Genomic DNA, 72089 nt, shown 5'->3' on the forward strand with positions numbered 1-72089 from the left:
CTTTGTCGTAAGAGTGGAAATGCTTGTTGTAATCATTTTTTTCTTCAGAATGAAAAACAGTGGACACGCTCTACCGTGTGGATCCTCCTCCAGCCATGCACTAAATTACTCACTTTCGCCGACGTGTGGGACAGCCAGCACCTGGGTCCACCAGCCATGCACTAAATTACTCTGTAGTAGAGTGACGGTAGACTACCCCGATCAAACCGCCGCATTAATGCCCAATGAGCTGTCAAATCACAAAACCCCCTCCTTTCCAGCAGTAAGTTGGACGGACGAAGAAACCATCATTTCACTCTTCTCTCTCAGCTTCCTCTATTGAAGAAAACCCCCACTCGCTGCGCTTCTCCCTCATCTTGTTCCTCCTTTCACTCTTCTCTCTCAACTTCCTCTCTTGGATGGACGCCGGAGCACCGGCCGACGCGATGTCTATGGCTCTGGCCAAAACCGTCGAGGCTCATGGTACGAAGAAGCGCAAGCACCCCTCCAAGACTACCGCAGAAAGCTCAAAGCCATCGCCCTGTCCAAGCCCCCCTCTCCGGGATCCCTCATTAAGCAAGTCCAGGTAATGTCTCTTGTTGACGATCTTTTTCTCGATCTTGATCGTGTTTTTTCATCTAACACGCAGTACTAGTACTGGTAGTACAACTTTCTGGGTGATCTTGCATGTGATTTTAGTGTGCCAAATGACGGTTCTAAATTCCTCTTTTGACCAAAACATGTGAGAGGTTGACACTGATTTCTTATAGATTACTTTCAACTACTCCCTCTGCCCCAAATTTCTTGTCTTACATTTGTCTAGATACAGATGTATCTAATACTAAAATGTGACTTGATACATCCGTATCTAGACAAATCTAAGATAAGAATTTTGGGACGGAGGGAGTACTTTATGAACATCAATGCTACCTTTTAAGAGGGTATATTTGCCTCAGTAACTTGTGTTATGGATATTGCATGTAATCCCTCTACTCTCATGCCTTTGAAGACATGTTCTAGTGTCTTTGTTCACTCATTTCTGTGCATATATGTAGTCATATATGGAGTATAATATCGAAAATCATCTTATATTTCTGAACGGAGGTAGTAATAAAATATGGGTTCTGTTTGAATTAGAACCAGGTCCGCGGTGGAGATGAAGTTCTCAAAGTCATGCCGTGTGAACTGGAAGACCTGATGATGAGTTCTACTGCTGAACTATCCAGCTGTTGTGTCCTTGTCGCCATGTGTCCTGAACTAGTATTTTCCTGTAGCATTGTTGTCAGGCGTGTTCTCGAGGTTGTACTTGACCACAATAATTTCCTGGTCGTGCCTTCGATTACGAAGGGTGTGGTTCTTGTAAAGCTTCCCAACAAATCTGATGCGGCCTGTCTTCATCATCATGTTTATGAGAGGAAAGACCACTTTGTTAGGTTCTCCAAGGTTGACAAGATGGTGATGGTGCATGTAGATATCTCACACGATGTCCATGGCCTAGTCAGTTATGCGGGGTTCATCCCGTAGGTCGGTGGCAAGAAATAGTCTGCAGAGTTTAGTTAGTGCAACTTTGCTTGTCTATAGTAAGTACTATTATTCAGTACTTGATTTGTGTTTGTGAACCCTGTATTGTTTATTAGTACTGCCGCTTTTGGTGTGTGGTCAGTCCTGAGAATGGTCTATGTTAATGTCTGTCCACTCAATTCAGTCTGTACATTTTGAAGTATCCAGATCATATTTTTTGTGAGGATGGTTTATCAATTATGGTTACACTCCAATATTTGTATGCATTGCAGGGTTTATCGCACCCACCAAGATTTCCAGTCCCATGGATGTTCGGTCCATACGATTTGTCACGACCTTAGGACTATCCTGCTTGTGGGAGTAGGCGGGGCTCCTGCATACCACGCGTAGTTGGATGATCAATCTTCTGTTTAGTACTTCAACATAGAGATTTCCTGGTAAGGATTCACTCGTGTCACATCAAGTAAATCTTATTGATTTACTGTCTAAATCTTATTGATTTACTGTCATGTTTTCTTTCTTTTCCTGCAATTTTACGATGTAGGTTTTGCCATGTGACATTCATCACAGAATAAACCGTTTGGTTTGCTCTACGATGGCTATTTTTGCAGGTTTCACTTCTTATGTCGTGTCAGTAACGAAGGCACTGTCCATCACTTATATTACTGGAAAAAATTGGATCAGTCTATTGTCTGAGTACAAGTTGAATCCCTATGATGAACTGCAGTTTGGTTTAACAAAAACGCCAGAATTAGTCCTTCTTGCGTTTAAAAGAAATGAAGAAAAAAAACTGGATCATGGTCACGGATCCTAGTCAAGTTAGAAAGCTGATCATAGCAGACCAGACACGACCGCCGCTATCTCGCACAGATCGAGCATCGGCAGTTGCTCTAGCACTGGCAGCGGCAATAGCTCAGTCTGATCCAGCTGAGGATTAGGCACCGACCGCGTCAGTGGATCGGTCTGATCTACCGGAGGATCGGGCATCGACACCGGCACCTACTCCGACACCGGCACCATCTCTACAAGGAGCACCATCTCCGGCAGCAGCAGCGGCTTCGGCACCTGCACCAACACTTGCACTTGCATCTGCTCCGGGCCGTGCAGTTGCACCGGCAACAGACTGGGCTGCAGTTCATACTTCATATACCAAAGTCCTTACAAAAACCGACATGTCCACCTTCTTGGTAAGCATTGGCCGCCCAAGTGCTTCGTTCTTTTTTCTTTCCATGTTGTTTCACATGATTCACTGTGTTGATCTAACTGTTTGGGTATGTCTTCTTTTTTGCAAACAGAGAATTCCTAGAGCAATGAGGGAGTCGTTCAATAATCCGGGCGACCGCGGCCAAGTTTCTCTTACCATGCGCAGCCTTGGTGTGAATGAATCTGCTCAATATACCGTAAGTACAAAGGATGGTCGCATGATGATTGATGCTAAAGGATGGTCAAGGTTCAAATCTAAATCATATCTTGCGGTAGGGGATGATGTCAAAATCGAACTTTCTCGGCAAGGAGAGCTGGTCCAAATCAACTTTGAAATTCTTCAGTAGCAGCACGCAACTGCTGAACTGATCTATCCTCTGAGAGATTTTGATGTAATAATCTGGCATGGTGAAACAAGTGTCCTGTGTGTATAAGTAGTACGACAGTATTATTTATCACATGGTATATCGTTGATAGAATTGCAACTCTGATTGCTGGTTAGGAACTGTAGTTCGATTTCATTCCAACAGCTGTCGTGCTTTATTCAATTTTGTGTATTCGCCTTGTGACAGCATCTAAAACCAGCACTGTACCGATCGCTTGCAATATGAAAAGCACTGAGGTAGAACACATGGGACCCCAAACATGCAGGGTCGGCCTGCGGCCCAAAGTCCAGAACCGTGAGCCTATCTGAGTATTATATTCTCAGCTGAACCCCCATAAAAAAAGCTGAACCCCCATAAAAAAAGCTGAACCCCCATAATGCCCATGCGTTGCAGAGGGAGTATATTTCTCGGCAAGGTGAGCCTGTGATATAAAAGATTTGTATATTTCTTCACAGAGGGAGTATCTCTCTGTCAAAAAATATATTTATGTGTACTAGTTACTCATGTCTTTCTACTTCCTTTCACTGATATGTGGGGTAACCGGCAACGGGGTCCACGTGCCATATGCACAAATTAGAGTGCACAACTTCACGGTAGACACACCCCGGTCGTAGCGCCATAGTAATGCCCAATGAGCCGTCAAATCACAACCCCCCCTTCCAGCTTTAGCAGTAAGCTGGACGGACGAAGCGGCAATATTTCACTGGGCCTGAATCCCCTTCTCCCTCATCTGCTTGTTCAGAGAAAAACCCCGCTCGGCGATTGCATAGGGTTTTCTCATGGAGAACCAGGTACGAATTCTTCATCCATCCCCGATAAATCCAATTCCCTTGGTTGCAGGTAATCCTAGGATGGCAGCCGCCACCGTTGATGCATTTTTCTTCGTACTGAATCTAGTGTGTTTCAGTTGCAGTGCCCAAAGTGTGAGTACCCTACAGATTTCTGCGCCCTTGGCGAGACTCCACACTTGTTCCTTCTCATCCTAACACAACATTTTGAAACGCGCATAGTATGTTCCTAGAATCCTCTTTTCTATCTGGGAGGGTGGGTTATTTTTGAACATGTTGTGTTCTCATATTATTTTTCCTGCAGTGTATTATTTGCTCTGCCAGAACACATGTACTCAAGATGCTCGGCCTTCCGTAACTGAATACACTAGTTTAATGGTCACAGTGAAGACAAGCCATGGATATTACTTCCGAGTTGGGTTCATGAACCAAGAAGATCGCTGCTTTTTTATGGCCGAACTTGGATAAACTTTCTCAAGTGTTGCAGACTGAAAGTTGGCGCATGAATGTTGATGGAAATAGCAGAACCTGGTCTCATCTTCACTGCGATCTTCCACCCCGACGTCATTCCAATTGTTCATCCATGTTAGTTTTGTATCTGGTTCTTGCTTGTTGCCTCAATTACTTCTTAATCCACCTATTCTATCTAACTAATCAAAATTTAACTTTAGAAGTAGCAACGAATCTCTCACGAAGATGCTACTTCTAACTAATATTTTCTTATAATTGGTGGCACGTGTAGGTTTTTTCAGAGTTAAGCAGTCCGCTCGTTTGTTACTCTGTAATAACTCGGCTATTACTAATGGCACTGAAGTTGACTGGATCGACATCCACAAGTTCCTACACTTTATTGATCGTCTTGAGGTCCTTGTGGGGCGTTTCAATGGTGGAAGGCCACGGGGGATATGTGTGCCACTGCTACACTCGTTGAACAGGTCCAACTGTGTCGAGAAACTTATGGTACGAGCTGTTTTCTGTTATATATGTTGTTCATAAACTATTGCTTATACATAGTTTTATAGCTGTGATCTTCTTGAAATAGGAACTACCGAGTTCTATTGTTCCTATACAGATGCCTGACCATGGCCGGGTCAGACTTGCGCTTGGTCACAACATGATGTTTATGTCGACCTACTCAATTCCCCTTGGAGGTGAAAAGATACTTATTCATGGGTGGTCTCAAATAATGAAGGCACGTCCATCTTGGAGAATAGGACAGAAGATTATGTTCATGCTTTTCCATGGCTCTAAAGCGAATATCCTGTTTATTGACCATGTTGCGAGATGAAGCCGCTTTCAGAAGGTTGTGGATGCGCGGGGTGGCGCCTGGGCCTTGTCCTGGGGCTTGGTGGCCTCACCCTTGGTTAACTATAGGCAAAGTAGCACTGTTCGAGGCGTGCTTTGCACGGTTGAACCTGTATAAGTACTCGTACTGCTTTCAGCTTTGGTTGTTAAGTGCCCCTGCTAGTTTCAGTTAAGGTTGTTAAGTACTCCTGCTGCTTTTACATTCTGTCGTGTTTCTTCAGTCCTGTCTTCCTCCAGCCGCCAAAACCAAACCAGCGCCGGCGGGGCCGCCTGCTTCCGCCTCCCACGGCTGGCTGCGCCTCAACGCATGCATCGCCACCCCACCGTCTCCTAAATCGTTAACGCCGACGTCCTCCGCGCGCTTTGGTGCGCTCGCCGTGGCGCCGCCCTCTCGCATTGTCAACATGGTCAACGAACAGCAGGAATCGGCAGAAGTACATGGAGAGGATGACAGTAGGGGCCCATCACGTCAGCGTATGGAAAAATAAAATGCTTCCTCCTAGTGTTTTCCTGACATCTGGGACCCATGACATTGGGAGCGTATATAGTCAATAGACAAGAGAACAGCACAAGATCAGCTGACACCTGGGACATAGCTACTCGAGCAATATTTTTCTTGTTTGGTATGGTTGAGACGGAGCAGGGTTTGAACTGGGTTGTGGCCCGTCTAGCCCAAACTTATATGTTATGTTCACCATGTGACCAGCCCAGCTATTTTTTCTTTGTGAAAATGAGCCCAGTTTATTTTTTCTGAAGAATACCCAATCCAGGCCTACTTACTTTTCTACACCCTGATGGGCTGCAACTCTTTCAAGACGCCTGCAAATCTTGAAAGTAATATGAAATGGGTTGTAAATATAAAAATAGATGACAAATTAGCAATTACTTTATAAGTTCTGATTTTTTTCACATTTTCAGATTCCTATTTCAGTGGGCATTAATCTAATTTAAATATATCTTCAAAGTACTTTAAATCTGGCTCGACATTTCGGTATTAAAAATAGTTTGGAACCCACAGAAATATACGAAATTGGCCCTGGCCAACCAAAAAAACGACTGCAATAAATTGCATAAGAAGTTGCCATGATCTATATATAAATTATTAAAAAAAAGAGGGAGTGGTCTGACTTGTGGGCCTGTTTAGTTGACGCGTATGCAAGATTTTTTTAGTTATTATATACGTCAACAAACGATTCTAGCAGACGTAACCATTGGATGTCAATCCAATGGCAGTCGTGTTTCTTCAATCTCTGATCTTCTTGCTCCAGCCGCCAAAGCAGCGCCCGCGGGACCGCCTGCTCCCGCCTCCCGTGGCCGGCTGTGCTGCCGTGCAGGCCTCAGCGCCCCTACTACTCCCATCGCTGGCCAGGGCATCCCTCTACTCACCCACACCCCCTGTTATTCTGCGGCGACGGCATCCTCACAATGCAGCCGAACCGGTGAACCCTCGTACTCCTCTCCAAGCGGGCTTCCACTGCCGCGTCTTCCCTGGCTCCGCGTCGTCCCCTTCCTAGGCCTCGCCGTCGTCCACCGCTGTGGTGCTCTCGGCGCGGCGTGGTCAATGTGGTCAACGACCGACTTCCATCGGAAGAGTACTGCACGTGGAGAGGCTGACAGCTGGGTCCAGGCAGCAGCAAGGAAGTGCCTCCTTATTACGCGGAAAATAATTATTCCTCCACCTGACAGCAGGGACCCATCGGACGGGCCACCAGTATTTCGCGAAAAAAACGTTTCCCCCTGACTGCTGGGACCCATAGGACAGGCCATCGTATTTCACAAAAAAACGTTTCCCCCGATGTCAGCTCGGACCCACCAGAAGTGCCTCCTTATTACGCACAAAAAAATGAATACCCCCTGCTAGCTGGGACCCACCTTGGTGTGAGGCTGACTTGTGGGCCTACTAAGTTGACTGGGATGGAGGCCTTTGTCAACTTTAGTCAACATATGAACGATTCTAGCTCCAGTGACCGTACGATGTCCATCCAACGGTCGTAGTGCTTCTTCAACCTCTGGTCTTCTTGCTCCAGCCGCCCAAAGCAGTGCCGGTCATGCCGCCTGCTCCTGCCGCCCATGGCCAGCTGTGATGTCGCGGAGGCCTCACCGCCCCCTACTACTCCCACCGTTGGCCAGGCCATCCCTCTACGCACCCACACCCCCTGTTATTCTGCGGCGACGGTAGCCTCACACCGCAGCCGAACGAGTGAACCCTCATACTCCTCTACGTGTGGGCATCCACTGCCGCGTCTTCCCCGGCTCCGCGTCGTCCCCTTCCTAGGCCTCGCCTTGTCCACCGCCCTGGTGCTCTCGACGCGGCGTGGTCAAGGAATGGCTTCCATTGGACGTGGACTGTACATGGAGAGGCTGACAGCTGGGTCCACGGACGCAGCAAGGAAGTGCCTCCTTATTACGCGCAAAATAATTATTCCTCCACCTGACAGCGGGGACCCACCGGACGGGCCACCGTATTTCACGAAAAAAACATTTCCCCCTGTCTGTTGGGACCCACCAGCTACATCTTCGCACGCAAGGAAGTGCGTCCGAAAAAAAATGATTCGCCCCCCTGACTGCTGGGACCCACCAGCTACATCTTCGCACGCAAGGAAGTGCCTGACAGTCGGGACCCACCTGGTCGAAGCGTAGGTAGCATTGTCATTCTGGTCGTGAACGTGTACGTACATATATACTGGTCGCTGTAGAGGCGCGCACGTGTCGTAGTAGAGGCGCGTACGTGTCGTAGTAGAGGCGCGCACGTAGCATGTACACGTACGTACAGCGGCCAGGGTGCAAGGAAGAAATTACGGCCACATACGTACATACGGGCGGGGTCTCGAACGCCTACTCGCGCATACGTACGGCCAGGGCTCGTGTACATGGCTGGGTCGGAACATAGAAACAACGTCGCCGTCATGTTCATGGGGAGGCAACGGAATGCATCGTGTTCATGGGGAGGCAACGAAATGCGTCGTGTTCATCGGGAGGCAACGAAATGCGTGGGAGCCAACCGGCTGGTCGGAACGGAATGCGTGGTTGTGTTCATCGGGAGGGCTTGGACGGAACAGGCGATGGAAACGAGGCCTGGCGTACCGCACACCGGAGGAAACGGACCTCCTACGTTCGGAACGGGGTCCTGTTGATCGTGAGGGGTGTGGCGTAATGCAAAACGGAGGAAAGAAACCTTCTACGGTCGAAACAAGGGTCCTATTGATCGGGAGGGGTGTGGCGTACCGCAAAACGGAGGAAACGGACCTCCTACGGTTGAAACGGGGGTCCTGTTGATCGGGAGCATTGTGTCGTACCACAAAGCGGACGAAACAGACTTGTGTTGGAGCGCTACGGTCGAAACAGGGGTCCTGTTCATCAGGAGGGGTGTGGCGTACCGCAAAACGGGACTCCACGGGATACTGTTCATCTCCACCGTCGACCTCCTCCAGCCTCCACGGGCTCCTGTTCATCCAGCCTCCACCGCGCGCTACTCCATCGGCTACTGTTCAACCACCCCTCCACCGTCTACTGTTCATCCAGCCTTCCACACCATGGGGTCTTGTTCAACCACCCCTTCACGGGCACCCCTCCATCGTCTACTGTTCATCCAGCCCTCCACCACACCACAGGGTCCTATTCATCCAGAGGCAACGCCACCACTCACTGTTCATCCAACCCTCCCCCCCCCCAAACACTCACTATTCATCCAATCGATCGGCTTCAGTTAGCAACAGTAGCGAAGGAATCGCTCGATTGGGTTCAGTTAACAGCCGTCGATCGATCGCTCGAGTTCAGTTAACAGCCGTCGATCGATCGCTCGGGTTCAGTAACGCGTAGCCTGCAGTGCAATCGCTCGGGTTCAGTTAGAGCCCAACACCTCGCTCAGGTTCAGTTAGAGCCAACGCCTCGCACACACGCGTGTACGTGTACGACAGAAACACGCACCGCTCGGCCCCCGACCTCCCACCGTAACCGGCAACTCCCCAAAATTTTCCTCCCCCTCGCTTCTACCACGGTTTTTTCTGTCATGGACGGCCCAAAGAATGTCATGCAGCTGGGTCTCTGGCCCGCCCAGGACAAAAATCCCATTTTTTGTCATGATTTTTTGTCATAGAAGTAGGAGCCCACCACATCTATGATGATACCGGGTTTTGTCACAATTATCGTCATAGAAGTGTCATATGTATGATAGAATTTTTTTTCGTTCGGCCCAAAATGTCACAGATGTGTCTTTTTTCTGTAGTGCCCTGAACTTCACTCCTTTTGCCTTCAGGATACTATCTCAATTGTTAGAGCCAAAGATACTGGAAACTCTACAGGTTATTCCAATTACAACTGTCCATTACTGCATCAACAATTTCATCTTCTTGCGGATCAGTTACATAGCATGAGATTCAACAATGAACATGATATATAGAGTTTCCAATGGGGTAGCAGTATAAATATGACCAAGAAAATTTATAACTTCTTATTGAGGAATGAGGATGCTGAAGTAACATTCAAATGGATATGGAAATCATCCTACCTACCAAAGCATAAATTCTTTTGCTGGCTTCTACTTCATGATAGAATAAACACATGTGACCTCCTAACTAGGAAAAATATGCACCTTGATGTTGGAAATATGCCCTAGAGGCAATAATAAAAGGATTATTATTATATTTCCTTGTTCATGATAATTGTCTTTTATTCATGCTATAATTGTATTAACCGGAAATCGTAATACACGTGTGAATACATAGACCACAACATGTCCCTAGTGAGCCTCTAGTTGACTAGCTCATTAATCAATAGATAGTCATGGTTTCCTGACTATGGACATTGGATGTCATTGATAACAAGATCACATCATTAGGAGAATGATGTGATGGACAAGACCCAATCCTAAGCATAGCACAAGATCGTGTAGTTCGTTTGCTAGAGCTTTTTCAATGTCAAGTATCTTTTCCTTAGACCATGAGATCGTGTAACTCCCGGATACCGTAGGAGTGCTTTGGGTGTACCAAACGTCACAACGTAACTGGGTGACTATAAAGGTATATTGCGGGTATCTCTGAAAGTGTCTGTTGGGTTGACACAGATCGAGACTGGGATTTGTCACTCCGTATGACAGAGAGGTATCTCTGGGCCCACTCGGTAATGCATCATCATAACGAGCTCAAAGTGACCAAGTGTCTGGTCACGGGATCATGCATTGCGGTACGAGTAAAGTGACCTGCCGGTAACGAGATTGAACGAGGTATTGGGATACCAACGATCGAATCTCGGGCAAGTAACATACCGATTGACAAAGGGAATTGTATACGGGGTTGCTTGAATCCTCGACATCGTGGTTCATCCGATGAGATCATCGAGGAGCATGTGGGAGCCAACATGGGTATCCAGATCCCGCTGTTGGTTATTGACCAGAGAGCCGTCTCGGTCATGTCTACGTGTCTCCCGAACCCGTAGGGTCTACACACTTAAGGTTCGGTGACGCTAGGGTTATAGAGATATAAGTATGCAGCAAACCGAAAGTTGTTTGGAGTCCCGGATGAGCTCCCGGACGTCACGAGGAGTTCCAGAATGGTCCGGAGGTAAAGAATTATATATGGGAAGTTGAGTTTCAGCCATCGGGAAAGTTTCGGGGGTCACCGGTATTGTACCGGGACCACCGGAAGGGTACCGGGGGTCCACCGGGTGGGGCCACCTATCCCGGAGGGCCCCATGGGCTGAAGTGGGGAGGGGAACCAGCCCCTGGTGGGCTGGTGCGCCCCCCCTTGCCCCCCTGCGCCTAGGGTTGGAAACCCTAGGGTGGGGGCGCCTCCACTTGCCTTGGGAGGGAAGCCACCCCCTTGGCCGCCGCCCCCCTTGGAGATGGGATCTCCTAGGGCCGGCGCCCCCCCTAGGGGGCCTATATTGCGGAAGTTCGTCGTTTCGAAGCACCACGTGATGATCGGGTGTGATAGATTCTAACGTTCACATACAACAGGTGTAAGACAGATTTACACATGCAAAACACTTAGGTTAACTTGACGAGCCTAGCATGTAGAGACATGGCCTCGGAACACAGAGACCGAAAGGTCGAACATGAGTCGTATGGAAGATACGATCAATATGGAGATGTTCACTGATGATGACTAGTCTGTCTCACGTGATGATCAGACACGGCCTAGTCGACTCGGATCATGTATCACTTATATGACTAGAGGGATGTCTAATCTGAGTGGGAGTTCATTAAATAATTTGATTAGATGAACTTAATTATCATGAACTTAGTCTAAAATCTTTGCAAAAATGTCTTGTAGATCAAATGGCCAACGCTCATGTCAACATGAACTTCAACGCGTTCCTAGAGAAAACCAAGCTGAAAGATGATGGCAGCAACTATACAAACTGGGTCCGGAACCTGACGATCATCCTCATAGCTGCCAAGAAAGCATATGTCCTTCAAGCACCGTTAGGTGACCCACCTGCTCTCCCAGCACTGCAAGACGATTTGAACGTTTGGCAGACACGTGCTGGTGATTACTCCCTCGTTCAGTGCGGCATGCTTACAGTTTAGAACCGGGGCTCCAAAAGCGTTTTGAGCGACACGGGGCATATGAGATGTTCGAGGAGCTGAAAATGGTTTTCCAAGCTCACGCCCGGGTCGAGAGATATGAAGTCTCCGACAAGTTCTATAGTTGTAAGATGGAGGAAAATAGTTTTGTCAGTGAGCACATACTCAAAATGTCTGGGTTGCACAACCGCCTGTCCCATCTGGACATTAACCTCCCGGACAAGGCGGTCATTGATAGAATCCTTCAGTCGCTCCCACCGAGCTACAAGAGCTTTGTGATGAACTACAATATGCAGGGGATGGTGAAAACTATTCCTGAAGTATTTTCAATGCTGAAGTCAGCAGAGGTAGAAATCAAAAAGGAACATCAAGTGTTGATGGTCAATAAAACCACCAAGTTCAAGAAAGGCAAGGGTAAGAAGAACTTCAAGAAGGACGGCAAGGATGTTGCCGCGCCCGGTAAGCCAGTTGCCAGGAAGGAGTCAAAGAATGGACCCAAGCCTGAAACTGAGTGCTTTTATTGCAAAGGGAAGGGTCACTGGAAGCGGAACTGCCCCAAATACTTAGCGGACAAGAAGGCCGGCAACACTAAAGGTATATGTGATATACATGTAATTGATGTGTACCTTACTAGTACTCGTAGTAGCTCCTGGGTATTTGATATCGATGTCGTTGCTCATATTTGTAACTCAAAGCAGGAGCTGCGGAATAAGCGGAGACTGGCGAAGGACGAGGTGATGATGCGCGTCGGGAATGGTTCCAAGGTCGATGTGATCGCCGTCGGCACGCTACCTCTGCAATTACCTACGGGATTAGTTTTAAACCTCAATAATTGTTATTTAGTGCCAAGTTTGAGCATGAACATTGTATCTGGATCTCGTTTAATATGAGATGGCTACTCATTTAAATCCGAGAATAATGGTTGTTCTATTTATATGAGAGATATGTTTTATGGTCATGCCCCGATGGTCAATGGTTTATTCTTAATGAATCTCGAACGTAATGTTACACATATTCATAGTGTGAATGCCAAAAGATGTAAAGTTGATAACGATAGTCCCACATACTTGTGGCACTGCCGCCTTGGTCACATTGGTGTCAAGCGCATGAAGAAGCTCCATGCTGATGGGCTTTTAGAGTCTCTCGATTATGAAGCATTTGACACATGCGAACCATGCCTCATGGGCAAAATGATCAAGACTCCATTCTCCGGAATAATGGAGCGAGCAACCAACTTATTGGAAATCATACATACCGATGTGTGCGGTCCAATGAGCGTTGAGGCTCGCGGAGGATATCGTTATGTTCTCACACTCACTGATGACTTGAGTAGATATGGGTATGTCTACTTGATGAAACACAAGTCTGAGACCTTTGAAAAGTTCAAGGAATTTCAGAATGAGGTAGAGAATCAACGTGACCGAAAGATAAAGTTCTTACGATCAGATCATGGAGGAGAATATTTAAGTCACGAATTTGGTACGCACTTAAGGAAATGTGGAATCGTTTCACAACTCATGCCGCCTGGAACACCTCAGCGTAAAGGTGTGTCCGAACGTCGTAATCGCACTCTATTGGATATGGTGCGATCTATGATGTCTCTTACCGATTCACCGCTATCATTTTGGGGATACGCTCTAGAGACAGCTACATTCACTTTAAATAGGGCTCCGTCTAAATCCATTGAGAAGACACCGTATGAATTATGGTTTGGGAAGAAACCTAAGCTGTCATTTCTAAAAGTTTGGGGATGCGATGCTTATGTCAAGAAACTTCAACCTGAAAAGCTCGAACCCAAGTCGAAAAAATGCATCTTCATAGGATACCCTAAGGAAACCATTGGGTATACCTTCTACCTTAGATCCAAAGGCAAGATCTTTGTTGCCAAGAACGGATCCTTTCTGGAAAAAGAGTTTCTCTCAAAAGGAGTAAGTGGGAGGAAAGTAGAACTCGATGAAGTACTACCTCTTGAACCGGAAAGTAGTGCAGCTCAGGAAAATGTTCCTGTGGTGCCTACACCGACTGGAGAGGAAATTAATGATGATGATCAAGGTACTTCGGATCAAGTTGCTACTGAACTTCGTAGGTCCACAAGGACACGTTCCACACCAGAGTGGTATGGCAACCCTATCCTGGAAATCATGTTGTTAGACAAAGGTGAACCTTCGAACTATGAAGAAGCGATGGCAGGCCCAGATTCCAACAAATGGCTTGAAGCCATGCAATCCGAGATAGGATCCATGTATGAAAACAAAGTATGTACTTTGACAGACTTGCCCGATGATCGGCGAGCGATAGAAAATAAATGGATCTTTAAGAAGAAGACGGACACGGATGGTAATGTTACCATCTATAAAGCTCGACTTGTTGCTAAGGGTTATCGACAAGTTCAAGGGGTTGACTACGATGAGACATTCTCTCCCGTAGCGAAGTTGAAGTCCGTCCGAATCATGTTAGCAATTGCCGCATACTATGATTATGAGATATGGCAGATGGACGTCAAAACGGCATTCCTTAACGGACATCTTAAGGAAGAACTGTATATGATGTAGCCGGAAGGTTTTGTCGATCCTAAGAATGCTAACAAGGTGTGCAAGCTCCAGCGATCCATTTATGGGCTGGTGCAAGCATCTCGGAGTTGGAACATTCGCTTTGATGAGATGATCAAAGCGTTTGGGTTTATGCAGACTTGTGGAGAAGCCTGTGTTTACAAGAAAGTGAGTGGGAGCTCTGTAGCATTTCTCATATTATATGTAGATGACATACTTTTGATGGGAAATGATATAGAACTTTTGGATAGCATTAAGGCCTACTTGAATAAGTGTTTTTCAATGAAGGACCTTGGAGAACATACTAGGCATCAAGATCTATAAGGATAGATCGAGACGCCTCATAGGTCTTTCACAAAGCACATACCTTGATAAGATATTGAAGAAGTTCAATATGGATCAGTCCAAGAAAGGGTTCTTGCCTGTATTGCAAGGTGTGAGATTGAGCTCGGCTCAATGCCCGACCACGACAGAAGATAAAGAAGAGATGAGTGTCATCCCCTATGCATCAGCCATAGGATCTATTATGTATGCCATGCTGTGTACCAGACCTGATGTAAACCTTGCCGTAAGTTTGGTAGGAAGGTACCAAAGTAATCCCGGCAAGAAACACTGGACACCGGTCAAGAATATCCTGAAGTACCTGAAAAGGACAAAGGACATGTTTCTCGTCTATGGAGGTGATGAAGAGCTCGTCGTAAAGGGTTACGTCGACGCTAGCTTCGACACAGATCTAGATGACTCTAAGTCACAAACCGGATACGTGTATATGTTGAATCGTGGAGCAGTAAGTTGGTGCAGTTGCAAGTAGAGCGTCGTGGCGGGATTTACATGTGAAGCGGAGTACATGGCAGCCTCAGAGGCAGCCCATGAAGCAATATGGATGAAGGAGTTCATCACTGACCTAGGAGTCATACCCAATGCGTCGGGGCCGATCACTCTCTTCTGTGACAACACTGGAGCTATTGCCCTTGCCAAGGAGCCCAGGTTTCACAAGAAGACCAGGCACATCAAGCGTCGTTTCAACTCCATCCGTGAAAATGTTCAAGATGGAGACATAGATATTTGCAAAGTACATACGGATCTGAATGTCGCAGATCCGTTGACTAAACCTCTTCCGCGAGCAAAACATGATCAACACCAGAACTCTATGGGTGTTCGATTCATCACAATGTAACTAGATTATTGACTCTAGTGCAAGTGGGAGACTGTTGGAAATATGCCCTAGAGGCAATAATAAAAGGATTATTATTATATTTCCTTGTTCATGATAATTGTCTTTTATTCATGCTATAATTGTATTATCCGGCAATCGTAATATACGTGTGAATACATAGACCACAACATGTCCCTAGTGAGCCTCTAGTTGACTAGCTCGTTAATCAACAGATAGTCATGGTTTCCTGACTATGGACATTGGATGTCATTGATAACGAGATCACATCATTAGGAGAATGATGTGATGGACAAGACCCAATCCTAAGCATAGCACAAGATCGTGTAGTTCGTTTGCTAGAGCTTTTTCAATGTCAAGTTTCTTTTCCTTAGACCATGAGATCGTGTAACTCCCGGATACCGTAGGAGTGCTTTGGGTGTACCAAACATCACAACATAACTGGGTGACTATAAAGGTATACTGCGGGTATCTCCAAAAGTGTCTGTTGGGTTGACACGGATCGAGACTGGGATTTGTCACTCCGTATGATGGAGAGGTATCTCTGGGCCCACTCGGTAATGCATCATCATAACGAGCTCAAAGTTACCAAGTGTCTGGTCACGGGATCAGGCATTGCGGTACGAGTAAAGTGACCTGCCGGTAACGAGATTGAACGAGGTATTGGGATACCGACGATCGAATCTCGGGCAAGTAACATACCGATTGACAAAGGGAATTGTATATGGGGTTGCTTGAATCCTCAACATTGTGGTTCATCTGATGAGATCATCGAGGAGCATGTGGGAGCCAACATGGGTATCCAGATCCCGCTGTTGGTTATTGACCGGAGAGCCGTCTCGGTCATGTCTACGTGTCTCCCGAACCCGTAGGGTCTACACACTTAAGGTTCGGTGATGCTAGGGTTGTAGAGATATAAGTATGCAGCAAACCAAAAGTTGTTCGGAGTCCCGGATGAGATCTCAGACGTCACGAGGAGTTCCGAAATGGTCCAGAGGTAAATAATTATATATGGGAAGTCGAGTTTCAGCCATCGGGAAAGTTTTGGGGGTCACCGGTATTGTACCGGGACCACCGGAAGAGTCCCGGAGGTCCACCGGGTGGGGCCACCTATCCCGGAGGGCCCCATGGGCTGAAGTGGGGAGGGGAACCAGCCCCTGGTGGGCTGGTGCGCCCTCCCTTGGCCCCTCCTGCGCCTAGGGTTGGAAACCCTAGGGTGGGGGGGCGCCTCCACTTGCCTTGGGGGCAAACCACCCCCTTGGCCACCGCCCCCCCTTGGAGATGGGATCTCCTAGGGCCGGCGCCCCTCCTAGGGGGCCTATATAAAGAGGGGGGAGGGAGGGCAGCCGCGCCCATGCTCTTGGCGCCTCCCTTTCCCCTTGCTACACCTCTCCCTCCCGCAGACGCTTGGCGAAGCCCTGCCGGGATCCCTGCTGCATCCACCACTACGCCGTCGTGCTGCTGGATCTTCATCAACCTCTCCTTCCCCCTTGCTGGATCAAGAAGGAGGAGACATCACGCTGACCGTACGTGTGTTGAACGCGTAGGTGCCATCCGGTCGGCGCTAAGATCTCCGGTGATTTGGATCACGACGAGTACGACTCCCTCAACCTCATTCTCTTGAACGCTTCCGCTCGCGATCTACAAGGGTATGTAGATGCACTCCCCTTTCTCGTTGCTAGATGAACTCATAGATTGATCTTCGTGAACGTAGGAAATTTTTTATTTTATGCAACGTTCCCCAACACTTGATTCCACTCAATGTGTATTATGTGATGTTGAAGATAATGAAGACAAAATGCATCTACTATTCTCTTGTCCTTTCAGCCAGGGTTTTTGGTGGAACATTGGTCTTGAATGGAACACATACCTAAATATTCATGATATGATTATTGAAGCTCATCAAAGATATCGACAACACCATTTCATGGAAATTATGATTATTGGATGCTGGAGTATATGGAATCAAAGAAATGATCTGATATTTGAAGGAATCCCATGCTCTATCAATGATAGCAGATATGAATTTATCAAAACTTTCAAATTGACTATGCTAAGAGCCAAACCTAGTCTAAAGGAGGGCATGTCATCTTGGATTGATAACATCTAATAATTTTTTCTCTTTCTTGTACTTTTCAATAATCTCCCATGGTTGTCTCCCAACAACCATTGTAAAGACTATGTTGCCTCCTATTTATATGAAAAAGGTCTACAGTAAGGCTTTTGCCTTACTGTTTTATGATAAAAAAAATAGAAAACAGAAAATAAGTAAAAAAATATATGTGTGTATGTAGTACCGTGTGTGTGTGTATGCGTGTGTACATATGTGTGTGTAGTGTGTGTGTTGTATGTGTGTGTCTATGCATGTGTGTATGTGTGGGTACGAGAGTGGTCGGGGGGCGGTGGCGTACGGGCAGCGACGGGGGCGGCGGCGTACGGGCGACGAGGGCGGCGGCGTACGGGGGCGGCGCGACGACACGAGCGGCGGACCGTGGGCGATCGCGAGGCGACGTAGTACAGGGCGAGACGGCATCGACAGTGCGAGACGGCGACGACGGGGCAGCGGGGGCGATGGCGTCCGGCGGGGGCGGCGAGGGCGACGGCACGACGGCGGCGGCGATGTCGCGCCAGTGGAGGAAGTGGTCGATATGGAACTGGTTTTTCGTAAGTGCCATATATATAGGAGGGGCCTTTAGTATCGGTTGGAGCCACCAACCGGTACTAAAGGCCAATTTTGGACAGGCCAAGCAGCGGGAAACGAGGGCCTTTAGTACCGGTTGGTGGCTCCCACCGGTACTAAAGGCCAACCCATTAGTACTGGTTGGAGCCACCAACCGGTACTAATGGTCGTGCGCTGCCACCCTCGGTGCACTATGTTTAGTCCCACCTCGCCGAGCGAAGGGCAGCCGCACTGGTTTATAAACCCAGCCGCGGCTGCTCTTTCGAACTCCTCTATATAGCAGGCTTCTGGGCCTAACTAGGGCGCGCTGACCTGTGAGCCTGTCGGCCCTTCTGGGCCTGAATTTGCACACCCTAAGTCTGGCAGGCCCACCTGGCAGCGCCCCAACTATTTTTTATATAGTTTTTTCTTTTATGCATTATTTACTTTTGAGTAATTTTTTATATAATATTTTCTTTTCTGCTTTATTTTTTTCTTCTATTTATTTCTGAGTAGTTTTTTTGCTGTATTTAGTTTCTTTGTGAATATTTTTGCTTTATATAGTTTTTTCTTTTCTGCATTATTTATTTTTGAGTAATTGTTTTATATAGTATTTTCTTTTCTGCTTTATTTTTTCCTTCTATTTATTTCTGAGTAGTTTTTTTGCTGTATTTAGTTTCTTTGTGAATATTTTTGCTTTAGTTGCTTCGAATGCTGCATAATGTTGGACTGATTTTCAATTTCACGGTCATTTAGCTATCTAAACAAATTGATGACGTCGCTTCGAATGCTGCATAATGCCGGCTCAAAAAAAGTCTGGAGTTCAAATAAGTTTAAAAAAAATGAAGCGCCCGTGTAACAGATGAGTTCTCGTCCGAAATCCTGATACTCCGAAAGAGATTGTCCAGTTTGTACACGAAATAAAATTACAATCAAGACTGAAGAAACCTTTGAACTTGACACCAACGCCCGTCATAGGCCTCCGGTACCACCATAGCAGCCACCAAAGAAAACAATGACAATCACCTTCACACCTGAGCTCGAAGCGGCTCCATCGTTGATATGCAGCTTTGCGGACCTCCGAGGTGGTTCACCAAAAGCAAAACCATTACCGTTGAACGAATCAGACCGGGGCAACACCCCGGACACGCCATCGAACTCCAGATCTGGCAGCCCCACACGACTAAGACGCTGGAGGAGAAAACCATACCTGTCATCCACGAACCACGAACCCAGCACATGATCCACCATCTTCCAGATGCCGCCGATACAGACCACAATCTGCATCCGCTCCTGGACTACCTCCCAAGCTCCGCGCCGGTGCTGGAGCAAACGCCGTTGCAACGGCGAAGCCCGAGGACACAGGTCCACCACGAGGATGTCGCCGTCGCCACGCCATCCTTGCTTGAACGTAACAGACTGATTTCCAAACCCATCCCCAACCATAGGACCGATCGCCTCATCGGAGTAGGATCTGAAGAAACTTTATTCAGCGGCGTCATCGCCGCCGCCGAAGCAAAAACGATGAACAACCTAAAACCTAAACTATGAGAGCCTAAAAAATGATCCACACGCGTGGATCCGGCGACCCCCTCACCACCGTCGACCGAAGTCGCTCGCGGAGGGGAGCCGCCGAAGGCCGGCGGCGGAAGCAAGTCCGCTAGCGCTAGAAGCTAGATCAGGCGAAGACTCATATTGCAGCCTACATTGATCAGTACCGCCTTTCAGCCAAAACACGCTACTGCTACAGAGAAGTACATAAAAAATACATTGATCATCAATGATCTTTTTATATAGAATCTAAATTGTCAATAGGGATCTACCCCGATTTAAGAACCGGCGAAGACTCCTATTGCAGCCACAGATCCTACACATAGAGTTCAATGAAGACCAAATGCTTGTGATAGTTTGAGAAGTAACATATTTAAGGTGGTAAAAATCTTGCTAGGGGAGCGAGGTGGGACTAAAAATAGCCCCTGCCACCACCTCTTTACTACCGGTTCGTGCCACAAACCGGTACAAAAGATGTTGGTGGTCGGCCAGCACCTTTAGTACCGGTTCGTGGCATGAACCGGTACTAATCGCATTGAATCGGTACTAAAGATCTCCTCCCGCCTAGCCATTTGAACCGGCACTAATGTTAGTGCCGGCTCAAATGCAAACCTGTACTAATGTATCTCAAATTTGACCCTTTTTCTACTAGTGAGCACTCCTCAGGAAAGAAAAATAGAGAGAGCATGATAGAGATTTAGAGAAGAATGAAACAATAGACAAAGACTGGAGAACAACATTTTGGAGCTCGGCCTCCATGGAGGCCCTTTTTTTCAAAAAATCAAAATTCATATTTTTCTATTTCAAAAAAGTCTGAAAAATATTGTACAAGTATACAACGATGTGATGTGTATGTGTGTAAAATTTCAGGATGAAATACGTTGAGATGCGATCTCTGCAAAAAGAACAAATTCATGGACTTTTGTGATGAATAGTATCATGTGTTAAAAGGCCATATATTTTTCTTTTTTAAACAGCCCTCATTTCAACGTATTTCGTCCTGGAAATATACGCACATGTGTGTTAGCTCCATATATGTCTTTATTTTTTTTTCAGATTTTTTTAAATGTAAAAATATGAAATTTTGGGAATTTTGAGCTTTTAAAAAACCGACCTCCACCAAAAGCAATTTTCGCAAAGACCGAGGCTACATAAGCACAAATAGATAATGAAAAGGAAAAGAGTGAAAACAAGTTACCACTTTGATAAAGTTACGAAAATGATAAATCCCAAACATTTGGATTTTAAGCATGGCAACCCGAACATTTTTCATGGCAACTTAAGTTCACGCGTGGTTAGCAAATATGATAATTTTCTGACAAAAAAATGAACTAAGACAAAGTTGCCATGTTTTAACAACTAAAGTTGCCACCACGCGTCAACTGGAATGAACATGATATACACTTGTATCGCCAAATCACCAGATTGAATTACTACGAGAAAGCTTGCATAATAAAAAAGACGGTGCATTGCATTGATACACTTTTTAAGGCTCATCAACAGAACATTCAAGAAACCACGACTGCAATGGATTAACCATGTGAAGCTTGACAAAATACGATCTTCGTCGGTATCTATGCTGAATCAGTCTTCGCTCAATCGTCGGCATCGTCGGAATCGGCTTGACAGGACCGGAGAAGGTCAGAGAAGGACATCTCACCAGTCCGGAGCTTCTCAAGGATACGATCTTCCTCCTCCACGACCTGGGTCACCTGACCAGACTGCATGTTGAAAGCGTAGATGGAGAGCAGCTGGATGATGGTGAACGGGTGCGCGGTCATAGGATGGCACAGGAAGGCCGGCAGGTTCAGCTTCACGGACGGCGCGCCTCCGCTTGCAGCGCTCATCACCACGCTCTCACATTGCTCCCCGTCGTTCTCGTTCAGGCGGTACATGTCGGTGGACTCCGAGCCCAGACGGTCCGTGAAGTACACGCAGTTGGCTTCGATGGACGGGAACTTGTCGGCGTCGAGGCAGACGCACCTGTGACAGCCGCCGGCGAAGATGGCGTGGCTGCCGATGCTCTTGACGCGCTCCAGCGTGCTCGCGGCCATGTCCATCTTGAAGACCTCCACGCGGCTCTCCAGCTTGAAGACCACCAGCGTTTCCCCGGCGGACTCCACCACGAAGCAGCGCTTCCAGGAGGCGGTGTCGATCTCCTCGGCCGGCACGTCGGCGGGCACGTCGTTGAAAGGGCTCATCAGATCGGCGATCTTGGCGACCACCGCGGGCGGGAGCGGCCGCAGCTGCCCCTGGTGGCCGTCCACGGCGACGAGGCCCTGCACGGCCTTCCTCACCAGAGGGTACGCGTGCCTCTTCTTGTACCTGACGAACTCCTTGCTGTCGGGGGCGGCCCTGTAGAGCTTCATGGTGTCCTGGCAGTAGAGGACGAGGTAGGGCGGGGCGGAGCCGGAGACGGCGGCGGCGAGCACGTGGGCGCGCATGCGGGCCGCGAAGCGGACCATGTGGCCCGTGAAGGGGTGGAGCACGCAGGCGGCGTGCGGCGGGTCCCTGGCGGCCAGCACGAGCAGCCCGTCGGCGGTGACGGAGACGACGAAGTAGGCGCGGAGGAGCGGCATGCGCCGGCCGTGGAAGCGGCCCGTGGCGGTGTTGACGAGGAGGCGCGCGTCGACGCCGTGGGACGGGTAGTCGAGCATGACCCAGCCGCGCGGCCGGAAGCGCGGCTCCAGCGTGCCCCCCGGGTCGGCCGTGGCCGCGCGCCAGCTGTGGCAGACGGCGCGGAGCGCCATGTAGCAGTCGACGTCGGCGGTGTCGAGAAGCAGGTTGGCGACGCGGTCGACCAGCTCCGGCATCAGCGACGCCCAGCGCTGGGTGTCCTCCATGGCGGCGCTCCGGCGGGGCGGCGGGGCGGCGCGTGGTGGGTGGGAGGCGTTGGGTCGCCGAGGCTTCCGGATCTGGGAGTGTGGATTAGTGTGCTCCACGTGAAGCATTCACGCCACGCGAGTGGTTAAGAGGCTCGAGGACTGCGGGTTTATGGGCCGGCGGTGGGCGGTGGATGGGCTGGTGGGCTCGGGCCAGGGTGGGGGCGAGTGGGCTGGGTCCACGGCGACCTAGACCTCCGCCGACACGTCGCCTGGGATCGATCGACATTCGACACAGCGGCCGTCACTGTCGCTGTCGCAGAGGTGGGTTCCGTCCGGTCGTGCTCGCGTCCGGTCCGGTCCGCTCCGGCGGAGCTGCGAGGAGAAGCCCTCGCCGGCTGGCATGCAGAACGCCGTGCTGGCGTGCCCCGCGCCGTCCGGCGGAGACGGCGGGGGCGGGGGCGCGGGCGCGGGCGTCGTGATGGTGAAGCGCGCGGCCCTGGTGGCGTGCCTCACCTGCCCGCTCTGCCGCCGCCTGCTCCGCGACGCCGCCACCATCACCGAGTGCCTCCACACCTGTGAGTCCCCCCCACCGCTCCCGCCCCCTCCCGGCTCCACGGTTTTTTTCTTGCTCTCTCGCCTGCGACCGTAGCGCGATGTGACCGAATTATGGCGTGGAAGGCGGCTGCTTTGCTTCGGCCGTTCCGTGCGCCTGCCGCGGTGATCCCTGGCCCCGGCGCGTCTGAGGCGGCGCGCGGAAAGGTGGCGGCGCGCGTCGATATTTTCCCACGCGCTGCGATTTGTGTGCGGTTCTGGGTGCTGCGCGTGGAAGGTGGACGCGTTGGCTGTCTCGTCAGAGAATTTGCAATTTCGTTGTATGGGTTGTATGGGTTATTATAGAGGATATATGCAACAGGTATGCTCGTCTGAATGTCTGATGTGGAAAGGTGGTAGCTTTGATACATACATGCTCTGTTAGCTTGTCGCGGAGAGGCTAACTTCTACTAATTCCCCCAGGACCGCAAGTATGGGTTTGCTGCTCATGCGTTTTGCGAGTGTTTCGCCCATTTAGGAGATAACATTAGTGACTGGGTGCCCGAACCACAGTGTGATTTTGAGCATGGCCAGTGATCCGAGTGAAATCAGATGAATTATGGTTTGCCAAGAGGCTGTAGGCAACTTGTTTCAGGCTTAATAGTTACTTGAATGGTTGCTAGGGATTTGTGATGATAGGGGGCCTAGGTGTTATTTTTGTGTTCGTAGTTCATGAGCCTGTCGCGGTACCGGAAAGGGTTAAAATTTTCAGCCAACAAACCGAGGTCGTAGGTACATTTCATTAAATAAACCTGTTTAGGTTTGAAATGCGTAGTTTTCTCTGTCATATAAACCATTTTAATTGTGATTAGGACAAAATGGAAGCATTTTGGTGGCGGTCAATGGAGTGGATGATGAAGACTGTTGTCTCCCATAGAATTTTATAGTACTGCGTCATAAGGAAATTGTTCGTGTGAGTATTATTGTTAGCAAAAAACAGGAGACAGTGAGGTCACCAGCTAACTGTACAGAAAGTTACTAGAAATGTATAAAGATTGTGATTGGTGGATCTACTATGGCATCTTCAACTTCATTACTTGTCAGGAAAAGTTGTTTAGACTGGTTAGGTGTAGACTAGACCATTTGATTGTCATGAAAATTAGTTTGACAATAATAACTTTTTTGTAATATATTGCTTGTATTTCCCTAAAAACAATAATGGTTAAAGTTGCGTATTGGAGATTGCAAAGCAGTTCGTCATCTATCTTTGGAAAGTAGCGAGCATTTTCAGTTATCTTCTTAGATTTCTGTGTGTTTGAGCCTTTTAAGGTTACTGTGAAAAACAGCTCTTCAGAAATTATGTGTAAAATCTTAATTGGTTCTTCCATTTTTGTGCTTCAACCATTGATTTATACCTTTGATCAGTTTGCAGAAAGTGCATATCTAAGGAGTTCATCGATAAGGAGATCTGCTACTGCCCTACATGCAACATTGATTTAGGCTGTGCTCCAGAGGAGAAACTCAGGTTTGTCTCAACCTACATATCACAAGCAGACATTATTGTCAGTTTTTTTAAAAACAACTTAAGCTTATGGTTCATGTCAATCAATTTTCTGTTCAGAGTTGATCACAGCCTACAATATGTGAGGTCAAAGATATTTCCTTCTAAAAGACGGAAGGTTGTGGACCAAGAAGCCATATCACCGGTGGAATCACCTGTCAAGAGAAAAGAACGATCTCTATCTTCACTGACAGTCCATGGTCCTCGGGTGTCTATACAGAAATGCCTCACAAAGAGGAGAACAAAAGCTTCGTGCTTACGCAGCTTGTCTTTGGTATGTAGCTTTTGTTTTAATCTGAAGGCTGTAATTTTGTAGCAGCACTATGTGACTACTTTGGGGCTAAAACATATCGATTGAGTTTATTCTCTTGGGCACATCTTGGTTCTGGGCACTTCTTTATACATTGTATGTCTGGTATGCTAAATGAATAGAGCATGAGCCTCTTTGATCCTTTGTTTGTTTGGTACCTGAAGTGTTTATGTGCATTTGAGGTTTCTTGTTTAATCATATAGGTCGTAATTGAGTAGCATCAACATCGACTGTGCACGGGATCATACAAACATCGATTTAGTTGACTCTTTTCAATCAACCATGGTGAGATTTACTGTGTGTACACATGTACGTATCGGCTGGTGACATTAGGATAGATGCACAACACAGTCTTTGTGTTTGTCTTGAACTCTTATTAGTTTTCTATACACATATGACGCACAGTGCCGTTAAAATTTGTGTTCGAACCTTAATGTCATTTATGAATGCATCAAATGCAATAACTGTTTGTGAGGGAAGTATTGTCCACACCCTTCAGACCCTGCAATGTATGTATTGGTCTATGTTTGGGTTTCACTCTTTTTGAATGTATAAGTCATATCTGGTTAGTTATTCTTTTCGTGCTTTACATGATTTATATGCAGTATTCTACCTTGCAGGGCAGTAAAGATGCAACAAAGAAAGTTGGAGGATGGAAACCTTTGGCCTCTCATATTAGAGTTGGTAAAAGTAAAAAATCTATCAAATCAGGTTCCGAAGAGGACAATAGAACTGGAATCAAGTCTGATGATCCAGAGCATGGTGCTCCTTCCAATGAAGCAAAGGCTAGCCTCTTGAAACGCTTGTTGGAGTCTAAGGAACACCCGACAAAAAAGGAGAATCTAGTGAAGAAGACTGGAAGCAAGAAAGTGTTCACTCTGAAGGGGAAAAAGGAAATATTCAAGGCCAAACAACCTAGGAAAAAGAGAAGATTGCAAGCATTATGGTTCTATCTAGTGGCTGCTTTTGACCAGTAAGAAGCACTAGACTTCTCTTACGACGTTTATTGTACCTTTTGAAGGAAACACAGAAATCATGCTTTTGGTGTTTTCATTTGTTTCAGGAAGGGACAACCTCCTTTACCGCAGCTACCTACAAAATTTTTGAGGATCAAGTGAGTTATCCAGGCTACTGTTTCATGTACAAACACAATATGTTAAGTTTGCGCTAACTTGCGCCTTTATCACATTGATCCAGGGATGTTGAATTGCCTGCTTCCTTCATACAAAAGTACCTTGTGCAGAAACTCAATCTTTCAAGTGAAGCTGAGGTATGTTTTCCCTTCTCCCAGTGTCAGCGATAAGCTAGACCTGAGAGAAAACTCAAATTATTGTTCCCAGCTTGCAGTCCGAATTTGTGTCGGACATCCTTTTGCCTCTTTTGGGCGTAATCACAAATCCCATTTATAGAATGAGAGAAGCATTGTCTCGGTTCATCAAAACCTCCTAGCAAGTGATAGCTTTCAATATTTTCCATATGTATCGACCTATGGTGTGCTTGCAGGTGGAGTTGATGTGCGCTGGCAAGAAAGTTGACCCAGCAATCACCCTGCATGACATAACGGACTGCTATCTGGACAAAGGACCGAACGGTTGGGTGCGGTCGTCCGTGGGCTCCCCTGCCACCGGGTTCATCACGACCGTGTTCTACAGCAGGCCGGAGCTGCCCACACCCCCAACACCACCGCCACCACCTGAAAGTCACCATGGCTGACCCAGAGCGCCGCCTCATGCCCGAACCAGTTCGGCCTCACTCCAGCCGTCTATTTCAGAGCCCTCTGGTTGGTGCCGCATTGATGCCAACCTTGCGAGGCTCAGCTCGGCTCACCTTGCCTTGTGATATGTAGATAGATGTTCGGTTCACATGCCTTGCGGGGATTCTGATTTGATCTGTTGTTCTTTACCATTTTTCTTCACCTGACGGAGTAGCTGTACCTATGCGTGTTTGTAATCCTGTGTTGAGTTGTTGAGTGCTGCTGTAACTGGACTTGAAGCCTTTATGGTGTGCCTCTGTAATGTTTGTAGCACTATTTTTACTGTAAGCTCTTGTACAAGTTGTCGTCGAACCGGAAATTTGGTTATATATGGAGTAGCGTATGGAGTGCTGATATTGATTGATGGATACTGTCTTGCAAGTTACAAGTAATTTCTTTGCCTTTGTAGCTCCAAATGGCCAATTTGTTGGCTGATGTCTTTTTAATGCATAACCTTGCATTTAAACAACTACTACTTCCTCCGTAAAGAAATGTAAGAGCGTTTAGATCACTGCTTTAGTAATCTAAACACTCATATATTTCTTTACAGAGGGAGTAGTTCATAGAGCTAAATTGCTCTCCAATAAAGACATTACAAAGGCACAGGGCCGTTACATCTGGCATATGGGAACTGGACTGTTTATCCTCTTGCTGCCCCATTGCTGAAGCCTGAAAGGTCATGAGCAACATCATTACATGTTCTTGCACAGTACATGACTTTGAAATTCAGAAAGTGAAGTCTAGCAAAAGTCTTCACATCTTGAAAAATCGCGACGAAGTAGAGCTTTCAGCCTCCATACCCTGCTTCAATTCCATATCATCAGCTTCCAGGAGCACCTTGCCCATTCCGGACTCTGGCGATCGGAAGTGCTTCACCCGCAGCCTGGAACTGATATTCCAGGAACTCCGCTGTCCGGTGTTTGATCATCATCCACACTTCTTCTCCAGAATTTTTTGCCTTTCCCACTTCTCTGGATTTTGTTGAGTTCATTCCACCATGTCCACATCAACAACACTATAATGCAAATCCCGTCCTCCTCCTTCATGCTGCAGATTCCTTCCATTCCATCAGATCATCGCCTCTCTAGCATTGATTTACTTTGGAGCTAGGGATCACCCTTTGTTCTCCCAATCCACATTCTCTCTACACTTGCTTCACTAATTTGCACCTGAAAAAACAGATGCCCAAAGTCTTCGAAATCTCTGTTGCATAGGAAACACTTTGGGTTGATATCCATCCCTGATCGATTGAGGTTGATCTTAACGATGCAGCACACTTGTGACAGGGCAAATAAGCTTAGAAACATTTTTTTTACTCAGCAAAAGATACATATTTCCATTTCAGCAAATGACGCATACACAATCAAGATCACTCTAGTTAAGAATCAGATCACCTGAATTACAGTATAGATATTATATATAACCTTATCACTCTACATACATGATAAATCCCCACCCTTCCGGACTGAATTCCGGAACAAGTTCATCACAAAGAGAAAAAGGAATCAAATGCCAGGAGAGCAATCATCCTCCTATACCAATCTGTACACCCAACTTCTTCTGTCCAGGCATGCAGCTCCAGCTCCAGGCAGCTAGAGCTTATCGGCGATCCTGCCAAGAGCATCGGCGAGCCTGCCGAGCACGACGGCCAGGCTGTTGGCCTGCTCTCTCCTCTCCTCCCGGTCGCGCTCCGAGTTCACGTTCTGCGCCTCCAGCTGCGCCGTCATGATCTGGCTGTTCCGCTCTAGGATCTCCAGCAGCTTGTCTGCTATGCCTTCTGCTCTGGGCTCACCGTCGTCGCCGGTTCGCTGTCTCTTCTCCCCGCTCTGCTGCAGTGTCGGTGAGCCTGCTGTCTTGGTGCTGCCTTGATGCCCTCCTTGCCTGCCTTTTGTTGTGCCTTGCTGTGCGCTCTGCTGCCTTGATGCCTCCGAATTCTCGGAAATCGGCAGGGCGATGACCGCCGGCGGTGGTGCGGGAGTCGCCTCTGGCGTCTCAGCATCTTCCTCCTCTTCGTCCTCCGAGAAGAGCACCTCCTCCCCGGCGGGCCGGCCACTGTCAAACACGGTCTCCTTCACTGCCACTGCCACTGCCACCTCCTTCCCCTTCCCTCTCTCCTCTTCCTCCTCCCCTGTCTCCTCCTCCTCATCATCCTCCTCCATGCGCACCACCCCTACTTCCTCCACGGCGGCACCACCGCCGGAGCTGCTGCCGGCGACGACCCCCCGACCTCGACCTTCGAGTATGCCGTACACCTCGCGGTCGAAGAACCCAGGGAGCCGGCGCTCCCGCCTCGCGTCGTTGCGCATGGCCCAGAACGAGGGCTCCCGCGCGCCGGCTGCCGCCCGCTCCCACTCCTTTATCTTCTTCCAGTCCCCAGCGAGGTTGCTCCACCGCTTCCGGCACTGCACGGCCCCCCTCTCCACGCCATGCCGCCGGCAGTACTCCGCGACCGCGGCCCACTTGGGCTCCAGCGCCGCTGCCGCCGTCTCCCCTGTCGCCCCGGCCGCCGCCGCCGCCGCCAGGCGCCCCCTCCCGCCGCGCACGCCGCCGCGGACTTCAACCATGCGCTTGCCCTCGATGAGCACCAGTATCTCCTGCCGCGTCCAGCGGGGCAGCCTCGGGGCGCGCACCGACGGGTTGGGCGCCGCCGCGGCCGCCGCGCCGGCGGGGTCGCCGGCGCTGGACATGAGGGGAACGGAGTGGGGAACGCGTGATTTGGTGGGCGCAAGTTTCTTTTAGGGATTGTGGGCGGAAGTCGATTTGACGGCGTTGAAGCGGGTGGTGTTTTTTCTTCTTTTTGAGCGAATGAAGCGGGTTGTGTAAAAGGGTCACGTGGGCCGGAGCGGCTGCAAAAGGGCCTGACATGGCACGGCCCTTGTCGGCCCTTTTATATAAAAGGGCAGTGCCGGCCCGAAGGCCTAGCCACGGGGGGATTGGTCCGGCACACCAGTTATAAAGCCCGAGCGGAACGCGTGGGTCTTTTGCTTGTCTATTTCTTTTCTAATCCCCTAGGGTTTTCCTAGGGTTCCACCCATCCTCTGGCGATTCTGGCCAGAGTCCACGAAAACTCTCGCTGGTTCATCGGTCTCTCCCGATAGAAGGCGAGATCCACAGTTTCGCAGCAGGGGTACGTCCGTGCATGGCTGAACCGAAGGCGAAGGAGGCGGGGAACGAGGGAGTAGATCAGACGACGGCGGCCGGGGTGGCTGAGGCGGCTGGGGGGGGGGGCGATGGGATCTGAGGAGGTAGATAGGGTTCGGATGGAGGGAGTAGAGAAGGAAACAGGCGGTAGGGCAGGGAGGGGACGAAGATGGGGGGACTTGACAGATGAGGAGGAAGATTTTGGGGACGATGTTGATGCTGATCCGGATCTGGAGAACCAATTTGCAGGGATGAAGCTCCACGGGAAAGAGGAAGATGATCTCGACTTCTCGGCGGAGGTGGATGATCTGATTAAGGATGTACGATGGCTTGCATTGTTTAGGGTTCATACCACCAAGCCTTTTAGTCATGCAGCGCTATTGTCACAGATGGGCAATGCGTGGACTGCAGCTCAAGGGGTCACGTTCAATGTCAAAGGACCAAACCTTTTTCTGGTTCAATGCCACTGCCTCGGAGACTGGAGGAAGATTATGGAGGGAGGGCCGTGGCTGTTTCGTAGAGCTCCGGTAGTTCTTCAGGAGTATGATGGCTTCTCGGATGTCAATGAGTACAAACTCAATATGCTACCAGTTTGGGCTCGGGTTAAAGGACTGCCGGATGGATTGACGAGGAAGCGTGAACTTGCTGAGAAAGTGGCGGCGAAGGTTGGCGATCCCCCCTTCAAGGTAATTGTCAACGAAGGACGTATCAATCCAGCCAATACCCTGCGTGCGAGGGTGTTTGTTGACATTAATACGCCACTAGTGCGTTTTGTCCACATAACCTTGAAGGAAAGGAAGAAATATAGCGTCCTTTATGAAAAGCTACCGGACTTTTGTTTTGCATGTGGCCTCATGGGGCATCTTGATGATGAGTGTGGGGATGGGATGCATGACCCCAGATCTTTTGGATGGGGTGAGTGGCTGCTGTGGGAACCAGAGACACAGCCGGCCCAAACTTTTGGAGTCAGAGGAAGAGGAGATGGCGGAGCGAGGGGAAGGAGCAGGGAGACAAGTAGAGATGGTGGGGATGACCGTGGTGGGAGAGGTTGGGGGAGAGCTACGGGTGGAAGAGGAAGAGGGGAGGCAGCGGTACTAACCCACCAGCAACACACGGTATGGATGTAGAGATTTTGGGAGACAACACTGAATGGGGGGAGAAGGGAGTTCGGAAAAGGCTGGTGAGAGCGGATGGTTCCATCACGGTTGGGGGGCTGCCAAGTACAAACCTTGCTGGCAAGGTTGTGGGGACAATCAAATTACTTGAAGGAGCTACGCCCAGTTCGAGCAGGGCCACAACATCCACACCAGAGAAGGACCCGCTGGTCAAGAGGAGGAAGCAGCAGGATGATGAGGAGATGATCAATCGTCAAGCAATGGAGGCGGCCTCCCTCGAGGAGAGCCGCCGAGCCCAATGAAGACCTTATGCTGGAACTGTCGTGGGATTGGCGACCCTGCGATAGTCCATGAGCTCCGCGATCTCGTGGGGGCTAGTGCGCCGTCAGTTCTTTGCATTGTGGAGACTCAGTTGGCGAAGAATCGAGTGGAAGGTTTGGCGGTTTCTTTGGGTTTTCAGAATAGTTTTGCAGTCCCTAGCAACGGGCGTAGTGGTGGCCTTTGTATTTTTTGGAAGTCAGAAGTGAACTTGTTAATAAAAAATTTCTCGTAGTATCATATAGACTCATGGGTTTCTGAACCAGGACATGAGCAATGGCGCCTTACTTGTTTCTATGGTGAGGCCAACAGGGGTTTGAGATATAAAACATGGGATACAATGAAAAGGTTGCGGGGTGAGAGCACGCTACCCTGGCTTTGTATTGGTGATTTCAATGAGATACTCCGTCAGGAGGAGCAGATGGGCCCTAACCCTCGCGGCAGTGCACAAATGGAGGGTTTCAGAGAAGCGGTGGATGTATGTGAGCTGGCTGATCTAGGATATAGTGGGCTAGATTGGACTTTCGAAAAACGAGTTTCGGGAGGAGATTTCTGTAGAGTATGTTTAGACCGGGCATTAGCTTCGGCAAGCTAGTCGCACAACTTTCCATTTGCGAGAGTGGAACACCTCACAGCAGTCAAGAGTGATCACAGCCCAATTTTGCTCATGAATGAGATGGAAGCTGGAAACCAACGCATTGCAGTGAAGAAACCGTTCCGGTATGAGTGTGCTTGGGAAAGAGATGGCCGTTTCAATGATATTGTTCATACTGCATGGAACGGCAATGGCCCAGCCTCATCAGTAGCTGATTTGTCGCACAACCTTGAGGTTGTGGCCGCCTCGCTTTCTACTTGGGGGCGGACAACTTTTGGGTCGGTCCGGCAGGAGCTACGGCAGCTGCGCCGGCATCTTGCTACGCTGCGTGCACACCCGCTGCGCACGGGGCCTAGCGACGAGGAACGAAGGATCGAGGACCGCATGGTTGAATTGGCATACAGAGAGGAGATTATGGCCAGGCAACGGTCACGCATCACTTGGCTATCCGAGGGTGATAGCAACACCAAGTTCTTCCAGAGGAAGGCATCTGCCAGGCGGGCCAAAAACAGTATAACCCAGCTCGACCGCATTGATGGAACTACGTGCACTGACCCAGTCGAGCTTGCGGACATGGCCACGGCTTTTTACTCCAACTTATACACGTCAGAAGGAACTATAGGTATGGAAGAAGTTTTATCACATATACCGGTGAGGGTGGATGGCAATATGAATGCCCGGCTGATTGCAGTCTATACAAAGGATGAGGTAAAAGACGCTTTGTTTCAAATGTTCCCAACTAAAGCTCCAGGGCCGGACGGGTTTCCGGCACACTTCTTTCAGAAACATTGGGACCTTTGTGGTGAAGAAGTAACAAGGATTGTCATCAGAGTGCTTGATGGTGTGGGCTCACCGGAGGAGATAAATAATACGTTCAATGTTTTAGTTCCCAAGATAGCAAGTCCAAAAGTTTTAGGACATTTTCGGCCGATAAGTCTTTGCAACGTGGTCTACAAGATTGCTTCAAAGGTCTTAGCCAACAGGTTGAAGGTAATCCTCCCCAAGATCATTTCCGAAGAGCAGTCAGCGTTTGTCCCTGGTCGTCTCATCACAGATAATTTCATCACAACACATGAATGCTTGCATTACATGAAAACCTAGAGAGTCAAGGGGAATAGATACTGTGCTTTGAAGTTAGATATGATGAAAGCGTATGATCGCCTGGAGTGGCGTTATTTGCAAGCTGTTATGATCAAGATGGGTTTCAGTCCCCACTTTATTAACACGGTAATGAGATGTGTGACATCAGTCTCCTTTTCAGTGCTTTTCAATGGAAGGAGTCTGGATGGGTTTAAGCCATTCCGAGGGTTGCGCCAGGGTGACCCAAGCTCGCCATATTTGTTCCTGCTAGCAGCTGAGGGGCTGTCCTGTCTGTTGAAATCCGAGGCAGGAGTTCGGGGGATCACAGTAGCGCCAAATGCACCGGAAGTTAATCATCTACTATTTGTGGATGACAACCTACTTTTCTTTGAGGCAACAGAAGGAAGTGCCACACGGATTGAGGAGTTACTACGGACCTTCTATAATGCATCGGGTCAGAGAGTGAATATGGAGAAGTCATCCATTTTCTTTAGTAAAGGGGTGCCGAACGATGCTCGAGATGCTATCAAAAACATACTTGCTGTTCACAATGAATCTTTGACGGAGAAATATCTTGGCTTGCCTTCGGATGTTGGGAGAGCAAAGGAAGGATTGTTTAAATACTTAAAAGACAGAATTTGGAAGAAGGTGCAAGGGTGGATGGAGAAGTGTTTATCCTCTGGTGGGAAAGAGGTTCTTATTAAGTCCGTGGCCCAATCTATCCCGACTTACTCTATGTCCTGTTTTAAACTTCCAAGGGGCTTGTGTGAGCATATCAATGGCATCATTAGGAAGTTCTGGTGGGGTAGCAAGGATGGCCAACGGAAAACTGCGTGGGTGTCATGGAAAACCATGTCCAAACCGAAGTTTATGGGAGGGCTCGGCTTCAGGGACTTGGAGCTGTTTAATCTTGCCTTACTTGCGCGCCAAGCTTGGAGGCTCCTGCAGGATCCAGGGGCATTAAGTGCTCGCATCCTAAAAGCCAGGTACTTTCCAGATTGCAATATGTTGGATGCCGTTTTGGGTGCAGGTCCGTCCCAGGTCTGGCGTTCCATACTGGAGGGGAGAGATGTTCTGTCGCAGGGCCTCATCAAGCGTATTGGGTCGGGCACACATACCAACATATGGCAACAAAATTGGCTTCCGAGGGACTACAAGCTACGACCAATTTGTGCCAGGTCGGCCACTCCACCAATACTAGTCTCTGAGTTAATTGATTCCACTACCAGATCATGGAACAAGCATGTGATAATGGATCATTTTATTTTCCCCGATGTCGAAGTTATTCTGAACATACCATTGAGCACACGAGTTCATGAAGACTTTTGGGCATGGCATTACGATAAGAGGGGAATTTTCTCGGTGCGTTCAGCTTATCGAATGATATCTGCAGTTAAGGCACAGAGGGAGGACTGGCTTGATCACCGACCGGGGCACTCCAATATTTCTGCAAATAAAAGCTCTTAGTCGCAGCTCTGGAAAGTTCGGGTTCCTTCCAAGATCAGGGTTTTTGTTTGGAGGCTAGCACACACATCAATCCCTACGGGGCTAGTCCGTCACGAGAGAAACATGGCGGACACACCGGCTTTTTCAATCTGTGGAGCCGTGGGAGATACCTGGCGTCACTCATTACTGAGCTGCCGCATGGCTAGATGCGTCTGGGCATTGGGGGACGAGGAGCTCCTGGAGCATGTAATCTCAAATCAAAATGCTGACGCAAGGCTATGGTTGTTCTGGCTGTTTGAATCGACCTCCCAACAGGATTTAATGCGAGTTCTTGTTACAATGTGGGCTATTTGGTGGGCTCGTAGAAAGGCAATCCATGACAATGAGTTTCAAAGTCCACTGTCAACCATGAACTTTATAAGGCGTTTTTTGGAGGAGCTGGATATAGTCGAAGCCCAAAAAATGCGACCAACACCAGCACTGGCGGCTCCCAGAGCGCGAGCATGGTTACCACCTGATGGAGAAGCAGCGAAGCTAAACTGTGATGGCGCCATATCAACTCTGGGCGACAAGGGAGCGGCGGCCGTGGTGTGTCGAGACAAAACTGGCAAGTTTCTTGGCGCTTCAGCTTTAGTTCTCGAGGGTTTGACTGACCCGGTGAGCTTGGAGGCACATGCGTGCAGTGAGGCCCTTGCCCTCGCTAATGATCTGAACCTGCAGGACCTGCTGATTGCATCAGACTGTTTAGAAGTGATCTCCAACATAAATCAACATGCAATACCAGTGTACGCGTCGGTTCTGCAGGAGATTCAAGTTACTAGGAACTATTTCAATTCAGTTAACTTTCGTTTTGAACATAGAGAAAATAATTTCGAGGCCCACTCGGTTGCAAAAGGAGCTGCGTCTCTGCCGGTGGGCCGCCACGTGTGGCTAGGGGTCCTTCCTGATATTGCTTGTATTCCGGAGGTGTTGAACTTTGAATAAAATCCCTAGTTACCTTCAAAAAAAAGTTATAAAGCCCGAGCCGGCACGGCTGCATAGCCGGCCCTCATTGTGTTACTAAAAAAAACCGGCCCTCGATTTTTTAGCTTTCCGGGTTTTTTGTTTCGATAAAAAAATAAAAAAAGTATTCCATCCGATTCTTTTTTTACTTTGCATATAAGATATTTCTTAAGTCAAACTTCATAAACTTTGAGCAAATTTATATACAAACTTATCAACATCTACACTACTAGGGATATATAATATAAAAAAGTCCATTTTACTATCCTGAATAAAGTGTGTGGTTCACTTTAACCCCCGATCAATATTTCTGCTCCCCTCACCCCGTGAACAAACCCATACCGGTTGAAAGAGACCCCTGGGTGGTTTGTCTCGACTTCCTGCTGACGTTGCACAAGTCAACTGTGGTTTTGACCCATAATCGTCCAAAATGCCCCGTGGACATTTGCCGGTGGCTCCCTCCTCCTCACGCCGGTGGCTTCCTGCCGCAGCCGACGAGCGCCCGCATCAGCAGCAGCTCCAGTCGCGCCGCCCCTCTTCCTCCCTTCGCTCTCTTTCTCTTCCTCCCCTCCCTCTCTCTTCTTCTCTCTCTCTTTCCTTCCCTCACGTCTCTCTCCTCTCTTCTTGCAGGAGCACCAGGAGCCGCCATGGAGCTCCGTCCGCCGCTGCCAGCGCCGATTCCGGTGAGAATCAGCCTTCCTTGCCCAGATCCGGATGCTCCCCATCTCCCCCTCCCCGCCGGAAGCCGCGCCCGCCGGCCTCCCTAAACCGCAGCGCCCGAGCTGCACTGCGCCGCCAGGAGGACGACGCTCGCTCCAGCGCCAAGTCCCGCGTTGCCCTGCCAGATCCGCTGGCCCGACGCCCCCGCAAGGCCTAGCGCAGTGCCTCCTGCCCCGCGCAGCCGGGGGTGAGAAGTGGTGCGAAGCGCCACCACCCCTACACCCCGTTCCCCCATGGTCGGCCGCCTCTAGTCGACGGGAGGCCACGACCTCTCACTCCCAGCTCTGGTCCGCCGCTTCACCGCTCCTGCTCCAACCAGGAGCTCGCCGCCGGCCACCTCCGGGCCTCCTGCAGCACCTCGCCGCCGTCCAGCGGCCCCACCATCGGTCTCCACCTCCGGTCCGTGCCCATAGCTGCTGCTCCGGTCAGCCGCGCCACCACAACCACCTACAGCGCTGCCTGACGAGTGGGCCCCATTAGTCAAATACCGCCGTTGACTACTACCACATCAGCAGCGGGTGGAGACAAACCAGTCAAGGGGGTGTTTTGTCCGGTTTGAGTTTGTTTGGGGGCTATAAGAAGCAGAAATGTTGATGAGGGGGTAAAGTGAACCACCCACTTTATTCAGGGTAGTAAAATGGACTTTTTTCTATATAATATGAAAGTTAATTCAATGATGCATCTAGTGATATTGAGTTTCTATTGTAAATGTTGATATTTTTCGTATAAACTTAGTCAAATTTTACCACATTTGACTTAAAACAAATCTTATATGCAAACTAAAAATAAACAGAGGCAATAGTAAAAAATATAGAAGAATTTAAAAAATTTAAAAATAATATAGGAAAATAAATCCAAAAGTTAAGAAATGCAAAAAGGATAAAAATAGAAAAAATAACTAGTTGCAAGCCGGATGGTCCGCATGCCACCTCGGGCCGTGCCAGCCCACAAATAAAAGGGTTGTGTCATGGCAACCCTAAGGCGGGTCGAAAGCCGGCCCGACACTTTTAATCATGTGACATGACAGACATGTGCCGCACCAAAATTCCATGCACATGCTGGTCCGCGTGGCACGGCCTTGGCTAGGTTTGTGTAAGAGCATCTCCAATAGGTCGGATTTGCTAAAGCACAACTAGATCTAGAAGAAAATTAGCTCAGGCATATTTATCTCTCATGACACAAGTAATATTGATCGTATGGAGTACAAGCTTCGTGCCAATTATCACTAGTCTGTGCATCTTGCCCGCCTCTATTTAGGGTACATATGTAAAGTGGGCCGGCTCATGTAAGGCTCTTTTGACCGATTTTGTATTGCTGTAGAAGCTTCTGACCGATTTTTTGTTTTTCCCTTTCTTGAAATTTTATCGTTTTTTGTTTTTAATTTTTTTTCATTTATTCACCTTAATTTATGATTTTTTAATTTCATAATTTCTTTTTGTCGGTGATAGTTGCATGTGTTATCATCAAACATGATGTCCTTTGAGATCAGGTTTGTATAGCGAAGGTTCTCTTTCTTTTTCCAAAGGATTGATCCTGTTAGGACCGAGAGTATATCGACCAGAGGGGGCGAATGAAGACTTTTGTCGGGTACTTGATGTAGCGGACAACCTAAACCAAGTGGTAATAAAAAAATCTAGGCAAAGGCAGCACACCAGTTATAAAGCCTGGGCTGGCACGACTGCATAGCTGGCCCTCATTGTGTTACTCAACAAAAAAACCGGCCCTTGGTTTTATAGCTTTCCGGGGTTTTTGTTTCAATAAAAAATTTAAAAAAATCTAAAAAAAAGTATTCCCTCTGTTAATACTCCTCTGATTATGAACACGAATATGCTTTGTGAGTAGTTACGTTTGTTCCTGAGAACATGGGAGAAGTCTTGTTATAAGTAATCATGTGAATTTGATATTCGTTCGATATTTTGATAAGATGTATGTTGTCTTTCCTCTAGTGGTGTTACGTGAATGCCGACACTTCACCATGATTTGGGCCTAGGGGAAGGCATTGAGAAGTAATAAGTAGATGATAGGTTGCTAGAGTGACAAAAACTTAAACCCTAGTTTATGCATTGCTTCGTAAGGGCTGATTTAGATCCATATGTTTCATGCTATGATTAGGTTTACCTTAATTTTTCTTTTGTAGTTACGGATGCTTGCGAGAGGGGTTAATCATAAGTGGGAGGCTTATCAAAGGAAGGGCAGCACCCAAGCACCGGTCCACCCACATATCAAATTATCAAAGTAACGAACGCGAATCATATAAGCATGATGAAAACTAGCTTGACAGAAATTCCCATGTGTCATCGAGAGCGCTTTGCTTTATATAAGAGTTCGTCCAACCTTGTCCTTTGCTACAAAAAGGATTGGACCACCTTGCTGCACCTTAGTTACTTTTGTTACTTGTTACTCGTTACGAATTATCTTATCACAAAACTATCTGTCACCGATAATTTCAGTGCTTGCAGAGAATACCTAGCTGAAAACCGCTTGTCATTTCCTTCTGCTCTCGTTGGGTTCGACACTCTTACTTGTTGAAAGGACTACGATAGATCCCCTATACGTGTGGGTCATCAAGACTCTTTTCTGGCACCGTTGCCGGGGAGTGAAGCGCCTTTGGTAAGTGTAATTTGGTAATGAAACATTTATATAGTGTGCTAAAATTTGCTGTCACTTGTTACTATAGAAAATAATCCTTTGAGAGGCTTGTTCAGGGTATCGTCACCTCGACCGGAAGAGCAAAGAGTTGTTCCTCAACCTACTGCACCTACTGAAAGTATTTATTATGAAATTCCTTTGGGTATGATAGAGAAACTACTAGCTAATCCTTATGCAGGAGATGGAACATTACATCCTGATATGCACCTAATCTATGTGGATGAAGTTTGTGGATTATTTAAGCTTGCAGGTATGTCCGAGGATGTTTTCAAGAATAAGGTCTTCCCTTTATTTTGAAGGGAAATACATTGACATGGTTTAGGCTATGTGATGATATTGGATCATGGAACTACAACCAATTGAAATTGGAATTTCATGAGAAGTTTTATTCTATGCATCTGGTTCATTGTGATCGAAATTATATATATAATTTTTGCCTGGTGAAGGAGAAAATATCGCTCAAGCTTGGGGGAGGCTTAAGTCAATGTTATATTCATGCCCCAATCATGAACTCTCAAGAGAAATTATTATTCAAAACTTTTATACTCGGCTTTCTCATAATGATCGATCCATACTCGATACTTCTTGCACTGGTTCTTTTATGAAGAAGACTATTAAATTCAGATGGAATTTATTGGAAAGAATTAAACACAACTCTGAAGATTGGGAACTCGACGAAGGTAAGGAGTCATAGTATAAACCTTAAGTTTGATTGTGTTAAATATTTTATGGATACCGATGCTTTTCGTGATTTTAGCACTAAATACAAACTTGACTCTGAGATAGTAGCTTATTTCTGTGAATCATTTGCTACTCATGTTGATCTCTCTAAGGAGAAGTGGTTTAAATATCATCCTCCCATTAAAGTTAAAGTAGTAGAACCTATTAAAGTTGAAGAAGAAGCTATTACTTATAATGTTGATCCTATTATTCCTACTGCTTATATTGAGAAACCACCTTTTCTTGTTAGAATAAAGGATCATGCTAAAGCTTTAACTGTGGTCCGTAAGAGTTATACTGGAACACCTACACCCCCTGAACAAATTAATGTTGAACCTAGTATTGCTATGGTTAAAGATCTCTTGGTTGATGATATTAAGGGGCATGTTATTTATTTCTGTGATGAAGCCACTAGGATTGCTAAACCCGATACTAAGGATAAACATAGACCTGTTGTTGGCATGCCTGTTGTTTCCATTAAAATTGGAGATCATTGTTCTCATGGCTTGTGTGGTGTGGGTGCTAGTGTGATTGCAATTCCTTTTACCTTATACCAAGAAATTATGAATGATATTGCACCTGATGAGATAGAAGGCATTGATGTTACTATTAAGCTTGCCAATAGAGATACTATATTACCAATTGGGTTAGTTAGAGATGTTGAAGTATTGTGTGGAAAAATAAAATACCCTACTGATTTTCTTGTTCTTGCTTCCCCACAAGATGATTTTTGTCCCATTATATTTGGTAGACCTTTCTTGAATACTGTTAATGCTAATATAGACTGCGAGAAAGATATTGTTACTGTCGGTTTAGGGGATATGTCTCATGATTTTAATTTTTCTAAATTTTGTAGACAACCCCATGATAAAGAATTGCCTAGTAAGGATGAAATTATTGGCCTTGCTTCTATTGCCGTGCCTCCTACTGATCCTTTAGAACAATATTTGCTAGATCATGAAAATGATATGTTTATGAATGAAAGAAGGGAAATAGATGAAATATTCTTTAATCAATGACCTATTTTGAAACACAACTTGCCTTTTGAAATCCTTGGGGATCCTCCTCCACCCAAGGGTGATCCCGTGTTTGAGCTTAAACAATTACCTGGTACTTTGGAATATGCTTACTTGATGAAAAGAAGATATATCTTGTTATTATTAGTGCTAACCTTTCAGAGCATGAATAAAATAAATTATTGAAACTCTGAAGAAGCATCGTGCCGCTATTGGATATACTCTTGATGATCTTAAGGGCATTAGTCCCACTCTATGTCAGCACAAAATTAATTTGGAGCCTGATGCTAAACTAGTTGTTGATCACCAACGATGGTTAAATCCTAAGATGAAAGAAGTGGTAAGAAATGAAATATTAAAGCTTCTGGAGGCAGGTATAATTTATCCTATTACTGATAGTTGAAGGAAATATGCTCTAGAGGCAATAATAAAGTTATCATTTATTTTCTTATATCATAATAAATGCTTATTATTCATGCTAGAATTGTATTAACCGGAAACTTAGTACATGTGTGAATACACACTACTAGGAAAAACACTACTAGTAGCGTAGGTTTTTTGCATACTAGTAGCACAGGGCACCGCGCTACTGCTATGACGCTACAACTATTTTTTAGCAGTAGCGCATTTTTACCCCACGCTACTGATAAACAGACATACCAGTAGCGTTGGTGCAACCTACGCTACTACTATTTCACAGCTGCGCTACTACTAATGGAATAGTAGCAACACCTCTATCATACCCCCACACTACTAGTAACTAATTTGGATTTAAAAAAATAAAAATCTACCTATTCCATTTTACACATACATTTCATAGTTCTCACATAACATGCATTTCGTAATGCGTACATGGTCTATGTGTAGTCAATCATACATATTTGATATAGATAATTAATACGTATATATACAATATACACCACGCGTATAGGTCGTCAGCGTCGGCGCCTCCACAAGGCCGTGTTGATGTCGCCGGCGTCGCCGCCACCGCCGCCGAAACACCGTGACGATGTCGTTGTCATCGTTGTCGGTGTCGCAGCACCATGACAATGTTGTCGTCATCGACACCACAGCTCCGTGTCGATGTCGATGTCGTCGTTGTCGCTGCCGCCCAACCCCGTGTCGATGTTGATGTCATCACCGCCGCTGCCCCAGCCCCGTGTCGATATCGACGCACCTAATTGATATGAAAATGGATAGGAAACATAGAGCAGATCAATGGTTCAAACTGTTAAAGGCTTGAGGTTGGATTTGCTTTGATATGCTTAGGAAAAAGAGCAGAAAAAACGAAGTCATGCTGAACTCTAGACTACATTATTTTGTTCAATGTTAGTGATTTAGACAATTAGCATATTTATATAACTCAAATTATCCTTATGTATAATTAGCAGATTGGTGCCAACCAGGTGAACACCATGAGGCAGAGGGTTACCCAAACAGACATCACCAGTAGCAACGAGGCATAAGGAAACCAGGAAGTAATCTCTAGTTTCTATTTTTTAGTGAGCATTTTACCACACCTGATGTTTCCCGTGAAGGAGGCTCTTGTTCATTTTGTAATTCTCTTCTGCCAAATGTTTACCATGAATAGTTTCATTTTTATAAAGCTAATTTCCCTTGTCTTTTTCTCATTAGTCCATTATAGTTATTAATTGGATAAATCCCATGAGTAAGAAAGCAGTGAAACTAAATTTAGGGTCGCATACCTGGGCATTCTCATGCCTATGTATATATGCAGATAAAAAACTTTAATAATAAACCCAAGAACCAATATATGCAGCTAGTACATTCTCCCACATTTGTCTGCTAAGAACAACAACTGGAACAAAGGGAATCACTCGATACTTAGGTAGCAGTTTCAAAGCAATATGAGATGAATTAACTGGCACATGGACACAATAGACGATACACATATATAGCATAGCATGATCCATATATATTTTACTCAATGCATATAGATCAATAAAGCATAGATGGGGGAAAAGAACCACATGGAGTACCATACTCCAAATACGTATCGAACAAAGAGAGATGTGGATGGCACCTTGTCCATGGCTGCAGCACCAGGGACAGAGTACCTTGTCCATGGTGTCCTCAACGGGAACCAGCGTTGCGAGTGTGCTGATCTCCAATGGATGCAAATACTGATTGTAGAAGCTGTGGTGCCATCGCCTACAAAAGAAATGAATAAATTGATAAGAACATGCTCCCTATATGCAGAAAGTGGTAAACCTATTAAGTTAAGAGGAAGAGGGCGGGGAGAGGGGGTCTGGGTAAAGGTTTCCTAGCCATATTAAATCCTCTACCCAATTGGCTATAATTAATAGAAATAATATACAAATTCTGAATGTTCTGGATGACATTGGCCTCAGAAAACAAACTGAATGAGAAATTTAGCTATCGTGCAACCGGAGATAACCTATTCAACATGAGATCTCATACTACTGGAAATTGCTCGCACTTAACCTAAACTAGAACGGTAGGACCTATGTTCACTGACAGTTCGAACTCCATGTGACTTGTGACTGCAATCGGAAGTCCGCGTTCCAATTATAATATTTGCTCAAAGAAATATCCAACACTGAAACTCTGTCAGTTTCATTTCCAAAATGTCGGAGTAATTACCATGAACCAGGGGGTATCGAGGTGAAGAAAAGCCAGAAACTTGTAAAGGACAGCGAAGATCAGTGGGTGGAGGTAACCTCGAAGGCCCTGCTTCCACTCCCAGGTGAGGTGGCCGTACCTGCAAAAGCAGCAGCCAAAATCATCCAACACGACAATCTAGCATCGAAACTTCAAGATGAGCGAGAAGACAGGGCGTCCCATAGCGGAATGGTATTGTCTCGTGATGCTAAATGGGGATAGGGTCGTCCAATCCCGATCCTGCTGCACTAGCTAGCACCCGCGAATTGGGGCATGAGTCGGGAGAGAGTGGCGGCGAGCTTACCAAAGGCGACACGGTGGGCGACCTCGAGGCACTGCTAGTGCTCGTTGGGGTTGAAGTAGGTGCACACCAGCAGCGCGTTCGCCGCGCGGAATGCTAGTGCGTGCGCCAGCACCCGACGCTCTGGCCACGGCCAGATCCGCGGTGCCTTCATCAAAGGCTGTGGTGGCGCGTATCCTCCTCCCTCCTCTTCCGACCCTCCTGGCCTCGCTCCAGTCCCTCCACCTCTCCACGCCGGCGTCCACGACGAATCCCTCAACCCCCGGACCTCCGACGCCGTCCAGGGCGCCATACATAACCGTATCGCTCGGATGCCGGAGCGGGCCACCGAGAACATCCACACGGCGCGCTTCGGCATGCCAGCGCCCGTGGCGAACATGCTCAAGGGGGAGCCCTACTTGATTGCGCGCATGATTGGGTTTGGTCAGACACTAGGATGGCAACGGTCGAAGATGAGGAGAGGGGAGGGGAGGAGGTGGAGGGGATCTCGATCTAGATCTGGGACGGTTCCCGACCACGGGGGGGGGGGGGGGTGATACGTCCATTTTGCATCATGGTTTTGTATCGATATTTATGGCATTATGGGCTATTATTACATGTTATGTCACAATACTTATGCCTTTTCTCTCTTGTTTTACAAGGTTTACACGAAGAGGGAGAATGCCGGCAGCTGGAATTCTGGGCTGGAAAAGGAGCAAATATTAGAGACCTATTGTGCACAACTCCAAAAGTCCTGAAACTCCACGGAAGTTATTTTTGGAATTAGTAAAAAATACTGAGCGAAGAGAATACCAGAGGGGGGCCATCCACCGTCCACGATGGTGGGGGGCGCGCCCTACCCCCCTGGGCACGCCCCCTGCCTCGTGGGCCCCTTGTCAGGCCTCCTGTGCCCATCTTCTGCTATATGAAGTCTTTTACCCTGGAAAAAATCAGAAGGAAACTTTCGGGACGAGACATCGCCACCACGAGGCAGAACCTTGGCGGAACCAATCTAGGGCTCCGGCGGAGCTGTTTTGCCGGGGAAACATCGTCACCATCGATCCTCTCACCTGGAGGGGGTCAATCTCCATCAACATCTTCACCAGCACCATCTCCTCTCAAACCCTAGTTCATCTCTTGTATAAGGTCTTTGTCTCAACACCTCAGATTGGTACCTGTGGGTTGCTAGTAGTGTTGATTACTCCTTGTAGTTGATGCTAGTTGGTTTATTCAGTGGAAGATCATATGTTCAGATCCTATATGCATATTAATACCCCTCTGATTATGAACATGAATATGATTTGTGAGTAGTTACGTTTGTTCCTGAAGACATGGGAGAAGTCTTGCTATAAGTAGTCATGTGAATTTGGTATTCATTCGATATTTTGATTAGATGTGTGTTGTCTTTCCTCTAGTGGTGTTATGTGAACGTCGACTACATGACACTTCACCATTGTTTGGGCCTAGAGGAAGGCATTGGGAAGTAATAAGTAGCTGATGGGTTGCTAGGGTGACAGAAGCTTAAACCCTAGTTTATGCGTTGCTTCGTAAGGGGTTGATTTGGATCCATATGTTTCATGCTATGGTTAGGTTTACCTTAATTCTTCTTTCGTAGTTGCGGATGCTTGTGAGAGTAGTTAATCATAAGTGGGATGCTTGTCCAAGGAAGGGCAACACCCAAGCACCGGTCCACCCACATACCAAATTATCAAAGTAACGAACGCGAATCATATGAGCGTGATGAAAACTAGCTTGAGGATAATTCCCATGTGTTCTCGGGAGCGTTTTCCTTCATATAAGAATTTGTCCAGGCTTGTCCTTTGCTACAAAAAGGATTGGGCCACCTTGCTGCACCTTATTCACTTTTGTTACTTGTTACCCGTTACGAATTACCTTATCACAAAACTATCTGTTACCGATAATTTCAGTGCTTTCAGCGAATACCTGAAAGTGCAACTATCCCTAGGTGGTTTTGGTAATTCATATCAACATACAACTCATTGAGCTAATACTATTCCAAGAAAAATATTTCAGGAAAGCTCAATGAATGGCATGGCATGGATGATGAAACTAGATCCCTCAAAATATTAAGGACAAAAGGATTGGCTCAAGCTCAAAAGCTCAAGACTCTACATTTTACATTTTAGTGATCCAAGATCACATTGAGTCTATAGGAAAAGCCAATACTATCAAGAAGGGATGAGGTGTTGCTTAATGAGCTTCTTGCTTCAAGTGCTTAGTGATATCCTCCAAAAACCCTCAACTACTTTCTCATATCAACATATGACCTAAACCTAAAGTCAAAATCGGTCCCACCGACTCTTTCTATCCGGCGCCACCGAGTTCAGATGTCATAGCCACTGCCACAAACCCTAGGCAAATCGGTCTCACCGATAGGGATCTCGGTCTTACCGAGATGGGATTTTAATCTCTCTGTTTCCCTTCGTAACGTTTTGGTCTAACCGAAGTGAGCGATCGGTCCCACCGAGTTTGCAATGTAAACTCTCTGTTTCCCTTTCGTAACATTTCGGTCTCACCAAAAAGAGCGAATTGGTCCCACCGAGTTTACCTAACCAACTCTCTGGTTAGCTAATTACCAAAATCGGTCTCACCGAGTTTGTGTAATCGGTCTCACCGAGATTATGTTATGCCCTGACCCTAAGCATATCGGTCCCACCGAGTTGCATGTCGGTCCCACCGAAATCACTAACGGTCACTAGGTTTACTGAATCGGTCTGACCGAGTTTGTTGATTCGGTCCCACCGAGATTGGTAAATTGGGTGTAACGGTTAGATTGTGTGTGGAGGCTATATATACCCCTCCACCACCTCTTCATTCATGGAGAGATCCATCAGAACAAACCTACACTTCCAACTTACCATTTCTGAGAGAGAACTACCTACTCATGTGTTGAGGCCAAGATATTCCATTCCTACCATATGAATCTTGATCTCTAGCCTTCCCCAAGTTGCTTTCCACTCAAATCTTCTTTCCACCAAATCCAAATCCTATGAGAGAGAGTTGAGTGTTGGGGAGACTATCATTTGAAGCACAAGAGCAAGGAGTTCATCATCAACGCACCATTTGTTACTTCTTGGAGAGTGGTGTGATACGTCTCCGTCGTATCTATAATTTTTGATTGTTCCATGCCAATATTATTCAACTTTTATATACTTTTGGCAACTTTTTATACTATTTTTTGGGACTAACATATTGATCCAGTGCCGAGTGCCAGTTCCTGTTTGTTGCATGTTTTATGTTTCGCAGAAAACCAATATCAAACGGAATCCAAACGGGATAAAAACGGACGGAGAATTATTTTGGAATATTTGGGATTTTCCGGAGGATGAATCAACGCGAAACAGTGTCCGAGGTGGCCATGAGACTGGGGGGCGCGCCCCCTACCCCTGGGAGCGCCCTGGGCTCTCGTGGGCCACCCATGAGGCAGTTGAGGATCTACTTTTGCCGCAAGAAAGCTAATTTTATGAGAAAAATCTAGGTGAAATATTCACCCCAATCGGAGTTACGGATCTCCAGATATAAAGGAAATGGTGAAGGGGTAGAATCAGAGAACGCAGAAACAGAGAGATAGATCCAATCTCGGAGGGGCTCTCGCCCCTCCCACGCCATGGGAGCCAAGGACCAGAGCGGAAACCCTTCTCCCATTTAGGGAGGAGGTCAAGGAAGAAGAAGAAGAAGGGGGGCTCTCTCCCCCTTGCTTCCAGTGGCGCCAGAACGCTGCTGGGAGCCATCATGATCACCGCGATCTTCACCAACACCGCCGTCATCTTCACCAACATCTCCATCACCTTCCCCTTCTATATCTAGCAGTCCACTCTCCTGCAACCCGCTGTACCCTCTACTTGAACATGGTGCTTTATGCTTCATATTATTTTCCAATGATGTGTTGCCATCCTATGATGTGTGAGTAGATTTTCATGGTCCTACCGGTGATTGATGAATTGCTATGATTGGTTTGAGTTGCATGTTTTATTATTGGTGCTGTCCTATTGTGCCCTCCGTGTCGCGCAAGCATGAGGGATTCCCGCTGTAGGGTTTGCAATGTGTTTATGATTTGCTTATGGTGGATTGCGTGAGTGACTGAAACACAAACCCGAGTAAGTAGGTTGTTTGCGTATGGGATAAAAGGGGACTTGATACTTTAATGCTATGGTTGGGTTTTACCTTAATGAATCTTTAGTAGTTGCGGACGCTTGCTAGAGTTCCAATCATAAGTGCATATGATCCAAGAAGAGAAAGTATGTTAGCTTATGCCTCTCCCTCAAATAGAATTGCAATAGTGATTACCGGTCTAGTAACATAGTCAATTGCTTAGGGACAATTTCACAACTCCTACCACCACTTTTCCACACTCGCTATATTTACTTTCTTGCATCTTTACCTAAACAATCCCTACTTTTTATTTATGTGTTCTTTATTATCTTGCAAACCTATCCTATCACACCTACAAAGTACCTCTAGTTTCATACTTGTTCTAGGTAAAGCGAGCGTCAAGCGTGCGTAGAGTCGTATCAGTGGCCGATAGGACTTGAGATAGTATTTGTTCTACCTTTAGCTCCTCGTTGGGTTCGACACTCTTACTTATCGAAAGAGGCCGCAACTATCCCGTATACTTGCGGGTTATCAAGACCTTTTTCTGGCGTCGTTGCCGGGGAGTCATAGCATGGGGTGAATATTCTCGTGTGTGCTTTTTTGCTTTATCACTAAGTAATTTTTATTTGCTGCTCTAAGTTGTTCTCTATCTTTAGTTATGGATATGGAACGCAAAATACCAAAAAAATTAGATGTACTTCCTACTCATGTAGATGGGGTAACTCCTAAAACCCCCGACTCTCATTATGTGAGAGATATTATGTACTACTTTGATAATCCTGAGAAAACCCTATTCAACTTTATAATGGGAGACACGTTGGATCAACGTGAATACTTTAGGGATTATCGCTCGACACAAAAAGGAGAACTATTATGGGATCAATTTATTATGTTGCGTTGGTATGCTTGGAATTTCTGCTTGAGATATGATATTACTTATTGCTCTAGGATGGAGGCTCCACACCTTCCCTTTTCATGCAAATTTAATGATAATGAAACCTTAGCTTCTTATGCTAATGGTATATATGATTACTATGATGTGGAACAAATAGAAGAATTTGTTGCTTTTAAGGCTGCTTATGAAATTGAAGCTTTGTTTGAAAAGTATGAAGCTTTTGATGATGATGGTTATAGGCCTGAAAATCTTGCTATACTTAGATATTGCTATGAAAATTATGAATACAATTACTATATTAATGCTTTTATGAAGAAAGTCTCCCTGTCCAAGAAGAGAATAATATTTTGCAGGAAGCTATGGAAGAAGAAATTGATGAAACTGTGAGCTCATTGGATGAAAAAGATGATGAGGAGAGCGAAGAACAAAAGGAGGAAGAGCGGATTAGCTACCCGTGCCCACCTTCTAATGAGAGTAACCCTCCAACTCATACATTATTTAATTCCCCTTCGTGCTTACCGAAGGATGATTGCTATGATGATTGCCATGATCCCTTGAATTTGTTTGAAATATCCCTTTTTGATGATGCTTGCTATGCTTGTGGCCAAGATGCCAATATGAATTATGCTTATGGAGATGAACTTGCTATAGTTCTTATGTTAAACATGAAATTGTTGCTATTGCACCCATGCATGATAGTCCTATTATCTTTTTGAATTCTCCCAACTACACTATATCGGAGAAGTTTGTGCTTATTAAGATTATATTGATGGGTTGCCTTTTACCATTGCACATGATGATTTTGATAGATATAATATGCATGTGCTTGCTGCTCCTACTTGCAATTATTATGAGAGAGGAACTACATCTCCGCCTCTTTATGTTTCCAACATGATAGAATTGCAAGAAACTGCTTATACTATGCATTGGCCTTTACTTGGTGTGCATGAATTGTTCTTTTATGAAATGCCGATGCATAGGAAGAGAGTTAGACTTCATTGTTGCATGATATATGTTGCTCACTACTAAATTACAAATCATTGTTAATTAAAATTGGCTTTGATATACCTTGGGATCCGGGTGGATTCATTACTTGAGCACCAAATGCCTAGCTTAATGGCTTTAAAGAAAGCGCTACGAGGGAGACAACCCGAAAGTTTTAGAGAGTCATTTATTTCTGTTGAGTGCTTTTATATAGTTTACAAACAAAAAAAATAAAGAGGGGAACCTAAAAACTTTTTCAAAAAGGAAAGTGAAAGTGAGAAAGACAAGCATTGTTGAAGTGGGAGAGCTCTTTGAACTTTGTTCATGCTCATGGAAACTTTGTGAATCTTGATTAAAGAAACTTTTCAATAAAAATAATTATCCCCTTGTACAATTCCATTGTATTATAAAAATAATGTGCCAAGGTTTGCCTTTAGGATGTTTACAATGCTTGTTGGTTTGTACGGTGCAGGACAGAAACTTTGGCTGTAGTGCATGATTTTACATTTTTATCTGGAACGTCAATTGGTTCTGACTCTTTTTGAACTGTCTTTCTATACAACTTTTGTATTTTTCCTAATTGTGGTAGAATTTTTGGGGTACCAGAAGTATGGTGGATGTTCATATTGCTACAGACTGTTCTGTTTTTGACAGATTCTGTTTTTGATGCATAGTTTGCTTGTTTTGATGAATCTATCAATTCATATCAGTGGATTAAGCCATGGAAAAGCTATATTACAGTAGACACAATGCAAAAAAAAGATATGAATTGGTTTGTTACAGTACTTAGAGTGGTGATTTGCTTTATTATACTAACGGATCTTACCGAGTTTTCTGTTGAAGTTTTGTGTGGATGTAGTGTCTAATCGAGGATGTCTCGATATGAGGAAAAGGAAGAGAGGCAAGAGCTCAAGCTTGGGGATGCCCGAGGCACCCCAAGTAAATATTCAAGGAGACTCAAGCGTCTAAGCTTGGGGATGCCCTGGAAGGCATCCCCTCTTTCTTCAACAAGTATCGGTATGTTTTTGAATTCATTTCGTTCATGCATTATGTGCAAGTCTTGGAGCGTCTTTTGCATTTAGTTTTCATTTTTCTTTTATGCACCATGATGGTATGAGATAGTCCTTGGTTGATTTATAGAATGCTCATTGCACTTCACTTAAATCTTTTGATTATGGCTTTATAGAGTGCTTCATGTGCTTCACTTATATCATTTGAAGTCTGGATTGCCTGTTTCTCTTCACATAGAAAACCGCCATTTGTAGAATGCTCTTTTGCTTCACTTATATTTGTTAGAGCATGGGCATATCTTTTGTAGAAAGAATTAAACTCTCTTGGTTCACTTATATCTATTTAGAGAGATGACATGAATTGGTCATTCACATGGTTAGTCATAAAATCCTACATAAACTTCTAGATCGCTGAATATGATATGTTTGATTCCTTGCAATAGTTTTGCGATATAAAGGTGGTGATATTAGAGTCATGCTAGTGGGTGGTTGTGGATTAATATAAATACTTGTGTTGAGGTTTGTGATTCCCGTAGCATGCACGTATGGTGAACCTCTTTGTGATGAAGTTGGAGCACAATTTTATTTATTGATTGTCTTCCTTATGAGTGGCGGTCGGGGATGAGCGATGGTCTTTTCCTACCAATCTATCCCCCTAGGAGCATGCGCGTAGTACTTTGTTTTCAATGGCTTGTAGATTTTTGCAATAAGTATATGAGTTCTTTATGACTAATGTTGAGTCCATGGATTATACGCACTCTCACCCTTCCATCATTGCTAGCCTCTTCGGTACCGTGCATTGCCCTTTCTCACCTTGAGAGTTGGTGCAAACTTCACCGGTGCATCCAAAACCCGTGATACGATACGCTCTATCACACATAAGCCTCATTATATCTTCCTCAAAACAGCCACCATACCTACCTATCATGGCATTTCCATAGCCATTCCGAGATATATTGCCATGCAACTTTCATCATCATCATATACATGACTTGAGCATTCATTGTCATATTTCTTTGCATGATCGTAAGATAGCTAGCATGATGTTTTCATGGCTTGTCCATTTTTTGATGTCATTGCTATTCTAGATCATTGCACATCTCGGTACACCGCCAGAAGCATTCATATAGGGTCATATCTTTGTTCTAGATATTGAGTTGTAAGTAAATAAAAGTGTGATGATCATCATTATTAGAGCATTGCCCCAGTGAGGAAAGGATGATGGAGACTATGATTCCCCCACAAGTCGGGATGAGACTCCGGACTTTATGAGAAATAAAAGAGGCCAAAGAAGCCCAAATAAAAAAAAGGAGTCCAAAGAAGCCCACCAAAAAGAAAGAAAAAAATAAAAAAAATAAAAAAAAAGAAAAAAAATGAGAGAAAAAGAGAGAAGGGGCAATGTTACTATCCTTTTACCACACTTGTGCTTCAGAGTAGCACCATGTTCTTCATAGAGAGAGTCTCCTATGCTTTCACTTTCATATACTAGTGGGAATTTTCATTATAGAACTTGGCTTGTATATTCCGATGATGGGCTTCCTCAAATGCCCGAGGTCTTCACGAGCAAGCAAGTTGGATGCACACTCACTTAGTTTCAGTTTGAGCTTTCATACACTTATAGCTCTAGTGCATCCGTTGCATGGAAATCCCTACTCCTCACATTGACATCAATTGATGGGCATCTCCATAGCCCGTTGATTAGCCGCGTTGATGTGAGACTTTCTCCCTTTTTGTCTTCTCCACATAACCTCCATCATTATATTCTATTCCACCTATAGTGCTATATCCATGGCTTGCGCTCATGTATTGTGTGAGGGTTGAAAAAGCTGAATCGCGTTAAAAAGTATGAACCAATTGCTCGGCTCGTCATCGGGGTTGTGCCCGATGGGGGCATTTTGTGTGACGAAAATGAAACATGGCCAAACTGTATGATTTTGTAGGGATAAGCTTGCTTTGGCCTTGTTGTTTTGAAAAGACATGATTGCTTTATTGGTACGCTCGAAGTGTTATTGTTTTTATGTCAAATGATAGACTATTGCTTTGAATCACTCATGTCTTCATATTCATGCCATGATTAGACATATGATCAAGATTATGCTAGGTAGCATTCCACATCAAAAACTTATCTTTTTTATCATTTACCTACTCGAGGACGAGCAGGAATTAAGCTTGGGTATGTTGATACGTCTCCGTCGTATCTATAATTTTTTATTGTTCCATGCCAATATTATTCAACTTTTATATACTTTTGGCAACTTTTTATAATATTTTTCGGGACTAACATATTGATCCAGTGCCCAGTGCCAGTTCCTATTTGTTGCATGTTTTATGTTTCACAGAAAACCAATATCAAACGGAATCCAAATGGGATAAAAACGGACGGAGAATTATTTTGGAATATTTGGGATTTTACGGAGGAAGAATCAACGCAAAACAGTGTCCGAGGTGGCCACGAGACAGGGAGCGCGCTCCCGGGCTCTCGTGGGCCACCCGTAAGGGAGTTGAGGCTCTACTTTTGCCGAAAGAAAGCTAATTTTATGAGAAAAATCTGGGCGAAAGATTCACCCCAATCGGAGTTACGGATCTCCAGATATAAAGGAAACGGTGAAGGGGTAGAATCAGAGAACGCAGAAACAGAGAGATAGATCCAATCTCGGAGGGGCTCTCGCCCCTCCCATGCCATGGGAGCCAAGGACCAGAGGGGAAACCCTTCTCCCATCTAGTGAGGAGGTCAAGGAAGAAGAATAAGAAGGGGGGCTCTCTCTCCCTTGCTTCCGGTGGCGCCGGAACGCTGCCGGGGGCCATCATCATCACCGATCTTCACCAACACCGCCGTCATCTTCACCAACATCTCCATCACCTTCCCCCTTCTATATCCAGCGGTCCACTGTCCCGCAACCCGCTGTACCCTCTACTTGAACATGGTGCTTTATGCTTCATATTATTTTCCAATGATGTGTTGCCATCCTATGATGTCTGAGTAGATTTTCGTGGTCCTACCGGTGATTGATGAATTGCTATGATTGGTTTGAGTTGCATGTTTTATTATTGGTGCTGTCCTATTATGCCCTCCGTGTCGCGCAAGCGTGAGGGATTCCCGCTGTAGGGTTTGCAATGTGTTTATGATTTGCTTATGGTGGGTTGCGTGAGTGACTGAAACACAAACCCGAGTAAGTAGGTTGTTTGCATATGGGATAAAAGGGGACTTGATACTTTAATGCTATGGTTGGGTTTTACCTTAATGAATCTTTAGTAGTTGCGGACACTTGCTAGAGTTCCAATCATAAGTGGATATGATCCAAGAAGAGAAAGTATGTTAGCTTATGCCTCTCCCTCAAATAGAATTGCAATAGTGATTACCGGTCTAGTAACATAGTCAATTGCTTAGGGACAATTTCACAACTCCTACCACCACTTTTCCACACTCGCTATATTTACTTTCTTGCATCTATATCTAAACAGCCCCTATTTTTTATTTACGTGTTCTTTATTATCTTGCAAACCTATCCTATCACACCTGCAAAGTACCTCTAGTTTCATACTTGTTCTAGGTAAAGCGAACGTCAAGCGTGCGTAGAGTCGTATCAGTGGCCGATAGGACTTGAGAGAGTAATTGTTCTACCTTTAGCTCCTCGTTGGGTTCGACACTCTTACTTATCAAAAGAGGCTACAACTATCTCGTATACTTGCGGGTTATCATGGTGTCTCCTAGATTGGCTAGGTGTCACTTGGGAGCCTCCGACAAGATTGTGGAGTTGAACCAAGGAGTTTGTAAGGGCAAGGAGATCGCCTACTTCGTGAAGATCTACCGCTAGTGAGGCAAGTCCTTCATGGGCGACGACCATGGTGGGATAGACAAGGTTGCTTCTTCATGGACCCTTCTTGGGTGGATCCCTCCATGGACTCACGCAACCATTACCCTTCGTGGGTTGAAGTCTCCATCAACGTGGATGTACGATAGCACCACCTATCGGAACCATGACAAAAACATCCGTGTCTCCAATTGCGTTTGAATTCTCCAAACCCTTCCCTTTACTTTCTTGCAAGTTGCATGCTTTAAATTCCGCTGCTCATATACTCCTTGCATGCTTGCTTGAATTGTGTGAAGATTGCTTGACTTGTGCAAAGATAGCTAAAATCTGCCAAAGTCTAAAATTGGGAAGAGGTGAAGTTTTTAATTGGTCAAGTAGTCTAATGACCCCCCTCTAGACATACTTCAAGGTCCTACAAGTGGTATCAGAGCCTTAGTCTCCATTTGCTTTGATTTCCACAGCTTTTGGTGGTCATAGCCTTGGTTTCACAATCCTAGGAGAGTATGGCGTCTAGCGAGGGAAATTATCACTGTAGAGGTCCTTACTTTGATGGTACTAATTTTGCTAGTTGGAAGCATTAGATGAAAATGCATATTCTCGGACATAAACCCGCCGTTTGGGCTATTGTGTGTATTGGCTTGCAAGGTGAATCCTTTGATGGGAGGGAACCAAACCATGAAGCTAGCGCAGATGAATTGAAGATGCTGCAATACAATGCTCAAGCTTGTGATATCCTCTTCAACGGATTATGCCCTGAAGAATTCAACAAAATCAGCCGTCTTGAGAATGCAAAGGAAATTTGGGATACTTTGATTGATATGCATGAAGGTACCGACTCCGTCAAGGAATCCAAGTTGGATGTGCTCCAAAGTCAGCTTGACAAGTTCAAAATGAAGGATGGTGAAGGTGTTGCTGAAATGTACTCTAGGCTTGCTCTTATCACAAATGAGATTGCTGGCTTAGGAAGTGAAGAGATGACCGACAGATTCATCATCAAGAAAATCCTAAGAGCATTGGATGGAAAGTATGATACCGTGTGCACATTGATTCAAATGATGCCCAATTACAAGAATCTCAAGCCAACGGAAGTCATTGGTAGAATCATTGCTCATGAGATGTCACTCAAGGATAAAGAGGAACTTCACAACAAGTCAAGTGGTGCTTACAAAGCCTCATGTGAAGCTCCTACATCATCAAGTGATAAACAAACCTTCAATGAAGAATTGAGCTTAATGGTGAATAATTTCAACAAATTCTACAAGAGTAGAAGCAAAGAAAGAAGCTCTAAGTCAATGTCCTACAATGACAAAAGATCTTCTAGTCGAGAGCGCAATTGCTACAATTGTGGGAGACCCGGACACTATTCCAATGAGTGTAAAGCTCCCTACAAGAGAAGAGAAGATTCTCCCAAGAGAAGAAGTAGAAGAGAAGAATCACCACCAAGAGAGAGAAGGAGTAGAGATGATCGTTATGAACGAAGAACATCCCAGAGAAGCAAGGATTCGGAAAGGAAGGACAAGTCATCAAAGAGCTACACAAAACAAAGACATCAAGCTCATGTTGGTGAATGGGTATCCGGTTCCGACTCTGAACATCACTCCGAGAGAAGCTATCACTCCGACTCCGAACATACTCAAGATGAAGGTGTTGCCGGTCTAGCACTTGCGTCGACCAACTCCTACGACATATTTGATTCACCAAATGAAGGAATTGGAAGATGCTTCATGGCTAAAGGCCCCAAGGTAACTCATCCTGAGTATGTTGATTTCAATAGTGATGAAGATGACTTGTTAGGTGATGATGATTTACTTATTGACAACTCTAGTGATGAATACTATGATGAAACGTCAATTAATCATGCTAAACAAGATAAAAAGAATGACAGTGATAAGGAGAAGATTGAGCTTTTAACTAAAGAACTAAACACTCTTAAGTTAGCTCATGGAACTATCTTAGGGGATCAGCGAGAACTTTTGAGGACTCATGAGAAGTTACGCTTTGAAAATCTCAATCTCGAGCAAGAGCATGAGTTCTTAAAGGCAATCAATGATGATCTTCGCAAGAAAAGTTCTTCTTACATTGCCAAGCGTTTACTCTTATCTACTTACATGCCTCAAGTCAAGTCTAGTAACAAGAACAAGAAGGATTCTTCCTCTAGTAGTAGTAACAATAATAATGCTAAATCCAATATTGTTGCTTCTAGTAGTTCTCTTGATTCCACTAATGATTCTCTTAGCCAAGTTACACTTGAGCAAGAAAATAGCTTATTGAAGGGAATTATAGAGAAAGGTGTTTACAAAAGCCTTGCCGGGAGTAAGCAATTCGAGGAAATTGTATGCAAGCAAGGAAGGCACCGGAAGAATCAAGGTGTTGGTTTTGAACGAAAGTTCAATGCCAATGGAGTTGAGTGGGAAGAAGATCAATACCCCAAGACGAAGTTTGTTCCTCAACAAGAGAAGTATGATCCTACTTCCTTCAAGGGAACACAAGCACAAGATGATCTTCCACCACAAGACCACAAGAACAAAGGCAAGGACAAGCTTCAAGAGGAGATTGATGCATTTGAAGAAGCACCTAAGGCCTTGGTCAAGTGGGTTCCCAAGACTACGTCAAGTTCTACTTCATCAAGTACAACTGCAACTCCAAGGATTCCCATCATGATGATGTGGATCCCTAAGAAGAAGAACTAGAGAGTTCTTGAGGGTGACTCCGCCAACATTCTTCACTCATATCATTATGGCAAGGACAAGTACAATCAACTTCCATATCTTGCACTAGTTCAAGGATTCACAAACCCTCATGTTGGTAAGGCAAGGGACAAGGTATCCTAATGCTTTCATGGACATCATCTTGTGTGTACATAACTCTATGTCTATGGATATTCTTGTTTGTTCCTTGTGGGACTAACCCATGTAGGTATTGAAAGTGCAACTCACTCCAAAGGATTGCTCCAAATGATCTACATCAACATTAAGCATCCACATCTTCAACACCTACATGAAGTCATCATTGACAAAACCCAAGGTTAGTTCATCCCTCTAAGGGGGGATCTCACATCTAGGGGGAGCTTAACTCTAAGAATTGAGTCAAAGCAACTCTAATGATGTGAACACATCAATGCATTATATAAAAGTGGTAACCCCACTTGAGCTTAAACGATGAGTATGACCTATGATCAAATGTTCTCATTTGAATCCTAAGTCAATATACTCATATATAGATGAACTAGTCATCGCCAATTGTTTGATAGATGCTAGAATTGGTTGTGCATGCTTTGCCACATATTTCATTTGCTATCTTATTGTGTGAGCATGTTGGTTGCATATTTGACTCATTCGAGGACATCCACTTGTTGCTTTGATTGATTGGTTTCTTTTTCTTTTGCCAAGTGGATGGACAAGAATGCCTAAGAACCTTCTCTAGCTATCTATGCTTTTCTTGTCTCAAACTCTATTCATGCTACATCACAAAATTTGATCAAGTCAGATTTGAACCACTCTGTGTGAGGAGCACTCGGAGTCCCCGATTCATCATAGACTTAAACTTCCAAAACTTCTTTGTGTGTTTCGGTCTGACCGATTCTTCCATTTCGGTCATACCGAGATCAGTGAGTCAATCTAGGTTTTCAATCTCGGTGCAACCGATTCGAACTTTTCGGTCTCACCGAGTTGCTGTAACTGTCAACAGTTATGCATCTCGGTGCCACCGAGTTGTTCAACTCGGTCACACCGACAGTGTCGGGCTATATATACACAAGTGCATTTTTTTGGAAAACTTTCTCCAAACCTCTTGCCTGCGCATAGCTCGCTCTGCCTTCTAGGTCTCCGGATCGTCGACTTCGTCGCCAGCCGCTTCCTGTCGCTGGTCTTTGCCGCCGTCAACAGAATTCATCCCCGCCGTTGCCGCCGTAGCGAGTTCATCGCCGAATTAGGGTATGAACTCGATCACAGTGCTATCCTCGTCTGATTCTCAGCACATTGTGTACATTATGATTCTTGCCACGATTGAAACACATCTATCTAGTCAAAACAATCCATAGAATAGATGCGATTTGAAAATTTAGGGTTAGGTTTCCGCCGAAACCATCTCGGACCCACCGAGTTGAAAAACTCGGTCCCACCGATTCGGCTAACGCCATTGCACTAGTAACTCTCGGTCTGACCGAGAATTGCTAATCAGTGTGACCGATTTTAGGACTCAGTGAAACCCTAGCAGTCTCGGTGCCACCAAACTGTGACTCGGTCAGACCGAGATCACTAGTTTAGGTTCCAAAACTGCTTCTGTACCACCGAGTTTGAAAATCGGTTGATCCGAAATGCTTTCTGTGGAAAACTAAAACTAAGTTTTTGAATCATTCTTTTGCAAAAATCTCTGCATTTTGTGATGCTCATCCATTCTATCTCATCCATAACTATTCACAGGGTCAACAGTCAGAGTTCTCAACATGTCAGACCAAAGTGATAGCCAGAACAGGGAAGAAGAGCAGATTCACATGAGTGAGGGCACTAGTCCCTCCAGTTCCTCAGATGAAGGCAGCAGAAGTACTCCTAGCAATTTTCCCAAAGCAGCCACAAGAGCAAGAAGGAAGAGAACCTCAGACTCAGAGGATGAGGACTATGTGGCAGCTGAAGATGAGGCTACTTCCAAGAAAGTAGTGCTCAAAAAGGAGTATGGCTCAGCTAAGACCACAAAGCCTGGACTGAATAGGAAGGTCCCTGCCAAGAGGACACCTATGTTGAAGGTCAGAGGATCAACACAAGAACCAGAGAAACCTGATCCCAAGGAGCCAGCTGCAGAAGGAAAGAAGAGAAAGGAAAGGGTCAGAAAGACCATGGCCAGAGTTGTTGGACAACCTTCCATGATGGAAGAGGAGGAGGAAGAAGAGGTTGCTGCGCCAGCACCAAAGGCACAGAAGCTGATGGGTGATGCCATAAAGTCAGGGGCTGCATCATCAAAACCCAAAGAAGCACCCAAAGCTACCTGCAAGGCCAAATCTGCACCTAAGAGGAATACCAGGAGTATACCAGCTGCTGAGAAGAACAAGGCCCCAGTGCCTGAAGTTGCTGCTGAGGAAGATGATGAAGGACAAGTCCTAAGGAAGCTCAAACCCAAGATTCCAGACCACAACGATGCTCATCTAGTGGCTGAGAATATGAAGCTGAGGAAGGATGCATGGCTCAGCCAGTGGAGATTGTCTGATCCATACGCAATCAGGAGAAGAACTGCTGTAGACTACAAGTTCCACACTAAGGAACAGTAGGACTTCTATGAGACTGTGCTGTTGGATAAGAAGCCCATAGTCTATGACATGAGGTGGGTAGACTGTAAATTCATAAAGGAAAATGAGGATCACTACCCAGGAGTATATGACAGCTTTAAGGCTTGTGGAGTTGATGAGTTTGTTGGACAGAAGTTCACAAACTGGAATGATGAGCTAGTTATGCAATTCTACTCCACAACTCATTTTTATCCTGATGGCAGAATTGTCTGGATGTCTGAAGGTACAAGGTACCAATCAACTATTGAGGAATGGGCCAATCTGATTAATGCCCCAGAGGAGAAGGAAGATGACTTGGATTGTCTACTCCAAGAAGAAGAAGGATCACAATTCCATGTCCCATATGTACAAGGAGATCCCAGACAAGGCCCTTGAAACTTTCAAGTTTGGGCCTGTCCACTTTCTTCTGTCAGGGCTGCTACCAATCAACTGGATTCTTAGGCACACTCTTTTGCCCAAGTCAGGTGACCACAACATGATCAGAGGGCATGCAATTAATATGCTTCACATTTTTGATGTGCCACAGAGATTCAAGGTCATGAGCCTCATAGTTGAGACTATCAAGAGGACATCAGCAGACCAAAAGAGAAGTTGTGGGTATGCCCCACAAATCCAGGAGCTGATCAACTCAAAGATGGGCACAGGAAAATATCTGTTGGATAAGGAACACTTTGTTCTCTATCCAGATTTTGAGGACAATCAAGTTGTCATGAATGAGAATGAACCATCATCTGTGCAAGCTCAAGAGAAGAAGGAGAAAGCAAAGAAGGAGAAGGCTGCCAAGATGCCAACTCTAGAGGAGGCATCTGAATACTTTTTGAAGAGCAAGCAGGACCAACTTAGTTACTTGATAGCATCAACTCTGAGGATTGAGAAGGGGTTGGCCACCCTAACTCAAAACCAGGAGAGCCTGGAAAGAATCATGGAACAAAAATTCTATGATTTAGATGTCAAAGTAACTGAGATTAAGTCAGTTGTGGAGCAGCTACAGGATGACATGCAGGAGAGGTAGGGCAGGACAACGACTGATGCATTTGCCAGAGTGCCTCGAGCTCAGAGATCAGCTGTAGAGCCAGTGACAGGCACCAGAGCCACTTCATCTGCACCAGCTACAGCTCCAGTGAAACCAGCTCTAGCACCAACTCCTTCAGCTCCATCCACATCAACTAAAGTCTTCGTCCAAGGAGCCATCTCTACACCACCAACTGAAGACCAAGTCTGAGAGACGATATAGTACTATGCATTTTCTAGGAACTTTTTGGTAACTTGTTGCCAAAGGGGGAGAAAAATGTATAGATCATGGGCTTCGAGAGAGAGAGAGTTTGCTTTTGTTCTCTCTTGTCTTCTTGGTTGAACTTTATTTGCTTTTGCTTGCTTGAGATACTATGCTATTATTTGTGAGACATTGATGATCATGTGCTTGATCATAAGCTACACTTATGCTTGTTAGATGATATTATCTTATTTATCCTTACATGATCATTCACTTTGCTTGGTGATGAGTGCATGTATTCAATCTTTATTATTTTGAGCGCTCCACCAAGATGTATGTGACAGGAAGAGTAACCCATGAGCCTAATTCCTTGTGCATTTGCAGTCCAAAGCAAATCTTAAACTATGCACAAATTTAGGGGGAGCTCTTGCTTATCACATACTTCTCAAAGCGACGATGTTTTTCAATCCTATTATCATTTGTCAAAGCTTTGATCTATATGTTGTCATCAATTACCAAAAAGGGGGAGATTGAAAGTGCAACTATCCCTAGGTGGTTTTGGTAATTCATATCAACATACAGCTCATTGAGCTAATACTATTCCAAGACAAATATTTCAGGAAAGCTCAATGAATGGCATGGCATGGATGATGAAAGTGGATCCCTCAAAATATTAAGGACAAAAGGATTGGCTCAAGCTCAAAAGCTCAAGACTCTACATTTTATATTTTAGTGATCCAAGATCACATTGAGTCTATAGGAAAAGCCAATACTATCAAGGAGGGATGAGGTGTTGCTTAATGAGCTTCTTGCTTCAAGTGCTTAGTGATATGCTCCAAAAACCCTCAACTACTTTCTCATATCCACATATGACCTAAACCTAAAGTCAAAATCGGTCCCACCAATTCTTTCTATCCGGCGCCACCGAGTTCAGATGTCATAGCCACTGCCACAAACCCTAGGCAAATTGGTCTCACCGATAGGGATCTCGGTCTTATCGAGATGGGATTGTAATCTCTCTGTTTACCTTCGTAATGTTTCGGTCTAACCGAAGTGAGCGATCGGTCCCACTGAGATTGCAATGTAAACTCTCTGTTTCCCGTTCATAACATTTTGGTCTCACCGAAAAGAGCGAATCGGTCCCACCAAGTTTACCTGACGAACTCTCTGGTTAGCTAATTACCAAAATCGGTCTCACCGAGTTTGTGTAATCGGTCTCACCGAGATTACGTTATGCCCTAACCCTAACCATATCTGTCCCACCGAGTTGCATGTCGGTCCCACCAAAATCACTAATGGTCACTAGGTTTACTGAATCGGTCTGACCGAGTTTGTTGATTCGGTCCCACCGAGATTGGTAAATTGTGTGTAACGGTTAGATTTTGTGTGGAGGCTATATATACCCCTCCACCTCCTCTTCATTCGTGGAGAGAGCCATCAGAACAAACCTACACTTCCAACTTACCATTTCTGAGAGAGAACTACCTACTCATGTGTTGAGGCCAAGATATTCCATTCCTACCATTGAATCTTGATCTCTAGCCTTCCCCAAGTTGCTTTCCACTCAAATCTTCTTTCCACCAGATCCAAATCCTATGAGAGAGAGTTGAGTGTTGGGGAGACTATCATTTGAAGCACAAGAGCAAGGAGTTCATCATCAACGCACCATTTGTTACTTCTTGGAGAGTGGTGTCTCCTAGATTGGCTAGGTGTCCCTTGGGAGCCTCCGACAAGATTGTGGAGTTGAACCAAGGAGTTTGTAAGGGCAAGGAGATCGCCTACTTCGTGAAGATCTACCGCTAGTGATGCAAGTCCTTCGTGGGAGACGACCATGGTGGGATAGACAAGGTTGCTTCTTCATGGACCCTTCTTGGGTGGAGCCCTCCGTGGACTCGTGCAATCATTACCCTTCGTGGGTTGAAGTCTCCATCAACGTGGATGTACGATAGCACCACCTATCGGAACCATGACAAAAACATCCGTGTCTCCAATTGCGTTTGAATTCTCCAAACCCTTCCCTTTACTTTCTTGCAAGCTGCATGCTTTAAATTCCGCTGCTCATATACTCTTTGCATGCTTGCTTGAATTGTGTGAAGATTGCTTGACTTGTGCAAATATAGCTATAATCTTCCAAAGTCTAAAATTGGGAAAAGGTGAAGTTTTTAATTGGTCAAGTAGTCTAATCACCCCCCTCTAGACATACTTCAAGGTCCTACAATACCTTACTGAAAACCGCTTGTCATTTCCTTCTGCTCCTCGTTGGGTTCGACACTCTTACTTATCGAAAGGACTACGATAGATCCCCTACACTTGTGGGTCATCAAGACTCTTTTCTGGCGCCGTTTCCGGGGAGTGAAGCGCCTTTGGTAGGTGGAATTTGGTAAGGAAAAATTTATATAGTGTGCTGAAATTTACTGTCACTCGTTACTATGGAAAGTAATCCTTTGAGGGGTTTGTTCGGGGTATCTTCATCCTGACTGGTAGAGCAAAGAGTTGCTCCTCAACCTACTGGACCTACTGAAAATGTTTACTTTGAAATTCCTTCGGGTATGATAGAGAAACTGCTAGCTAATCCTTTTACAGGAGATGGAACATTGCATCCCGATTTGCACCTAATCTATGTGGATGAAGTTTGTGGATTATTTAAGCTTGCAGGTATGCCCGAGGATGTTATAAAGAAGAAGGTTTTCCTTTTATCTTTGAAGGAAAGGCATTGACATGGTTTAGGCTCTGTGATGATATGGGATCATGGAACTACAACCGATTGAAATTGGAATTTCATCAGAAGTTTTATCCTATGCATCTTGTTCATCGTGATCGTAACTATATATATGTAGTTTTTAGCCTCGCGAAGGAGAAAGCATCGCTCAAGCTTGGGGGAGGCTTAAGTCAATGTTATATTCATGCCCAGTCATGAGCTCTCAAGGGAAATTATTATTCAAATTTTTTATGCTCGACTGTCTCTCAACAATCGCTCCATGCCCGATGCTTCTTGTATTGGCTCTTTCATGATGAAGACTATTGAATTCAAATGGGATTTATTGGAAATAATTAAATGCAACTTGGAAGATTGGGATCTTGAGGAAGGTAAGGAGTCAGGTATAACACCTAAGTTTGATTGTGTTAAATCTTTTATGGATACTGAAGTTTTTCGTGAATTTAGCACTAAATATGGACTTGACTCTGAGGTAGTAGCTTCTTTCTGTGAATCATTTGCTACTCATGTTGACCTCCCTAAGGAGAAGTGGTTTAAATATAATCCTCCCATTGAAGTAAAAGTAGTTGCACCTATTAAAGTTGAAGAAAAGACTATCACTTATAATGATCCTATCGTTCCTACTACCTATATTGAGAAACCACCCTTCCTGTTAGGATAAAGGATCATGCTAAAGCTTCAACTGTGGTTCGTAAGAGTAATGCTAGAACACCTACACCACATGAGAAAATTAAAGCTGAACCTAGTATTGCTATGGTTAAAGATCTCTTGGCTAATAATATTGATGGGCATGTTGGGCATGTTATTTACTTCTGTGATGAAGCTGCTAGAATTGCTAGACCAGATACTAAGAATAAACATAGACCTGTTGTAGGCATGCCTGCTATTTCTGTTAAAATAGGAGATCATTGTTATCATGGCTTATGTGATATGGGTGCTAGTGCAAGTGCGATACCTCATTCCTTATACAAAGAAATTATGCATGATATTGCACCTGATGAGAAAGAAGAAATTGATGTTACAATTAAGCTTGCCAATAGAGATACTATTTCACCAGTTGGGATTGTTAGAGATGTTGAAGTCTTGTGTGGGAAAGTTAAATATCCTGCTGATTTTCTTGTTCTTGGTTCCCCACAAGATAGCTTTTGTCCCATCATATTGGTAGACCCTTCTTGAATACTGTTAATGCTAGGATAAACTGCAAAAAGGATATTGTTACTATTGGTTTGGGGGATATGTCTCATGAGTTTAATTTTGCTAAATTTCATAGACAACCCCATGATAAAGAATTGCCTAGTAAAGATGAAATTATTGGTCTTGCTTCTATTGCCGTGCCTCCTAAAGATCCTTTAGAATTTTTTTTGCTAGACCATGAAAATGATATGTTTATGAATGAAAGAAGGGAGATAGATGAAGTATTCTTTAAACAGGGACCTATTTTGAAACACAATTTGCCTGTTGAAATTCTAGGGGATCCTCCACCACCCAAGGGTGATCCCGTGTTTGAGCTTAAACCACTACCTGATACGTACTCTTAAATATGCTTATCTGGATGAAAAGAAGATGTATCCTATTATTATTAGTGCTAACCTTTCAGAGCAGGAATAGTAGAAATTACTGAGAACTCTGAAGAAGCACCATGCTGCTATTGGATATACTCTTGATGATCTTAAGTGCATTAGTCCCACTCTATGCTAACACAAAATAAAATTGGAGAAAGACGCCCAACCAGTTGTTGATCACCAACGATGGTTAAATCCTAAGATGAAAGAAGTGGTAAGAAAAGAAATACTAAAGCTCCTGGAGGCAGGTATAATTTATCCCGTTGCTGATAGTCAGTGGGTAAGTCCTATCCATTGTGTTCCTAAGAAGGGAGGTATTACTGTCGTTCCTAATGATAAAGATGAATTGATCCTGCAAAGAATTGTTACATGTTATAGGATGGTAATTGATTTCCGCAAATTAAATAAAGCTACTAAAAGGATCATTACCCTTTGCCTTTTATTGATCAAATGCTAGAAATATTATCCAAACATACACATTTTTTGCTTTCTAGATGGTTACTCTGATTTATCTCAAATACCCATGTCAAAATAGGATCAAGAAAAGACCACTTTTACTTGCCCTTTCGGTACTTTTGCTTATAGACGTATGCCTTTTGGTTTATGTAATGCACTTGCTACCTTTCAAAGATGCATGATGGCTATATTCTCTGATTTTTGTGAAAAGATTGTTGAGGTTTTCATGGATGATTTCTCTGTTTATGGATCTTCTTTTGATGATTGCTTGAGCAACCTTGGTCGAGTTTTTCAGAGATGTGAAGAAACTAATCTTGTCTTGAATTGGGAAAAATGCCACTTCATGGTTAATGAAGGCATTGTCTTGGGGCATAAAATTTCTGAAAGAGGTATTCAAGTTGATAAAGCTAAAGTTGATGCTATTGAAAAGATGCCGTGTCCTAAAGACATTAAAGGTATAAGAAGTTTCCTTGGTCATGTTGGTTTTTATAGGAGGTTTATTAAGGACTTCTCTAAATTTCTAGGCCTCTGACTAATCTCTTACAAAAAGATATTCCTTTTGTCTTCGATGATGATTGTGTAGAAGCATTTGAAATACTTAAGAAAGCTTTGATTTTGCACCTATTGTTCAGCCACCTGATTGGAATTTACCCTTTGAAATTATGTGCGATGCTAGTGATTATGCCGTAGGTGCTGTTCTAGGACAAAGAGTTGATAAGAAACTAAATGTTATTCAATATGCTAGTAAATCTCTAGACAGTGCCCAGAGAAATTATGCTACTACTGAAAAAGAATTTTTAGCGGTTGTATTTGCTTGTGATAAGTTTAGACCTTATATCGTTGACTCTAAAGTAACTATTCATGCTGATCATGCTGCTATTAAATACCTTATGGAAAAGAAAGATGCTAAACTTAGACTTATTAGATGGGTTCTCCTACTACAAGAATTTGATTTGCATATTATTGATAGAAAGGGAGTTGAGAACCCTGTTGCAGACAACTTATCTAGGTTAGAGAATGTTGTTGATGACCCACTACCTATTGATGATAGCTTTCTTGATGAACAATTAGCTGTCATAAATGCTTCTCGTACCGCTCCATGGTATGCTGATTATGCTAATTATATTGTTGCCAAATTTATACCATCTAGTTTCACATACCAGCAAAAGAAAAAGTTTTTCTATGATTTAAGACATTACTTCTGGGATGACCCACACCTTTATAAAGAAGGAGTAGATGGTGTTATTAGAAGTTGTGTACCTGAGCATGAACAGGAATAGATCCTACACAAGTGTCACTCTGAGGCTTATGGAAGACATTGATACGTCTCCGTCGTATCTATAATTTTTGATTGTTCCATGACAATATTCTTCAACTTTCATATACTTTTGGCAACTTTTTATACTATTTTTGGGACTAACATATTGATCCAGTGCCCAGTGCCAGTTCCTATTTGTTGCATGTTTTATGTTTCACAGAAACCCAATATCAAACAGAATCCAAACGGGATAAAAATGGACGGACAATTATTTTGGAATATTTGAGATTTTCCGGAGGAAGAATCAACGTGAAACGGTGTCCGAGGTGGCCACGAGACAGGGAGCGCGCCCACACCCCCTGGGCGCGCCCGACACTCTCGTGGGCCACCCGTAAGGCGGTTGATTCCCTTCTTTTGCCGCAAGAAAGCTAATTTTATGAGAAAAATCTGGGCGAATGATTCACCCCAATCGGAGTTACGGATCTTCGGATATTAAAGAAACGGTGAAGGGGTAGAATCGAGGATCGCAGAAACAGAGAGAGACAGAGAGACAGATCCAATCTCGGAGGGGCTCTCGCCCCTCCCACGCCATGGGAGCCAAGGACCAAAGGGGAAACCCTTCTCCCATCTAGGGAGAAGGTCAAGGAAGAAGAAGAAGAAGGGGGGCTCTCTCCCCCTTGCTTCCGGTGGCGCCGGAGCGCTGCCGGGGGCCATCATCATCACCGTGATCTACACCAACACCTCCGCCATCTTCATCAACATCTCCATACCTTCCCCCTTCTATATTGAGCGGTCCACTCTCCCGCAACCCGCTGTACCTCTACTTGAACATGGTGCTTTATCCTTCATATTATTATCCAATGATGTGTTGCCATCCTATGATGTCTGAGTAGATTTCCGTTGTCCTATCGGTGATTGATGAATTGCTATGATTGGTTTGAGTTGCATGTTTTATTATTGGTGCTGTCCTATGGTGCTCTCCGTGTCGTGCAAGCGTGAGGGATCCCCGCTACAGGGTTTGCAATATGTTGATGATTTGCTTATGGTGGGTGGCATGAGTGACAGAAGCACAGACCCGAGTAAGTAGGTTGTTTGCGTATGGGATAAAGGGGACTTGATGCTTTAAGGCTATGGTTGGGTTTTACCTTAATGATCTTTAGTAGTTGAGGATGCTTGCTAGAGTTCCAATCATAAGTGCATATGATCCAAGTAGAGAAAGTATGTTAGCTTATGCCTCTCCTCAAATAGAATTGCAATAGTGATTACCGGTCTAGTAACACAGTCAATTGCTTAGGGACAATTTCACAACTCCTACCACCACTTTTCCACACTCGCTATATTTACTTTATTGCATCTTTATCTAAACAGCCCCTAGTTTATATTTACGTGTTCTTTATTATCTTGCAAACCTATCAAACAACACCTAGAAAGTACTTCTAGTTTCATACTTGTTCTAGGTAAAGCAAACGTCAAGCGTGCGTAGAGTCGTATCAGTGGTCGTAGGACTTGAGAGAGTACTTGTTCAACCTTTAGCTCCTAATTGGGTTCGACACTCTTACTTATCGAAAGAGGCTACAACTATCCCGTATACTTGCGGGTTATCAAGACCTTTTTCTGGCGCTGTTGCCGGGGAGTCATAGTGTGGGGTGAATATTCTCGTGTGTGCTTGTTTGCTTTATCACCAAGTAATTTCTATTTGCTATTCTAAGTTGTTTTCTATCTTTAGTTATGGGTAGGAAACACAAAATACCAAAAAAAATTACTTGTACCTACTAAACCAATGGTTGAAGAACCACTCAAAATCTATCACACTCCTGAAGCTTTTTACTTGGATCATCTTCGATCCCTTTGTGCTCGTGCTGAAACCCCAACTAGCTTAGTTGAGGGCAAATCTTTAGATGAGCATGCTTGTTATGTGTGACACTGTATATCTGAAAAAGGGAAACTATTATGGGATCAAATTCAACGTTTGCAATGCTATGCTTGGAATTTATGTGAAATATATGATATTACTTGTTGTTCTGAAAACCCTAAGAAACACCTTCCCTACCAATGTGAGTTTGATAATGGGATCGTATCTTCGTATGCTAAGGGTGTTTATAATTACTATGATGTTCAACAAATTGAAGAATTTGTTGCTTTTAAGGGTGCTTATGAAATTGCTTCTTTGATTGAAAAGTATGATGCTACTCTCTACAATCTGAAAACTTTGCCATACTTGAATATTGTTATGATAATTATGCTTCTAATGCCTATGTTAAACTATATATTGAGAAATTCTCCGCTGTCCAAGAAGAGACTAATATTTTGCAGGAAGCTATGGAAGAAGAAATTGATGAAACTGTGAGCTCATTGGATGAAAAAGATGATGAGGAGAGCGAAGAACAAAAGGAGGAAGAGCAGATTGATCACCCGTGCCCACCTTCTAATGAGAGTAACTCTTCAACTCATACATTGTTTAATTCCCCTTCGTGCTTATCGAAGGATGATTGCTATGATGATTGCTATGCTCCCGTTGATTCTCTTGAAATATCCCTTTTTGATGATGCTTGCTATGCTTGTGGCCAAGATGCCAATATGAATTATGCTTATGGAGATGAAATTGCTATAGTTCCTTATGTTAAACATGAAGTTGTTGCTATTGCACCCACGCATGATAGTCCTATTATCTTTTTGAAATCTCCTTACTACACTATATCGGAGAAGTTTTCCCTTACTAGGATTATTTGAACCTTTAAAACCGTAGGAGAGGCTCCTACTGTGTAATTAAATTAAAGAATCAGTGTCTCAGCTGTACAAGCATGTTAGAAAGATTAAAACCCCAAGGGGGTGCACCTAAGTAAAGTCCAAAAGAAGATTACAGATTGTCAAGGAAGGATATAATGAACTCCTTGTGGCTATCCCTCACTCTATGGGTGAGGAGAGAGAAATTAGTAATAAATCTATTCTTCCAAGAAGTGATAGTCGGTGCAATACGTCTAAAAACCTTGTTGTTCCTCTCCTTACATGATGATTTAGATAGATCTAATATGCATGTGCTTGCTGCTCCTACTTGCAATTATTATGAGAGAGGAACTATATCTCCACCTCTGTATGTTTCCAACACGATAGAATTGCAAGAATATGCTTATACTATGCATTGGCCTTTCCTATGTGTGCATGAATTGTTATTTTATGACATGCCGATGCATAGGAAGAGAGTTAGACTTCGTTGTTGCTTGATATATATTACTTTGTTCTCACTACTAAATTACAAATCATTGTTAATTAAAATTGGCTTTGATATACCTTGGGATCCGGGTGGATTCATTACTTGAGCACTATATGCCTAGCTTAATGGCTTTAAAGAAAGCGCTGCCAGGGAGACAACCTGGAAGTTTTAGAGAGTCATTTATTTCTATTGAGTGCTTTTATATAGTTTAAAAACAAAAAAATAAAGAGGGGAACCTAAAAACTTTTCAAAAAGGAAAGTGAAAGTGAGAGAGACAAACATTGTTGAAGTGGGAGAGCTCCTTGAACTTTGTTCATGCTCACGGAAACTTTGTGAAGCTTAATTACAGAAACTTTTCATGAAAAATAATTATCCCCTTGTATAATTCCATTGTATTATAAAAATAATGTGCCAAGGTTTGCCTTTAGGATGTTTACAATGCTTGTTGCTTTGTACGGTGCAGGACAGAAACTTTGGCTGTAGTGCTTGATTTTACATTTTTATCTGGAATGCCAAATAGTTTTGATTCCTTTTGCACTGTCTTGATGTACAAATTGGTTTTTTTTCCTAATTTTGGTAGACTTTCTGGGGTACCAGAAGTATGGTGGATGTTCATATTGCTACAGACTGTTATGTTTTTGACAGATTCTGTTTTTGATGCATAGTTTGCTTGTTTTGATGAATCTATCAATTTATATTAGTGGATTAAGCCATGAAAAAGTTATATTACAGTAGACATAATGCAAAAACAAAATATGAATTGGTTTGCAATAGTACTTAGAGTGGTGATTTGCTTTATTATACTAACGGATCTTACCGAGTTTTCTGTTGAAGTTTTGTGTGGATGAAGTGTCTAATCGAGGAAGTCTCGATATGAGGAAAAGGAAGAAAGGCAAGAGCTCAAGCTTGGGGATGCCTGAGGCACCCCAAGTAAATATTCAAGGAGACTCAAGCGTCTAAGCTTGGGGATGCCTCGGAAGGCATCCCCTCTTTCTTCAACAAGTATCGGTATGTTTTCGGATTCGTTTCGTTTATGCATTATGTGCAAGTCTTGGAGCGTCTTTTGCATTTAGTTTTCATTTTTCTTTTATGCACCATGATGGTATGAGATAGTACTTGGTTCATTTATAGAATTCTCATTGTACTTCACTTAAATCTTTTGAGTATGGCTTTATAGAATGCTTCATGTGCTTCACTTATATCATTTGAAGTTTGGATTGCCTGTTTATCTTCACATAGAAAACCGCCATTTGTAGAATGCTCTTTTGCTTTACTTATATTTGTTAGAGCGTGGGCATATCTTTTGTAAAAAGAATTAAATTCTCTTGCTTCACTTAGATTTATTTAGAGAGATGACAGGAATTGGTCATTCACATGGCTAGTCATAAAATCCTACATAAACTTGTAGATCGCTGAATATGATATGTTTGATTCCTTGCAATAGTTTTGCGATATAAAGATGGTGATATTAGAGTCATGCTAGTGGGTGGTTGTGGATTGTAGAGACACTTGTGTTGAGGTTTGCAAGTCCCGTAGCATGCACGTATGGTAACCGTTGTGTGACAAATTTGAAGCATGGGGTGTTTCTTTGATTGTCTTCCTTATGAGTGGTGGTTGGGGACGAGCGATGGTCTTTTCCGACCAATGTATCCAACTAGGGGCATGCGTACTAGTACTTTGCTTTGAGGGCTAATAAAGTTTTGCAGTAAGTATATGAGTTCTTTATGACTAATGTGAGTCCATGTATTATACACACTTTTACCTTTCCATCATTGCTAGCCTCTTCGATACCGTGCATTGCCCTTTCTCACCTTGAGAGTTTGTGCAAACTTCGCCGGTGCATCCAAACCCCGTGATATGATACGCTCTATCACACATAAGCCTCCTTATATCTTCCTCAAAACAGCCACCGTACCTACCTATCATGGCATTTCCATAGCCATTCCGAGATATATTGCCATGCAACTTCCATGATCATCATATACATGACTTGAGCATTTATTGTCATATTGCTTTGCATGATCGTAAGATAGCTAGCATGATGTTTTCATGGCTTGTCCGTCTTTTGATGTCATTGCTACGCTAGATCATTGCACATCCCGGTACACCGCCAGAAGCATTCATATAGAGTCATATCTTTGTTCTAGTATCGACTTGTAATATTCAGTTGTAAGTAAATAAAAGTGTGATGACCATCATTATAGAGCATTACCCCATAAAAAAAGAAAAAAGAAAAAA

The 72089-nt window shown here is 44.9% G+C and overlaps 2 protein-coding genes across 3 annotated transcripts; one reads left to right on the forward strand and one right to left on the reverse strand.

Moving 5' to 3' along the window:
* The first annotated feature begins 22713 nt into the window (after positions 1 to 22713).
* LOC123113704 (E3 ubiquitin protein ligase DRIP2) lies at positions 22714 to 26982 on the forward strand. Of its 2 annotated transcripts, none has more exons than XM_044535011.1 (7): positions 22714 to 23038; positions 24420 to 24519; positions 24616 to 24829; positions 25471 to 25838; positions 25929 to 25979; positions 26063 to 26135; positions 26369 to 26982. In XM_044535011.1, the coding sequence occupies exons 1-7, from the start codon at positions 22864 to 22866 to the stop codon at positions 26576 to 26578; spliced, it is 1191 nt and encodes a 396-aa protein (XP_044390946.1). In that variant the 5' UTR covers positions 22714 to 22863; the 3' UTR covers positions 26579 to 26982. The 2 variants fall into 2 exon arrangements, with proteins under 2 accessions (XP_044390946.1, XP_044390947.1); XM_044535012.1 differs by having other exon boundaries at positions 22731 to 23038; positions 25486 to 25838.
* Positions 26983 to 27910: 928 nt separating this feature from the next.
* LOC123113705 (trihelix transcription factor ASR3) lies at positions 27911 to 29387 on the reverse strand. Its single transcript, XM_044535013.1, has one exon. It carries the CDS (start codon positions 29303 to 29305, stop codon positions 28211 to 28213), a length of 1095 nt encoding a protein of 364 aa, XP_044390948.1. The 5' UTR covers positions 29306 to 29387; the 3' UTR covers positions 27911 to 28210.
* Between the last annotated feature and the right edge of the window lie 42702 nt (positions 29388 to 72089).

This window comes from Triticum aestivum, chromosome 5B (assembly GCF_018294505.1).
Source record: "Triticum aestivum cultivar Chinese Spring chromosome 5B, IWGSC CS RefSeq v2.1, whole genome shotgun sequence".
Classification (NCBI taxonomy): Eukaryota; Viridiplantae; Streptophyta; class Magnoliopsida; order Poales; family Poaceae; genus Triticum; species Triticum aestivum.

Excerpts from the sequence above, each read along its gene's own strand:
- LOC123113705 (XM_044535013.1), bottom strand. The coding sequence starts at position 29,305 with ATGTCCAGCGCCGGCGACCCCGCCGGCGCGGCGGCCGCGGCGGCGCCC.
- LOC123113704 (XM_044535011.1), top strand. The coding sequence starts at position 22,864 with ATGCAGAACGCCGTGCTGGCGTGCCCCGCGCCGTCCGGCGGAGACGGC. Across the intron at positions 23,039-24,419 it reads CACCGAGTGCCTCCACACCT|TTTGCAGAAAGTGCATATCT; the intron begins GTGAGTCCCCCC and ends ACCTTTGATCAG. Across the intron at positions 24,830-25,470 it reads GCTTACGCAGCTTGTCTTTG|TATTCTACCTTGCAGGGCAG; the intron begins GTATGTAGCTTT and ends ATTTATATGCAG.